Consider the following 72,089-nt stretch of genomic DNA (forward strand, 5'->3'; position numbering starts at 1 on the left):
TTTATTTCAAAACTTCTATCTCCCTGAACATTCAGACTTATTTTTTACACAGAATGTCAAGTTATTAGTATTCTATTCTGTGTAACAACATTGCTACAAACTTAGCGGCTTAATACAATAAAATTCATTATTTCACAGTTTCTGTGGGGCAGGAATCCTGCCATGGATTAATTTGTTCCTCTGCTGAGGGTTTCACAAGCTTCCAGTCAGGGCTGCAACATAAACTGAGGCTCCACTGAAAAAGAAACCACTTCCAAGATCACTGAGGCTGGCAGAATTCAGCTCCTTGTAGTTGTAGGACAGAGAGATTCAATTCCTTACTTCCTGCTGGTCAGAGGCTACCCTCAGCTCCTAGAGGTTGCCCACATTTCTTTGTCACATGGGGTTCCCCCAAATAGACATTTGCTTATTCAAAACCAGCAAGAGAGAGAAAGACAGAGAGAGAGAGAGAGAGAGAGACTCTCTCCAGCAATATCGACACTAAATTCCCATGTAATATAATGAAACCATATGCGTATAATCCTGCACATCCTGTCACTTTTGCCACATTGTATTGATTAATACATCACAGGTTTCACCTATATTCAAGGAGTGGGAGATCACGGAAGGGCATGAACCAGAGAAGTCAGTGATCACAAGGCCAATTTCAGAGTCCATCTTCCACACCAAGGTATTTCTGAAATTTCAACTTCAGTAACTATAGGCCCCCATGAGCTGTTTTTTATTAGACAACCTAGAAAATTAACAACACTCTTAGGTGCTCAAACCAAAATATGAAATCCCTAATCCTGTGTTAACATCATATTGGGTATCCAGCTACATTTTTATTCAGATGCAGACATGTATATAGGGGTTTGCTTGTTGGTGACATTTGTTTTTATAAACAATGGGAGCCTGAAATAAATAAATAAATTTTATACACACACACACACACACACACACACACACATAAATTACACAAACAATTTTTTAAAAATCCCTAATCTTGAAAAACCATTTCCAAATTGGTAAATTCAGCCCAATAAAGCCTTATATTTGATATGCTATGAGTCTATGTCCTTAGGCTATACTACGGTTGTATGTATATACTCCAGAGTTTTCCTATTACTGTTAGCTGATGTCCTGTAATGTTATCTGCATAACAATACAAACACATAAGCCTACATATGAACATATCTGATACACAGACTATCTTCCCCTAGAGCAGGCCGTAGACTTCCCTGAAGGAGACTGAAGTTGGAGTCTGAAGAAATTTACCATCAGCTTATGAAGGTATCTGTCCTAAGTTTAACCACTGAGAGGCTTTTATTTATTAGTTTCAAATAATTAACTAACTAGTTTGTTTGTTTTTAATTAATGTCAGAGACAGCTAAAACTAAAATGATGTACAGAGGATGGTTTCCTTTTCCAGTAGGGAGGTCAGTGAAATTTGATTAAAATTTCTTAATCATACTGTGGATTGACACTTCTCAATCACAGCCCTCCCATTATAGAGTTCCAGTCCTATCCACCACTGTGGTCATGTTACCTGGCAAGGCTGAGATGTAATTCTGCAATTCTCAAAATCAGATTTTAGGCTTTGTCATCAATTACTTACTTGATTTTTAATAAGAGAAATGGGAATGCTCTTTCAAAATGCCATAGAGGCTTTCTGATTTCTCTTTCAGGCTTTGATTTGTTCATTTTAGAATTTAAAGTTTTCCTTTTATCTCTAAGACCATTAGAAGAAACCAGCTTACATCAGCTGTTGTAATCCCTGTTTTAGTGTGGTAACTAGGCACCAGGTTCCATTTTGTCCACCAAGGCCCTGCCTTCCATCTGCATTTTATCCTGTAAAACCACAGATAACAAGTTTGAGAAATATTACTAACTCACACAGATTACTAGTGTTTTATTCACAGCCAGCAAGGAGATTTCTATGTGAACCCCAAATGTGTAAATTCCATTTTAAGGTTATGTTTCTTAAGGACAATCCTGGTGTTAATTATTGTATTACCTTGGACCCTTCAGAAAAGAAATACACACTCAAATGGAAAATTTGCAGAGAGTTTAAGAAGGAAACAACTTGCAAAGCTGTGAGGGAGGTTTAAGGATAACAACAACAAAATGAAACGCCAGTGTTAATATCAAAGAACCATTACCATCTTGTGATGGCCACTTGTATGTGTCAATTTTGCAGAGCTAAGGGGTATCCAGATAACCGGTAAAACATTATTTCTGGGTGTATCTGTGAGAGTATTACTGAAGGAAATTGGATTTGTGTAAAGTTCATCGTCACCAATGCAGGTGGGCATCATCCAATCTGTTGAGGGACTGAATAGAACAAAATTGTGGAAGAAGGGCCAATTTTCCCTCTGCTTGAGCTGAGATGTACATCTTCTGCCCTCAGACATCAGTGCTTCTGGTTGAGAGCCTTTGGACTCAAACTGCTACTTACACCATCAGCTACCCTGGTTTTTAGACCTTCAGACTTACCACTGGCTTCTCTGGTTCTCCAGTTTGCAGATGGTAGCTCATGGGATTCCTTGACCTCTAAATCATGTAAACCAATTCTTCCAATAAATCTTTACATAGCTAGAAAACTAATATGTCCATATATATATACATATAGCTACCTAGCTCTATCTATCTATCTGTCTATCTATCTCGTATTGGTCCTGTTTCTCTCAGGAACCCTGACTAATGCACAGTCTGAGCCTAAAATAATAGCTCTCAAAAGGGTAAGATTTTTGTCACCAGGAGAGCTGTGGCATCTGGAGACACTTTTGCTCACCCAACTTTGGGGTTGTTGTTGGAATTTAATGTGTAGAGCCCAGGTATGTGTGTTCACAGAACAACCTCCTTCCAGAGCAAGGGATTATCTGTTCCAAAGTATCAATAATGCCAAGTTTGAGATCTGGCCTAAAGAGTTAAAAGGTAGGGAAGTTAAGAAAGTCAGAGAAAGTTACCTCTGAAGAGGGATGACTGAAAAGGTGCTGTCATTCCAAAGTAATCTGGCAGAGCCAGAGCCAGGGAATAAAAACCTGGTGTAACTTCTGCTTTTCTGACCTACTTACACTTCCAAAAGGGTGAACCCAACTGTATATCGGATGACAAAAAAAGCTGCACTGACACGGACTACAGAAATTCAGCCTCTTAGGGCACAGAGAAGAAAGAAGTGAGGTTAAGGATGAATCAGGAGTGGCAAATGGAACATATCTACCAGATTTATATGACTTGAGAGTATACATGGCTATCTAGGAAAGGACTCTGAATAAAAATCTAGAAAAGAGCATTGAAGAGCAACATGTATGTGATGTGGAGAGGAAAAGAACTTTAGAAAATATCAAATAATAAAGTAAAGAGATAGGAAATACAAATGACTTTCTTTAATGCTGACACCACAAATCTAGATGCATAGTCCAAATGGGGGCCAATGTATGTCATTTTTCTTTTCTTCTTGTTTTGTAGAGTTTGGATGTTATATCACCCAATAAGCATCAGACATCTTGCCCTGCTCAGATATTTGGCTTCCTATAAATTAGTAGCTTTTGAACTGTTTTCCCTAGATAACAAAACAGTGTGTATGGAGCATTCAAACTGCACTCTCTCCAAAACCAAATCAAAAATAAAATATCAATAAGCTCTACCTTATTTAATTTGTAAGACATACATGGGAAGAAATTTCTTAAGGCTAAATTTAAAACACTACAATATGTACATTATTTTCTTTGTTTTTTAGTCTTTGACCAAGAGTTTTAAAACCGTAAAGAGACATCATATGAGTAACATCTGAGTAAAGCACATGTGGCTTTTGATTTTAATCTCCTTGGAAGCACTGAATATGCCATAGACATATGAAGAAAGAAAAGAGCTCTGTGCAAAGCAAATTTTCTTTCTATATGCACACCTTGAGAGTAATAAAGCAACTATCAAAAGTAAAAATTTAAGGACCTTTAGATCATTTTTAAAAATGTGACAATAACAAACATTTTTAATATCCCTGAGAAATTAAAGGCATTATTTCAAAATCAACTTTATTAACATTTTAGTAGTATTGATTTTGTGTTATGTGCACACACTTTGCACTTGTTTATGATGTTGAGCAATTTTTGTGAAACTGTCTCATTTACTTGTCCACCAGTTGCTTGCAAATATGAACTGAGGAGTTTCATAAACATCTGAACTCTACATTCAGGGAAAAGTAACATCTGTTTAAAAGAAAAAGTTTCACAAATGTTTCAAGGGACTTATGATTAGATTGTCTTACGGTATTTTGCAGACTCAGCAGATAAAATATATGTGTATGAATGTGGAATATTATTTATATGTTCTTTGTGTCATAGAAGGAGAGGGTGGGGAGGGAGAGAGAGAGGAAAAGAAAGACATAGAGAGTACTCATAAAAAAAAGGAAAACCACTATATTTGTTTGTTATTAATAAAGTATGATAATTGGGAAGCACTGAGACATAAAAAGAGTACTGAGATTTCTAGAATTAGCCAATTACTATAAATTATTTAGCTAAGAACTCAGATGTATGTAGAAATTTTAATGGTATTAATTCACCAAGGAACATTCTCTCAATAATTTTGATTATGCTGAGAATTTAGGCTGCGTATATGAAACATGTATTTTTTCCAAGAAATTCTTGCCCAGGAGGATTCGACTGTAACTTCATTGTTTACTTTGGGAACTTTCTGAAAAGTGTCAATTTATCTGACTTTTCAAATAGTCACATTCTCAGAGCAACAATTTGATGGTGCAGACAGATAAAACACTGCTAGCAACAACAGGCTACTTACCTGGGCAAACCACTGACTTCTCAAGAACAATTTACTTAAACAAGAGTCACGGGACTTCCCTAGTGGCACAGTGGTTAAGAATCCGCCTGCCAATGCAGGGGACATGGGTTCGAGCCCTGGTCCGGGAAGATCCCACATGCCGCGGAGCAACTAAGCCCGTGCGCCACACTACTGAGGCCCGCATGCCTAGAGCCTGCGTTCCACAACAAAGAGAAGCCACCACAATGAGAAGCCTGCGCACCGCAATGAAGGGCAGCCACCACTCACTGCAACCAGAGAAAGCCCATGAGCAGCAAGAAGACCCAATGCAGCCAAACAAAGCAAAACAAACAAACAAACAAAAGAGTCACTTTTAAGCCCTCTACAACACTGTGTCCATCAGCCCTAAATTCTTAGGAGAGGCTGCCTCCTAGCTATAGTCCTCAGCAAGGTCCCTGAATAAAGCTTAACTCACAACTTCTATGTTGTGTGTTTTTATTTCATTCAGCAATAGCAAAGTCTTTAATCACAATCACAGCCCCATATTAAAATAACAAGACTAAAAGCACCGGTACACAGAACCTAAAACCCTGTACTGCAAACTGCTGATATTCCCCTTCAGACTCACCGTACCACTCTGTCAAGTTGATGGTCTTCCATACAGCAGGAGGTAAACTCGGTTTTTCTGATCAACATGTTATTCTTCTCATCTGTCAGGGAATTAACAGTTGAGAAAGTGGAGGCGGTTTTTGCACAGTAGTGTAGTATTTATACACATTTGTCTCTATGCTCTTGAAACACACTATAAGATTATCAGTTATGCATCACTGATTCATCTGTTTCTAATGGGAAAATCTGGGAATGAATTCCCCTTACTCATGATAGACTTCAAAATTGTGACAATCACTCATGCAACTGCCTTATGTTCAGGAAAAATATTACCTAAGTTTAAGCACAATTAGGACTATGAAACTGTTACCAAAAAGTCAAATGAAAGTCTTTTGTGGATTATGACCCATTTTAGGTTATACGGGAAACTATGACCTTCCTCTGTAGTATGGGGAAACTGCAACTCATGCCTAGATTTTGGGAAACACATGGAGGTCCAGAAATCATGAAGCAAAAAGGAATAAAAAAGTGTGAATACATAGAAAATGAAGGTACCTTCAAGAAAAATACACTTTAGGGAAGCAACTTGGTATGTGTAAATGACTGTATGTAATGTTTGAATGTATCAATTTGAACTTAAAACATGTGTTAACGAAGTCAGATTATAGAATCCTCTACTATCTCTGAGCAGAACCACAGCAACCTTAAAGCTCCTCTTAACTAAACTTTAGATAGGTTTCTTCCTGACTATCAGCCTGACTTCCTTTCCTTAGAGCACTTACTTCAAATAACTTGAAGTTGTAAATTTTTTCTTTGTCCCTTTGAGAAATAAATCTCCTTCCAGCCCCACATCAGTTTTAAATCCCTTGTCTTCCTCAGTGGTCTGGGAGTCATCCCTTTTAAATGTAATCATCAAGGAAGGAAGCTCCCCAATCTTCTAGTTTCTATGGCTTTCCATAAGCCACAATTTGCAGATATGGATGGCTTAGTCACAGAGGAAAACATTTGCAAACTCAGGAATAATAGCAAGATTAACAGCAAGTCAGTGTTTTTATTTTGTTGAGTTGATAAAATTCTACAAGAGAAATTTTCTAAAATAAATACAACCTGTAGAAAACCAAGGCTCTGCAAGGCATGGTAAACATTCAAAATAAACCCAAACTAACATCCATAATATTCTAAAAAAATTAAGATTACTCAGTCAATGCATCCCAAGGAGACAGTAGATGGAGTTGGACTGTACAACATTTCTTATAAGTTCACTGTAAATACATTGCCATCTTTCCAAATTTTCCCTGGAAATTCTTTTTCTTAAAAACTGTCCCAATTCTCCCCTTCCTGGCTCTTTCCAACCTCCGTACCCTCACCCTCAGTTCATTAGGAATAATAATCTAGAGCACAAATGTCTTCTTATGTAAATTTAAGAATGTGCCACTTTGCCTTTCCTTTATTTTACTGATGAGGCCAACATGGTGCAAGAGTAAAACACATTAAATATCTATCTTGGAAGACTCTGGACTCACAACACTGTGAATAATTGTTCTTAATAGTTATTACTGTATCAGATGAATAATTTCTCCTTATTGAGTGTTCACTGAAAAGTTTCTTATAAATAGCATTATTCACATTTATGGTACTAAAGTTGATTAATGGATTACAGTATTAACATCTCTTTCTTTGATAGTATAGTGAAAATAAGGAGATACCAAAATTAGGGAGAAATTCTGGCTGTAAGTAAGATTATAATTAAAAAGACTATGAGGAAATAAATATGGGTAAGGCTGTGTGTTGTATATCTTAATCAGTTTAGATCTTCATTTACCATAACTGTGAGTAACCTAGTGATCTCAGGCACACAAATCTTTCTTCACTGCAAGACATCTTCTGGACTCCTGACAGTGATGTTTACTAAGCAACACAGATACCAAGATTTTTAATTAAAAAGAAAAGTTATGATGCATCAAGATGATAGAATGCTATATTTTAAAATTCACATTTAACAGAATATTTATTAGCAGGAAATATGGTGCTAATATAAATCACATAACTAAAAAAAGCAAGATAACAATAGTATATTTAGTATGATGACATTTTGCATTGTAAGAAATGTCTATAAATATACACAAAAATAAATAGCAGTTACCTTTGTCTAGCAATATTTTGAGTGATATTTATGTTACTCTTTATTCTTAAATGTGCTTTTTTTTTTTTATAGTGATCATATATTTTATGACCAGAAACTTCCTTTTCACAGGCAATCAAAATCTCAGTACACACTACTAAAATGAAGCAACACAAAAGCAAACCAACAACAAACCAAACCAAACAAAACAAAAATTTTGGTGACAATGAGAAAACAAATATTAAAACATCAATGCTTTTAAAAGCTTGTTAGAAATTCTTGTATTCATAAAGAATGTTTACGTCTAAATTACAGGTTTTAAAACCCACACATGGCATTGGATATAAATGGGGCCATATCAAAAATAGTTGTGTATATGTTGTGGAAATAAAGACAACCAAAATGAGAAAAACAAACAAGCTATGTGTATAGAATTTGCTTTAGTAGGGTAGTTAGCCATAGCCACCGTCACTTACGCTTGGCAAAGAGTCAAAGACAGGCAGGAAGTGGAACAGCTTTACAAAGAATAGATTAAAGAAGAAATGGCTTCAGATATGTTCTGATTGGAGATTGTTGGCCTGGGGAAGCCAGAGGTGGCTAACTATGTGATTAGTTTGAAGAGCCTATTTGGATTTTTCTGGTTGGTCCTGAGTTGGAAGCAGGGGCAAAATTAAGGAAGTTGGCAATCATTGACCAAATCCTCACCATTTCAGTCATTTGCTACAGAGGTAGTGGGTTACAGTTCTATTGTCATATATCATCTGCCATTGGCTGTTTGTATATTCAATCTCTCAGTCCCCACCCCTTTAGGTCATTCACTGTCTTATGTTTCTTGAGATCCAGATCTTTGCTTCTTGGGAATTGTTCAGCTGTCATCATAGTCAACTGTACTACCAATCGTATTATTATTATGCCACCATGACAATCATCTGATGAAAGAGTGGATGAAAGAGGCACAGAAGCATTTAAAATTCTGGACTGAATGAAACAGATGAGTATCATGATCACTATGATAAAAAGAAGAACAACTAAGTCTCTATAAGATGCCTCAAAACCAGGAACCCTATTTTCCCAACCTAGGTGTACAGAATAAATCCCATAGTCCATGAAGATCAACCTTAGAGAGCCAATTATCTTTGTCCTTAAGGTAACATATAGCCTGTTCCACCTGCCTGTTGCATTGATCCAAGTACGGAAAGAAGTATTAACAACGACACAGACACCACGACTAGCCAACAAGAAATACACAGCAATGTGATCGTCCTTTACTACTCATGCCAATGAATTAAGACTGATTTGTGTTCCACCTATGGCAGAAATGGTATTGTTAATAAATTCATCTAAAATTAGTGATAAGTCTCTTACAGTCTTTTCTATTTATATTATTCCCACTAATGAGAACATATCTCTTACTGTTACCAGTAATTCCTCTGGTAGAGTGCATGAATAAGGGTAGCTTCATCTGGGACTTGTGTCTGAATTGGACGTTCTAGCTTTGGTGATTTATAAACTTAGGGCTACTGTGTAAAGAAAAGTCTTTAAATACTATCCGTAAACTGCACGATTTATCCATCTGAGGCAAACAGGACCATGCATCCTGGCCACAAAGAAAACAGTGTTGGTAGAGGTAAATGGAAATTCAGGGGAAAAAGGAATTGTTCATGACACAAGGTGGAAATCAAGGCCTTGAATTAGCTAGGTTACGTATTTGGATCTATATTTGTAGTTTTTACATTGCAAATGTTTGACCCGTCATCCTGTGAAGGTTGTTGAATTCGAATTTAGAATTATTTAGGATTTGATTAATAGATTGTAATGATTGGTTCTTTCTCTAATAGAGAACACAGGCTTATTTGTTTGAGGTCATTTGCCCATGCAGGTGCAAATGGAAACTCCACTGTTATAATTCCCTATAGTCTCATTTGATGAAATTAGACTTACCCAGAGGTTTTTATCATAGGATCTAGTGATGGATGGCATATCCAGCCATTGGTAAAAATAGGGCAGCGGCTACTGTTTGGGATAATCTAAGAATGTCTTAGAATGAGAATGTTCTGAAATAACAATTATGAGAAGGAGTAAAAAGGGCCATTTATAGATGGACAAAAACAAGGGGTTTATAGGAAATGAGAATTATTATTATAACAAGCAGTTAAAAAACAAAATGAGTATTAGGCAGGAGTCTTGGTTCTACATCTTGGGCAGAAGCCGTCTCCTCAAGGCCATCCACCTGTTCCAAAGATCCTAAGGCAGTTGCCAGCTTCTATGAATCAGCTGCTTCTAGAGGAATTCTGAGAATTCTCAATTTGAGGTTCTCCATTGGAGTAACCTTTTAATTGTGTAGGATTCTAAGTTACTTCTTTAGTTCCAAAACAAGGACCCAAGGGGTGGCTCCCTGAAATTTCACTGCTAAATTAGTTATCAGTACCTGATAAAGTCCCTTACAGTGAATTTCAAGAGCAGATTTTTTTGTTTTTTAGTGCCACTTTAACAGACAAAATCTTGCTATTTAGGAATATGTTTTGAAAAGAAAGCTTTATTCTGTTTGTGGTTAGACTGAGTACAGTATATGAGTCCCTTGCGATATTTTGCCACATCTGCATGAATGCAGGGTCTAGTATTGGAGATGAAACCTATAAGCACGTGGACCTTCTACTTAACAAAAGTTCACAGAGGGGCAACCAATGTTTCCCTGAGGGAGCAGACCATGTGGCCATAAGTCCTAGTGGAAGAACCTTTGGCCCAGGGAGTTCATGGGTTTCTGAACATTTTGATAATTTTAGTTTTATGATGATGTTGATTCTTTCATCCTTTTTAGAAGATTGGGGTGGCAAGAACAGTGTAGTTTTTAAGTGGTGAAGCCTTACAGAATTCTTTATGATGGTTCCTGGCCATTTCCCACCTTTACAGTTTTTCCAGGATTGTGTTGTTGACAAGGGACACATGACCCTAAAATAACTTCAGATGTCTTTTTTTTTTTTTTTTTTTTGCGGTACGCAGGCCTCCCACTGTTGTGGCCTCTCCCGTTGCGGAGCACAGGCTCCGGACGCACAGGCTCAGCGGCCATGGCTCACGGGCCCAGCCGCTCCGCGGCATGTGGGATCTTCCCGGACTGGGCCACGAACCCGTGTCCCCTGCATCGGCAGGCGGACTCTCAACCACTGCGCCACCAGGGAAGCCCCAGATGTCTTTTTAAAAGTTCCCTCACCAATGTTGATTTAAGACAGTAATCAATTTGTATATACTACGATAAGTAGTGTCATGAAGAAATTTAGATAACATACATTTGAAATCTACTGGTGCCATCAAAAAGCCGTCTTGGGAGTGCCAGAAGTTACCTGAATGAAGGGTTCAACTAGATCTTTTGCATTCTTCCTTCTCAAAATCTGGGGATAAGCATTGATATTTTTTAATGATACCTTTGAATTCTTTCAAAGATTGTCCTTATAGGGCTTAAATAGGATCATAATTTTGGTTTAAGTTACTTGTTTGGTATAATTATCTTCTGGAACATTTTTTTTTTTTTTGGCATGGCTCTCAATCTTCATAATAGCTACCTTTTGGTGTTATGTTTAGTATTGCATCTGAAAGTTTTTTAGCTTGTTCAATATTGATGGGGGTTCCTGCAGAGGTGAGAAACCTCCTGTGTTTCCAAAGCATTCCAAAGTTCTGTAATACTCCAAAAGTGTACCTGACATCTGTATATATTGGTCTTCTAGAGCTGCCGTAACAAAATACCATGGACTGGGTGATTTAAATAACAGAAATTTATTTTCTCATAGGTTTAGAGGCTGGGAGTCCCTTCAAGGTGTCAGCATGGTTGGTTTCTCCTGAGACTTCTGTCTTTGGCTTGTAGATGGCTGTCTTCTCACTGTGTCTTCATATGATCTTTCTTTCCTGTGCTGTATTCCCTGCTGGAAGAACTGGTGTCTCTTCCCCAATAAGAACACCAGTTCTATTAGGTTAGGGCTCCACTCTTATAACCTTAGCTAACCTTAATTAACTCTGAAGTAGCCCTGTCGCCCAACACAGTTACACTAAGGTTAGAGTTAGCATAGCAATGGAGGCGGGCACATTTCAGTCTATAACACTGTATTTATGATTACTCTGTAGTCTTTAGCTGGTTGACAATCTCTGGTAAATGCAATAAATTCTTCCATCTGGGCTGACCTTCCCTCAGGTAGAGGACTATATTCTAAGAGAGAGCTGGAATGAGCCTGTCCTGCTTGATAACCTCCAACTTCAGTTTTAAGGAAGGATGCATCAATAAATAACACTAGATCAAGTTTCTCATGAGAGTCTCTAGTAAAACTGAGTGCAGTGCAGAAAAATCCCTGAGGCCAGAGAATCATAAAGTTCCCCCTCTACTCGTGGGGGAGGGTAGTGGCAAGATTTAGGGTGTTATGATTGTGAATGGTAATGAGAGGGAGGAAGTAGCAAGCTCATAAGAGGTTAATCAGCTGGCTGAAAATTGTTAAAGGTTCTCAGTCAGTAGTAATGTCTGTACTAAATGAGGAACCATGAGGTCAAGCAGGGAACCTAGAACTAGTTCACCAGAAGTATCAATAATTTCTACAGCAGCACTTCTTGCCTGAAGACAAGGGGGCTAAGCCTTTGAACCCAGGTGAGGCTGAGGCTACAGTAAGTGAAGGGTATTTGATGGTTTAGTTGAAATTGAGTTAAAACTCCAAGGCTTGCCAAGATTTCTCATGCACGAATATACAAAAGGACTTTTTGTCATGTGGACAGGCTACTAAAGGAGGCTATATAACATTTTTCTTTGGGTTATAGAAGCTCTGGTCCTGTTTGGGCTCCCAGAGGAGAGAGAGTCTTCCTGAGGACTAGTCAATTCATAAAGTAGTGATGCTGTCTCAGAAAAACTTGACATCTATTGTCTGTAATATTCAGTTAAACCCAGAAATCGTACTAATTGGTGTTTTGTGAGGAATCTGGGATAAATTTGGATGGGCTTTAGTCTTTCAGGAGAGAGGGTTTTTCTTTCCTTGGATAAGTCACACACTAAACAATGGACTGTCTTGGCTAAATTGTAATTTTTCTTTTGAGATTTATGTCCTTAATCTGCTAAGGCTGAGAAGCAAGTAAACAGATTTCTTTTTATAGGCTTCCTTGTTCTTTGAACAAAGTAGGAGATGGTGTACATGTTATATCAGAACTGAATTCCCCCACAATTTAGATTTTTAATTTTTGATATGGGACCTAGGAAAAATAAGAGGATATTTCAGTGAACCCTTGGGTCCTGACTGTCCAGGTGTATTGCTGTCCTTCCCAGGTGAAGACAACAAAGTACTGGCTGTCCTGTTCTAGAGGCACACTGAAAAATCCTGAGCAAAAATTCATGAGTGAAGCAAATAGCTTCAGGTAGGATGGACGTTAGGATGGTGCTTGGGTTAAGTAGTACAAGTGAGCAAGAGACTATGGGTATTTTGATGGCCCTGAGGTCTTGAAAAATAATTAATATCCTTTTCTGTTTGGTTTCTTTCCTAGAAGGACAGGAGTGTAACAAATCCTAGCACTAGATATGAGGATATCTTTGAATATAATGCCTTCAACTGTAGGTTTGATCCCTTCCTTTGCTTCTGACTTCAAGAGATATTAGGAAGGTTTGGATAATTGCTTGGTAGGATCCATCTGACCTTTAATAAATTCTGCTTAAATTATTTTTCCCATGTCAATGACTTTTTAAAAATAATTTATTTTCTTAGAGCACCTTCAGGTTTACAACAAAATTGAGAGGAAGGGACAGATTTTCCGATATGCCCCTGCTTCCACACACATATAGCCTGCCCCCTTATCAACATTACTCACCAGAATGGTACAATTTTACCAACAATGAACTATATTGACATCTTAAACACCTAAAGTGCATAGTCTACTTTAGGGTTTCACCTTTGTGTTGTATATTCTATATGGGTTTGGACAAAAGTATAATGACATATACCCACCATTATAACATAGAGTGTTTTCACTACCCTAAAAATTCTCTGTGTTCTGCTTATCCATTTCCCCCACACCCCAAACCCTGGCGACCACTGATCTTTTTACTGTCTCCATAGTTTTACCTTTTCATAAAGGTAATGTTATATAGTTGGAATCATACAATATGTAACCTTTTCAGAGTGGCTTCTTTCACTTAGCAATATGCATTTCAGTTTTCTCCATGTCTTTTCATGGCTTGATAAATAATTTATTTTTATGATTGAATAATATTCCATTGTCTGGGTATACCACAGTTTATTTATCAATTCACCATTTTGATATTTTGAAAGACATCTTTGTTGCTTCTGAGTTTTGACAATTAAAAATAAAGCTGCTATAAACATCTGTGTGCAGCTTCCTGTGTGGAAATAAGTTTCTAATTCCTTTGGGTAAATACCAAGGAGCAAGATGGCTGAATCATATGACAAGAGTATGTTTCATTGTGTAAGAATCCATCAAATTGTTTTCCAACCAAACTGTCTTCCATTTTGCATTTCAGCCAGCACTGTATGAGACTTCCTGTTGGTCTACGACCTCACCAGCATTTGGTGCTGTCAGTGTTCCAGGCTCTGGACATTCCAATAGGTATGTAGAGGTATGTTATTGTTGTTTCAATTTGCATTTCCCTGATAACATGTATGGAGCATCTTTTCATATGCTTATTTGACAACTGTATGTCTTCTTTGGTGAGGTATCTGTTAAGATCTTTAGCACATTTTTTAAACAATTTTGTTTATTTTCTTATAGTTGAGTTTTAAGAGTTCTTTGTGTATTTTGGATAACAGTCCTTTATCAGATGAGTATTTCTCTCAGTCTGTGGCTTATCTTCCAATCTTTTTGACATTGTCGTTTGCATAGCAGAAGTTTTTAATTTTAATGAAGTCCAGTTTATCAATTATTTCTTTCATAGATCATGTCTTTTGCGTTGTATCTGAAAAGGCATCACCACATGCAAGGTCATCTGGGTTTTCTCCATGTTATCTTCTAGGAGTTTTACAGTTTTGTGCATTTCATTTTCATGATCCATTTTGAGTTAATTTTTATAAAAGGTGTAAGGTCAGGATCTAGTTTCTTTCCTTCTTTCCTTCCTTCCTTTCCTTTCCTTTTTTGTTTTTTCTGCATGTGGATGTCTCAAGCACCATTGCTCAAGTTGCTCAAGCACCATTTGTTGAAGACACATATTTATTGCATTGCATTGCCTTTGTACTTTATCAAAGATCAGCTGACTATATTTAGAAGGGTCTATATCTGGGCTTTCTTTTCTGTTCCATTGATCTATCTGTCTATTATTTCACCAAAACCACACTGTTTTGACTATTGTGCCTTTACAGTAAATCTTAAAGTCGGGCAGCACCAGTCCTCAAACTTTGTTCTTCTCTTTCAATATTGTGTTGGCTATTCTGAGTTTTTGTCAGTATTTTTTTTAGTCCATAGAATGTCAGGTACATTGTCAACTTTATCTGGACTGTGCATCAATTATAATGGAGAAGGCAGTGATGTATCCAAGGGAGACACAACTGGGTTAGGAAGAGAGGAATTACTTGGAATCTCAAAAAATTTTTCCACTGCTGTGCATTTAATGTTACAATTCCACTTGCAAAGTAAGTCTCCCTCTATTAAATTTTCAGCGGTGATAACACAAGTAGGAAGAAATGTATTTTTGCCAAGACCTCAAGCATTTCAATTAAGGGCTGTGAGAGAGGGAAACTCTGAGCTATTTGAAATACCTAAGACCTGTAGGGTATGTTTACTCTGAGTACGAGGTTAAGCAAAGGTGGCACTGTAAAGTATGGCCAGTAGCACCCATATCTACTGATAATTGATGAGGTTGCCTTTCTATATTTATAGTTAATTTACCTTGCGTGTTTAAAAGTTAGGCAGGGTATTGGGCTTTTATTTTGCCTTCCTTGCATCATCCTCATTGATTTTAATTGAGGCATTTTTCTTTGTTTCTTTTTTTTTAAGATGGGCAATATTTTTTTGAAGTGCCCCTTCTTACAATGTCTCTAAGTGTCTTTGTCAATAGGTGGTTGTTAAGAAGTGCAACACCTGGCTATTGGATCAGCAGGACCACAGTCTATTTGGAGCCATGTTTGATTTTGTTCTAAAGCCCTTTTAAAATGTCATGCCAATTGATGTAGTTCAGGTAAAGAGCTATTTCTCATTCTAATTCTGTTTGTGAATTAGGTCTCCAGTTTCAAGGGAAACTATTGACAAAATAAGATGAAAGTACTACTGTTACAGTAGTACTTCCTTTAACTTCCAAATATAATTGGAAAGTATTTTCCAGTCTATCTTGAAAATCTTTAATTTTGACTTTTCTGTTTGCATAATTGAATTAATTGGTTCAATCTACTGTCAGTGAAAATCAATTAACTTGAAATGTCTACGGAATTATAGACTGGGACTCTAATAAGAGCTATACTTATATCCTTAAATATTATGTACTACATGTGGGTTTTCAGGAGTTAGTTTTTGAGTTGTAACTCCAGAATCAATTTATGTTTCTGTTGAGAAATCACACAAAGATGTACATGTCTAATATATCTCCCATGAAACTTCTCCCTTAAATAAAGACCTTCTTGATTTGATGCCAAAACATGAAATTCTCTCCTCTGTTAGACTGAAAACTAAGTTTTGATTTATAAAGACAGAAATAAGAAATTCCTTGGAGATGTCTCTTGAATAAGTTAATTTTAGTGAATTTCTCCTATCAAGGATACAGGGAAATAAAAGCTACACAATTCTGATCATCACTCTTTATGCTTAATCGATCTAATATGAAATGAAATAATGGTTTGGTAAAATTTTACAAATTGGAAAAAAAAGTCGGCAGGAGTGCTAGAATCTTGCAATAGACTGTTTCACTAAGGAAAGGAAGAATCAACAACCACTTTTTTGTAGGAATTACTAATCAGATATGGACACCCTCCAAAAAGGGTTTATAGCTACTCCTTTTTCTTTCAGTATGCTGTTTGGGGCCAGGAGGATGTATGTCATTTTCCCTTTCCATCTTTCTGCTCTCGAGTTTAGAGAATACTCTTCTCCATGTTTGAAGCAAAAAACTCAAACTCTTCTTTACATGTTCCATAAGACTGATATGTAGGCATAATATATGACAACACCGAAAATAGCAAGGAGGAAAGGGAAAGAGGAGAGATTAAAATGAGTCCTTTTCATGATCCCCCCACCCCACACCCAGCACATGCTTCAGTCTCTAGACAACATTTTTTGCTCAGTGACTTACATTTGTTACTACGCAGGTATTTACAAAGAATTCATTGATACACTCTAGATGCTCTCTAAAATGTAGATGAATTGTGCCTTTTTAAGTATACCCAAATGCACTATGATTACCATTTAGACATTACCCTTTAGAGTCGAAAATAAATAAAAGAGAAGCAAAGAGGAACATGAAAGTGAACAGATTTGCTGTCTGTGCATCATATCCACAGCCCTGATCTCTTTCATAAGTTTCAGTGGCCCGTGTGCAACTACTCTATCTGATATCTTCATCCTGTTGGCTAAAAGGTTTCTCAAAATCTACATGCCTCAAATCTAAATCTTTATTTTCCTCAAGGAATACTTAGCTCAATTTTTCCCTTCCCACGAAATACCTGGACACAGTACACAAGCTAAAAGTTGAAAATCATAATTGGTTTCTCCTTTTGCTTCCTCCTCTCTATGCAGAGATATTTAGTACAAATGGCAAGGACACCTTAGAGAAAGGATGCTGGCTTTTCTGATGATTAAGACACTAACGCTTCCTTGATGAAATATACAGACATCTGAAGAGTTCTGGAGGAGAGAGTATGATTGAGCAGAGGCACTTAGGAAGCTAAAGACAGTGATTATATACGAGCTGGTATAGATGCATTTTACTGTTTAAAAAAAGCAACATAATTCTGGTGATAAGTAATGGGTGAATGCATGTTATTGCTAAGTGCCACCTATCCAAAGCCCTTCTGCCCTTACCTGTACAGTACATCGTGAATCTCTACTGCTCTCCATCATTATGGACACCACCCTGGCCAACCCCATTCTTCTCTGTCACTGCTGCAATCCCTGTCTACCACATGGATAGTTACTACAGAGTACCAAGAAGAGTCTCCTCAATGAACAAATCGGACCATGCCATTCTCCTGATCAAAACCTTACTATGACTTTCCTTTGAAATCAAAATGAAATGCAAACTTTCACCTTTGCCAATAAATTCCTACATTATTTCAACATTGTTATGTTCCACACTTCACATTCTACCACCCCCGCCGCCTTGTTCATTATTACTCAATCACAATAATCTTATTTCTCTTTCTAGACCAAACCAAATCCACTCTTACTTCATGACCTTCTACACTTCCTCAGGCCCTTTAATGAGCCAGCTGTTTCTCTACTTTGTAGTCTTACCTAAAATGTCGCTGCCCTAGAGGACATATTTCTGACCAACTCATGAGGTATTTTCTATCACATTAAGCTGTTTATTTCATTCTTGGCATTTATCAAAATTCGATTTTTTTTGAGTTTTTTGTATTTTCGTTTTTATTGTCTGTGTTTTTCAAGAACACAGAGACAAATTTATGTAAGGGAACTTGCATTATTTTCATAGCTGGTGACTGGTCATACTGGTGACTACTCCCAGTATCAACACACAGTAGAACCTCAATAAACTCTTGCTTAATAACAGAATAATCATTGTTGTCAACAGTATGAAAAACAAGTCTTCTCACAACCAAATGATATAACAATGACATATTACCAGACAGTAAAAATTGCTATCTTCATTATTTTTGTTAGAAATTCTAGCAAGTTTCTCTTTGTAATAAAGTTAACTTTTGAGAAACAATTGAATAGATATTCGCAGGAAGAAGTGAGATGAAAATTAGGACCCCTGAAATCTATACACAACATTGATTTTTAAATGTTGCCTAAACTACAGCAATTCTCCTTCACAGGATAATTATTCAGACTGAGTGATTGTTCATTGAATCAAAGTCTTTTCACCTGTTCCGAACTCACTGACTTTAGAAATGATTTTGAATGTAGTTACTGAGAGTTATGGGGAGAAAGAAAGCAAGATTTCTGTCATAATGTTCAAAGCACTTGTAGCTCTACCTTTGCCCTGCCCCTGCCTGCGTTGGATTTAAAAGGAAAAGAAAAAGGATTCACCACGTTAGAAATAAACACTTTCATTACTCTACAGCAACCAACTGAAACATTTAAAAATCAATTGTGGTTGATTTTTTTCTGCATAAAAGAAGTTGATAAATTTTATAGATTGATTTTTGTATTGCTTTTGAATAATTTGCAAAGGCAACATGTGGTAGAGCTACCATATATTTAGGACTTACTTTGGACCACTAAATTTTCTCATTTAATCCTAACAATTATTTAATGACGTTGATTAGAATAATCAGTTTTACAAATGAGACCCTTAAGTATAACAAATTTAGGCAACTCATTCAAGTTTATATAGCTCTGAGTAATAGTGATGGAACTTATTCCTAGGTTTGTCTGACTATAAAGCCTGTGACTTATCCATAAACAGCTGTCTCATATTTTTCTATCTACAGATACAGGGTAACAAAAAGACCCTTTAGGACTTATTTATCGACTCCTTTTCTCTTTTTAATATTAAGCATTACTATCGTATTCTATTATTTTGAGAGGTTATTATAGTTGTTTCTCAAGCATTTATTTTATAATAAAAAACGTTAAAGTTGAAAATGGACCTTCATGGGGCTTCCCTGGTGGCGCAGTGGTTGAGAGTCCACCTGCCGATGCAGGGGACACGGGTTCGTGCCTCAGTCTGGGAGGACCCACATGCCATGGAGCGGCTGGGCCCGCGGGCCGGGCAAACTGAGTGTACTCTTATCCTTCCACAATATCAAGGAATTTGGCAGTAGACATCTTAATCTTATAGAGGGTGACCATTTCCATACACACACACGTACACACACGGCAGGGGCTGTGTCATTATTTCAGTGTTTGTTAGGTTCTGATGATGACAGGACATAACACAATGATCCCAAGATAGATGAAAGGCAGAATTTTTTATTATCTAATACTTACAGGTTTGGAGGGGGAGAAGGCTGCCACACAGGGCCAGGCAGTGGGTAATCCCAAGGAAAGGATTAATAGCAAGCTGTAACTGTAGGAGTTAGTTTATCTACGGCAAGCTGGTTTCCATGTATGGCAAGCTGCACTGGCTATTTTGAATATTTCCATAGGTTTAAGAAAGAAGTACATACCCCTAGATTTTTGGCATCTGGCATTTCTGGCAGCTAGGGGTGCATGCTATAATCTAGGAGTTAGTGTCCAGTAAGGGAAGTGGTTGGAATTCAGGTTTAGCAAACCTGCTAAGTAGAATGAGAGTTTTAGCTATGATCTCAAAACTGTCAAGACAGCACCTGTGAAATGTGACATTACAACCTCTCCAGGAGAATATATATTTTAAAACACAGTCTATAATATATTAAACATAGCTTAGATTCCTAAGTTCAAATTGAAACTGCAGCATTGCAAGAAAGTTGCATCTGTAGATCTGCAGATGTGTGTGTCTGTGTGTGAGATCCTTCAGTGTTTAACTGCTTTAGAGGCAGTTACCAAAAGGAAGCAATTTGTTTTTCAAAGAAGCTATTGGGAAGAAATAGGCAAGGCCCCCCAAAATGGATTATCTCAAAGCCTCTTTATGAAGACATTCACTGATATTGTAAAAATGTTACTATTGGCTATCTTGAATGGTTTTTGTTTCCTTTTTTATACATACTTATTTTTATGAAGTTTCCTGCAATGTACATGTTTATTTTTTATAATATGCCAAAATAATCACTGTAGCTAATATCAGCCAATTTAAAAGATTATGATATTCAGATATACTCTAGATAAAGAATGTACTAAATATTAGCTTCCTATCACATTAAAATGTTAATGTTTTCTGAAAGACTGTGCTCATTTTTATAGATTATTTGACATTTCAATCACCCTCATTATCATATTCTTTATTAAATATCTTCCACTGTCATAAACCCTGTTCATGTGGACAGAAAGTAAAAAAAACTTTTTGGAGCTCATTTTCAAAGAGCTTTGACCTTTCTTTTTTTATGAAAGTTTTTATTTATCATTTGGACTTTTCATGTGTTACTTTTCAGTTGATCTGAATGTGTGATGACCTTTAAGATTTTGTTGATTATAAATCCTAGCTCCTAACAGTTTTTTACGTTTCATTTCCTTGGAGAAGCACAGATATAAGTAAGGCAATAGGATATAAGGAGAATACTGGGGTTTTACCACTCCTTCAGTAAATAGGGAAGAATGTATAAAATTAGTAGGTTGTTTTGTTGTCAAAATTAGGCAAATTTAGGTTCAGCAAAAAAAAAACTGCTGACAATTTGAAAATTTGAAACAGAATGGATTGACTTGCAGTGTTAAGTTCTTCCATACACACACACAAAAAAGTGGAAGTTGGATGATTATCTTTCAGGTATATTTCATAAGAAATTCTTATATTGAGAGAGAAGAATCAGATGATTTTTAAGATTAATTCCAATTATGTAATTTTATAATTTTAAAAGTTTAGAAAGTTAAAATGTTTATCCTTTGAAAATAGTGACTTTCACCAAGACATAAGCAATGATTTAGCTAATTAGGCCTTTAGTTTTTAAATGTTTCTACCCTGATGATAATGGCAATGATTTGATCTATGCAAAGATCCAGTCCCTCTGTGGGCACCGTGGGGCAGCTCAGACTCTGACCTGGCCCAGCTCCTGCGTGTACTTGTCCCCAAAGTCCAAAGCTGCTAGAGCTAGACCACTTTCAGTTCTGGGAACACTCATCGTCCATTCAGATATTCCATAAATGCAGGGTTTACCAAGCCAATTGGCCTCTTCAATAAGTGGTGCTGGGAAAACTTGACAGCTACATGTAAAATAATGAAATTAGAACATTCTCTAACACCAAACACAAAAATAAACTCAAAATGGATGAAAAACCTAAATGTAAGGCCAGACACTATAAAACTCTTAGAGGAGGGCTTCTCTGGTGGTGCAGTGGTTGAGAGTCCGCCTGCCAATGCAGGGGACACTGGTTTATCCCCGGTCCGGGAAGATCCCACATGCTGCGCAGCAGCTGGGCCTGTGAGCCATGGCCACTGAGCCTGTGCGTCCAGAGCCTGTGCTCTGCAACGGGAGAGGCCACAACAGTGAGAGGCCCGTGTACAACAACAACAAAAAAAAAAAAAAAAAAACCCTTAGAGGAAAACACAGGCAGAACACTCCTTAACATAAATCGCAAGATCTTTTTTGACCCACCTCCTAGAGTAATGATAATAAAGACAAAAATAAACAAATGGAACCTAATTACACTTAAAAGCTTTTTCACAGCAAAGGAAACCATAAACAAGACAAAAGGACAACCCTCAGAATGGGAGAAAATATTTGCAAATGAAGCAACGGACAAAGGATTAATCTCCAAAATATATAAACAGTCCATGCAGCTCAATAACAAAAAAACAAACAACCTAATCAAAAAATGGGCAGAAGACCTAAATAGACATTTCTCTGAAGAAGACATACAGATGGTCAACACACACACGAAAAAATACTCAACATCACTAATTATTAGAGAAATGCAAATCAAAACTACAGTGAGGTATCACCTCACAAAGGTCAGAATGGCCATAATCCCAAAATCTACAAACAATAAATGCTGGAGAGGGTGTGGAGAAAGGGAACCCTTTTACACTGTCAGTGGGAATGTAAACTGATACAGCCCCTATGGAGAACAGTATGGAGATTCCTTAAAAAACTAAAAATAGAACTACTATGTGACCCAGCAACCTCACTACTAGACATATATCCAGAGAAAACCATAATTCAAAAAGACACATGCACCACAATGTTCATTGCAGCACTATTTACAATAGCCAGGACATGGAAGCAACCTAAATGTCCATCAACAGAAGAATGGATAAAGAAGATGTGGTACGTATGTACAATGGAATATTACTCAGCCATAGAAAGGAATGAAATTGGGTCATCTGTAGAGACGTGGATGGACCTGGAGACTGTCATATAGAGCAAAATAGGTCAGAAAGAGAAAAATAAATATCATATATTAATGCATATATGTGGAACCTGAAAAAATTGGTATAGATGATCTTACTTATATAGCAGAAATAAAGACACAGATGTAGAGAACAAATGTATGGATACCAAGGGGGAAAGGGGAAGGTGGGATGAATTGGGAGATTGGGATTGACATATATACACTATTGACGCTATGTATAAAATCGATAACAAATGACAACCTACTGTATAGCACAGGGAACTCTGCTCAATGCTTTGTGGTGACCTAGATGGGAAGGAAATCCAAAAAAGAGAGGATATTGTATATGTATAGCTGATTCACTTTGCTGTACAGTAAAAACTAACACAACACTGTAAAGCAACTATAGTCCAATAAATTTTTTTTAAAAAACACACACACACACACATATATATATATTTAGGCTTCCTGGCATCTTGTCCTTTCCCTGTAGGGAATTCCTCATTTCCTGAATTTTATTGGTGGCAATGTTGAGCTATACCTATAAGAACTAAAATACTGCTTTGTGAGCTCTTGTGATGCAAGTGAATCAGTACACATTGTACACTCCTTTTGTCAGGTGGGCTTTGGCTCTTGATCAAGTGACTCAAGAGGGAAAGATAGGAAGTTCTCTTTTTCTCCAGCTCAACCAGCACTGGCTGTGGTTACAAGGTCAAGATGTGTTTATAAGGTACAACCACTGTTGTGGCAATGATAAAATTTAAATCAAGTTCAACTGAGCAAACTGTCCTTTACAATTCTTCATAATGGCATTATAAGTTTCCACCTCATACCAGTCTATGGAAGACAGAGGAAGTTGTTTACGAGGAAGCCCTGATGTACTGAAGAAGGACTTGGAATGCATATTCTCCCACCAAGGCCAATTTCAAGCTGCCATGGTGATGTCACTGAACACAGAGTTTGCAAGGGATACTAACGTTTGGCTCTCAAAAGTGAAGGCATCTCCAACATACACACACACAGCAGAATCTGGGTTACCTTTTACATTAATTCTTGCTTGTATTTTAAAATTATTATGTCTTTGGGGGGTAGAGAGGTGTATATCTTTCTTATTCTTATTGTTTTTTTCTGGCTATTAATCACTTGTTAATTATGTGTTTCCATTTTTTTCTTTCTTTCTCAGTCTGTGACTATTACAGTGTCTTCTGGCTCACAAAAGTGTATTTTTTTGATTCAGATTTTTCTTAAGATGTGTTTTATGCCATGTTTAGGAAAGTTTTTCCTGCTTCAAAAGTCATAAAGATACTCTCTAATATATTATAAAAAATTTTTTTAAACTATTTTTGCATCTAGGTCTTTAAACCAAATAGAAGTGACCTCTGGATGTGAAGGAAAAGGACATTTATTTTATTTTTCCATATGGATAACCAGTTGTATTATTTATTGAGTTGTCTATCCATGTACCTTTATCTGCAATGACATGTCTATAGTATATCAGGTTTCCATAAGAGCACATGTTAATTTCTGAGTTTCCATTTTGTTCAATTAGGCCATTTATTACATCTATTCTAATACTAGACTGTGTTATTTTTCATAATAAATGTTGAAATCTGATAAGACAGTTTGCTCACTTTTTATTTTTCAAAAAAAGTGACTATATTTGTCTCTATGCTTTTTCATGTAAAGTTTACACTATTTTCTCAAGTCCTACAAAAAAGCCTTCTAGAATTTGTCCAAAATTACAAGAAGTTTCAGATCGATTTGAAAAGAATGAACATTTTTATGTGTCATGGTATCCGTAGCCATTATATTTCTTCTCATTTTGAGGAGTCCTCTTTAATGCCTTTAATAAGATACTTTTTCCTCCATAAAGATAATATAGATATATTCCTCAGAAAGTTATAGGCTTTGCTGCTATTTCCATTTTTTTTTTCCATTTATCTTCTGATGGACACTTAGGTTGCTTCCATATCTTGGCAATTGTAAATAATGCTGCTATGAACATTGGGGTACACATATCTTTTCAAATTAGTGTTTTGTTTTCTTAGGATATATATCAAAGAGTGGAACAGCTGGTTATATGTTAGTATTGTTAAAACGACCATACTACCCAAGGCACTTCCAATATCTATCAAAATACCAGTGGCATTTTTCACGGAACTAGAACAAATAATTTAAAAATTTATATGGAAATACAAAAGAAACCAAATAGCCAAAATATTGAGGAAGGACAGAGCTGGAGGAATCATGCTCCCTGACTTCAGACTATACTACAAAGCTATTGTGATCAAAACAGTATGATACTGGCGTGCGCGCGCACACACACACACACACACACACACACACGATACATAGGTCAACAGAACAGGAAAGAGCCCAGAAATAAACACATGCACTTATAGTCAATTAACCTATGACCAAGGGGGCAAGAATGCACAATGGAGAAAAGACAGTCTCTTCAATAAGTGGTGCTGAGAAAACTGGACAATTACATGTAAAAGAATGCAATCAGAACATTCTCTAACACCATTTATAAAAACAAACTCAAAATGGATTAAAGACCTAAATGCAAGACCAGAAACCATAAAACTCCGAGAGGAAAACATAGGCAGAACACTCTGACATAAGTTACAGCAATAACTTTTTGGATCTGTCTCCTAAAGTTAAGGAAATAAAAGCAAAAATGATCAAATGGGACCTAATTATAAACTTAAAAGCTTTTGCACAGCAAAAGATACCATTGGCAAAACAAAAAGACAACCTACTGAATGGCAGAAAATATTTGCAAATGACATGACCAATAAGGGATTAATCTCCAACATATGTAAACAGCTCATACAACTCAACATCAGAAAAACAAACAACCCAATTTAAAAATGGGCAGAAGAACTGAATAGACATTTTTCCAAAGAAAATGCAGATAGCCAACAGGCACATGAAAGTTGCTCAACACCGATAATCATCAGCAGAATGTAAATCAAAACCACAAAGAAATATCACCTCACATCTGTCAGAATGGCTATCAACAAGAACACAAATTACAAATGTTGGCAAGGATGTAGCGAATGTATATTGTTGGTGGGAATGTATACTGGTGCTGCCACTGTGTAAAACAGTATGGAGGTTTCTCAAAAAACTAAAAATAGAACTACTGTATCTTTCTCTTTATTCTTTTGTGAATTCAAAACTGCTCTAATTTTTTTTTTTTAAATAGGGGATTATACACAGTGTGTACAGTAGGGAGCAGGAGTCTGGGAGCCTTTTTAGAATTCTTTTATCATATTATTTTTTCCCAAATTAGTATCATCCTTTTCAATCTTTGGTTTACTAAGACATTGCATTTTAAATATATTTATCCTTATACCTATTCCAAAAGAATTAAGACTCAGTCTCAAAGTAAATCTTTAAATCAGGTAGCATAAGCTCTTTCTAATCTGAATGCCTTTTTTGTTTTTTCATTTTCCCACCTAATATACTGTTTAGGTTTTCCAAATGTTGAATAGGAGAAGTCAGAGCAAAAATCTTTATCTCTTTCACAATCCCAGAGGAAAAATAAAATTCGACCTTTCACTATTGAAGAAGTTACCTGTAGGTTTTTCACAGATTCTCTTCACTGGAATTTCCCTTCTGTTCCTAGCTTATGAGAGTTTTAAACATGTATGGTGTAGGTAGGAATTATTTCATTATTGCATCTATTTGGGGGAGGAATATTTGACTGTAGTTGGCTCATAATTTCCTGTCTGGTCATGTAATACTGTCATCAGATGACTAGGAAGTATTCATTCCTCTTCCATTTTCTGAAAGAGTTTGTATTGAATGGTTATTATTTCCTTTTTAAATCTTTGTTAAAAATTTCCAGTGCAGTCATCTAGGCTTGATGATTTATTTAGAGGAACATGACACCAAACTTGGAATGTAGAGAAGAATTTGGTTCCGTTTTACTGTGGATATTGACCTATTTGTTGCAAGATAGTAATCATTTACTGAGGATTCTAATAGCTACATGGCACTTGGCAGAGTGCCAGGCTAATGAAAGAAGCAGTCCTTTTTCTTCAGGTTTCATAGAGGCATAAAGAAGATAAAAGTCAGATGAACAGTGATAATGGAGGGTGAAGTTTATGGGTAGAGGAATAACCAATGTTTTAAGTAAGAAAGCACAGAGAATACATAGAAGATGAAAAGGAAATAGTCTCTAGGAGTGATGAGTTCTTAAAGACAGTAATTACTACATATAGTCAAATATTTGAGTATCATGTTAAATAAATTGCCATATTTTCATAACTGTATCAAAAATCTATATTTTCGTTAATCAGCCAATTTTTACTTACATAAATTACATATACCATACACATATATAATTTCTTTATGTGTATATATATGCATGTGTGTATAAAAATGTTTATCTGATCATCACCTTGTGACACACACCACCAGTGACACTACCAATGTCATCTTTATGACACATTGTGAAATGCTAATGATGGTTATTAGTAAGAAACAAATCTGAACTCATTACAATTATAATATAGGCAACTTTAAGTATCATACTAAATAATTTGTTCTTATTTCTGAAACCCATGTAGATTCACAGAACTTTCTCAACTGGAAATTGCCATAATCAGAAGTTTGTTTTAAAAGGGGTGATCTTGAAAGAATACATCAGAAGAATAACTGGATAGTGAGAACACAGTCATCCCTCAGTATTCAAGGATTGGTTTTAGGACCCCCTATCCAGGGATGATCAAGTCTCTTATTTTAAAAATCAGTAGTGTTTGCATAAACAAGCATATCTTGAGATATTTCAGGTTCAGTTTCAGACCATCAGCATGAAATGAATGTCACAATAAAGTGAGTCACACAATTTTTTTGGTTTCCCAGTGCATTTAAAAGTTATGTTTACTTTAATAAACATAAATAATAACAGTAGTCTATTAACACAGTTAATAGGCTACTATAACGTGGTCTATTACTTTGCAATAGCATTATGACTAAAAAAAATACATATCTCAAAAATATTTTATTGCTAAAAAGTGCTGACCATCATCTGACAATGCAGGGTTGCTACAAACCATCAATTTGTTAAAAAAAGAAAATGCAATATCTTTGAAGCACAGTAAAGCAAAGCTCAATAAAACAAGGTCTGCCTGTAACCCATGCACATCCTACTGTATACCTTAAATCATCTCTAGATTATTTATAATGCCTAATACAATGTAAATGCTAATAAATTGCTATAAATACAATGTAAATGCTATGTAAATAGTTGTCAGTGTGCAGAGAATTCAAGTTTCGCTTTTTGGAACTTTCTAGAATTTTTTTCCCAAATATTTCTGATCCATAGTTGGCTGAATTTGCAGATATGGAACCCATGGATAGGGCGGGTTGATTGTACTGACAGACGTGCAGATAAGACGCTGTTATAATGGACCACCCGATTTAAGATCTCCATTAAACTTTGTCCTTTTATGACACGGATTTAAGGCGATTTGTTGATTATATGGTCAGCAAAAACTGCTGGCTTAGGTTGGTTTTGTTTACTTCAGGATAGGAAATATAATAGTGGATTACCATATTAGTACAGCAGTCATTACAGATTTAACAAATGAGTGGCTGAAACAGATATTTGTATGTTGCAAATCTTCATTTCAGAAAGACAATTTTCTGTGAATATTCTTTCAGGGAAAGGTAAATGTGCCCATTCATTCTGTCCAGAAATCATTTCCTAAAGTGTAAATGTCATTCCTTGATTTAAAAAATAGGTATCAAAAATCTTTTGGATTGGAAAGACATGTCCTTAAACTAAAAAAGTAAACAATTTATAGTAAAAAGTAGTTTATAAATTGTCTGGGAATGATTTTTAAGACGTGCAATATCTACATAAAGTAGAGAAGTTTGCAGATGAACTTAAAAAGAGACTTGAATAATCATATTTCTGGACTTAAAATGAAACTATTCTAAAGATAAAATTTACTTGTAATTAAGATATAAATTTAATGAAATTCCAGTAGAAATGTTAAATGAAAACTTTTCTTACTTCCATAATAATTCATGGGAATGTTTATACTAGATATTTTAAGCTGGCATAATTAAAACCATGTGTTTCTGGCAATATGACAAAAATACAAGTTTCAGTAATGAAAAGTTACATGCAATAATTTATTTGCTATAAGTGGCATGTACAATTAGTAGAAATAAGGAGACTATTAAGTACATGGTATTGATAAAGAGGCTAAGCTTTGGGTAAAATATCATATTCATATATCATTCCACAAACCAAAATAAAATTTAATATATAAAATATTATATGTAAGAAAGAAACCATAAGAACATTGGAAGTACATCAAAGTGAATTCTTTTGTAATATAAATGTACAGGGCTTTATAAAGACAGAAACAATATGAACCAATATATTGATATATGTGAATCCGACTGACAAAGGAAAAACTTCCAACATAAAATAAATGAACAGCAGACAAGAACTCTGTGAAACATCTATGGTATATATCACAGGTTAATCAGGAATAAAATTATTGTATATGAAAGCAAATCAGTAGTGGTTAAAAAGGCATGCTTTTCTTGACAGTCAGAAAGCACTGGGTCAAATCTGAGCAACAGAGCTTTGACTTCAGGTAATTTACTTAATTTCTCTGTGCTTCATTTTTCCCATATAAAAATTAGCGATTAAAGTATATATAAGATTTTTTGAACATTAGATGCATTTAAAAATGACTTATCACAGTGTCCAGCTTATAATAAGCACTCAGTACATGTCATCTATTAAAAAGACGAAAAAAAATGAGCAAAGGACATGAATTGGCAATTCTTAAAAAAAATAAATAAAAAATAGTAAGAAGGAAATAACCAAAAAATTCAATTACTCTACTAGTCATAAAAATATGTTTTAAGGGAAATATTATTTTTCACCTAAAATGAATAATACCTAGTTTTACTGAGTTTCTGAGGGTAGATAGAAATGTGAAAAGCGCAAGACAAGGGCATGTAAGGGGATGTGGCAACTGCAGTGGCAGCTGTTGTTTATGCGTCTCCAGAATTTATTTCTCCTTCTTTGGGTAGCATCATGCTGTTTTACACAATTGCACTTTGAAAAAAAGTAGCCTGTTTGCAAACTGATCAAGATCAGAGAACCAGAGTTCAGAGCATGAGTGAGAGATACCACAGCTTATCATCTGAATTCCTAGATTAGCTGCCCCTGGAAATTATCCTTAAACTTGCAAGCTTTATTTTTTTGAGAGTGAGTATAGCTTAAATCAGCTTTATTGCTTTAATCGTCTAGGTTGGATATTTTGTCACTTATTTCTAAAAGAATCATAAAATATTTAGAACTTAATACTTGAAGTAATTAGTAAGGTAGAGTAATTAAAGACAAAAATTCAGAAAAAATGGACAGAGAGAACAAAGACCTGCTGTGCTGGTGTGTGGTTAGTGATCCTTGTAATGTAGGCCTGCAAAGTCTAAACCACAACCTACTTTAACCTGTGACTCAGGCATTACCTTACTTAGTTTGCATCATCTGAAAACATGATAGAAAAAAAGTTTTATCACTTTCAGAGATGTCACAAAATTATGACAAATGTTTAGGTTGAAACTGGTTCCTTGGAAGCAGAAAATAGGGAAGATTTGGCAGATACAAACTTTCCTGTCTTTTCTTTCAATCCATAAACTGGAACTTTTGGATAGTTCACTATCGTTGTATCCCAACTAAAAAAGATGTGAGCCAAAGCAAAGCTTAAAGGAAGCATAAGAAATGAGATTGGGATCTGGGAGAACCCTGATTCTCAGGCCTGTCCTAAATGTTTACTATGATAAATTTAGGGACGACAAATGTGACAAAGTTCTTCACTGCAAAGCTGCTTCTGGGGTGCAATCTGATTCTAGAAGCAGATTACAAGGGCCTGCCCATCCAGGTCATGTTTCAAATTGTGTTAAAACAGAGAACATGTTGGAGGCCATTAAGATTAAATTCAAAGAGTGGACAGAACACTAAGGCTCATTTCTGACATAGAAATTCCCAAGTTGGGTTCCCCCCAAAAAAGGGAAAAAAGCAAAACAAAACAAACAATGAATCAGTAAGATCTCTTGTTTTAGCCATTAGACCATGAAAGTAGCCTGAAGTAAATTTAGTGAATACCAGTAATGTATTTTAGGAATTATTTCCAAAGTGCTGTGGTTTCTAGAATGGAGAACTTTCTCAAAGCCCATCTCATAAATACCCTTGGATCTGGACAAGAGATGCAATGCGCAGGGTCCTGTGTTTTGCAGAATCCACTTATCACAAACACAGTACCACAAAAACAGTTTCTGTGTCACTGTTTTATAAATAAAATTTTCCCCATCTCTGGCTGACCAAACAGGAATAATGGAAGAGGGACAGGATTGGGGAGGGGGTGCTGGATGGGGGCCTCAGGAGCCGTTTTGTGTCTGGAAGAAACATCATGGCATCTGCCAGGGGGAAGCAGAGAAAGAACTGCTGCTTTTGCCTCAAGTCGGCAGCCATAATTCACCCCAAATATGGGTTCAGGCAGACTGTGTTCCCAAGCTAACCATGCCCTCTTCCTCAGCTCTTTCTTGGGAGGCACTTAGAATTGCCTGGGAATCCTGAGTAGGAAAAGTGAAGCACTGTGTAAAGGCCTTGGCCTGGAGAGGCTTTCAGATCCCCTCCTTGGGCTGAGGAGTGGCAACTGGGGGCTGCAGGGTATTTAAACAAATCTCTCTATCAAATCAGAATTTATGCTTAAACACCTGACTTATTTATACAGTTAGCTTAGAATGTATTTATATGATGTAAAATCAGAGAGAAATACAAAACTAAATATTCTAAATATGCACTCTTAACTAGTATCCATCCTCCTTTTCTTTTTAATGAATTATACTTGTTTGTTTTAACACTTTGATTCTTCCCTTACTAAAGTGGTCTACTTAAGATTGAAAAGTGTAAACTCTGAGCATACGTTATACTGCGGAAATTTTCCTAACTCTGCCACTAACTGGCTCATCTATACTAACATCACTGAGGTCCTCTAAATATCAGTTTCATCCTATGTAAAATTAAGGAATTGTACTAGATTATATATATATTTTTAATAATCTTTATTGGAGAATAATTGCTTCACAATACTGTGTTAGTTTCTGCTGTATAACAAAGTGAATCAGCTATATGTATACATATATCCCCATATCTCCTCCCTCTTGAGCCTCCCTCCCACCCTCCCTATCCCACCCATCTAGGTGGTCACAAAGCACCGAGCGGATCTCCGTGTGCTATGCGGCTGGTTCCCACTAGCTAAACTATTGTACATTCAGTATTATATATATGTCGATGCTACTCTCACTTCACCCCAGCTTCCCCCTCCCACCCCGTGTCCTCAAGTCCATTCTCTATGTCTACATCTTTATTCCTGCCCTGCCACTAGGTTCATCAGTAACATTTTTTTTTTTTAGATTCCATATATATGTGTTAGCATACGGTATTTGTTTTTTAGATGATATCTTAAAATAAATGGAACACTCATAATCAGAGGCTTTAAGGAGAAGCTGCTACCAAATGGGACAGAGAAGAATAGTGCTGTGTATCTTATTCTAGCAAACATATTAAGCCAGTCAGTAAAACAAAAAACAAAATTTTTGATCATTCTAATAATGTGATATAATACTCATTTTCCTAGTGGATTACTGAATATAAGTTACAGCATGTGATAATGAAAACATTATGTGGCACATTTTAGGTTAATTTAGGTTACTATGAACTGTCTAATTTCTATAAAGTCACAATTTTTTTTTTTTTTTTTTGCGGTACGTGGGCCTCTCACTGTTGTGGCCTCTCCGTTGCGGAGCACAGGCTCTGGACATGCCGGCCCAGTGGCCATGGCTCACGGGCCCAGCCGCTCCACAGCATGTGGGATCCTCCTGGACCGGGGCACGAACCCGTGTCCCCTGAATTGGCAGGCAGACTCTCAACCACTGTGCCACCAGGGAAGCCCAAAGTCACAATTTTATATTTCATAAAAATTACAGTTTTTATTCAAAATGTAAAAATGAAACTATAAATAATAGTGTCACAAGTTGTACCTTATTCTTAGGCTACCATTTTTATACTAAGAACTCTTAAGTTTAGCTCTGATTTTTCCAAAATGTTTCACTGAAGTGGGTATTTAGGAAGAGAAAAAAAGATTTAAATATGTTTAACTTATTAATTCACACAGTAAAATATATTTGTTTGTGACATGCATTTGAGCAATTTATTATATACATACTTCCCTATATCTATCAGGATTATTCACTGAAGTACCCTAAAACAGAACTGGAGCATTTGAAACTCCATTATTTAAGTAATACCTCATAGTTTCCTAATATATTTCCAATACCCAATACATTTTAGTAGAGCTGTGATTTTTTAAATGTGATACTGTTTTAATTAAATATTCAGAATTATACATAGCTCAGTAGTTAACATTTCCTTTTACTAATTCTTTTGCTCATGTATATTGTAATATCAGTGACAATGTTATAACCACAACCAAAATGCAACTCATTTGCCAAAACATGTCTTTAAAGAATCAAACACATGAATTGTTAAAGGGTACATCTTATAATTTGCCCTGTTTAATGCCTCTTAAAATTTTATACAATAGCAATATAAATAATGGATGTGTGAAAACCATAGATATTAGTACAAGTGGATTTAGATGTAATTATAAGTTTTTCCTTTTATATCAGGACTTCTTTTCAGATGGAAAGTTTTCCATTTTGGTGTATATTACAGTTTAATCACTTGTATTTTAACTGTCCTAAAAGTAGAATAGAGGCTTATTGAAGTGCACTCAAAATCAAATTAAAAATGATGATTTTCCCTTCCTTCTTTCTCTTGGAAAACATTTTCCAACCACATGGGCTACCCAGCAATGTATTCAGAATTTGCACATAGACAAAGCTATTGACAAGCTCTCATTTAGAAAGGACTTAAAGAGTATGTTCAGAGTCTCAAACACATTAATCAGAAATATCCTGATGTATTCTAGGAATGAAATAAAATAAAGTTGGCCAAAATATTTCATTTGTTTCTCTAAATGAGTATCATATAGCAAGACAATTAATGATGCCACTTTTAAAATGCATAATTATGGAATATTTTAAATGATCACTGTATACATTTTCAAAGCAGAAAATTGGATGCCCATAGATAATTTGCTAAGTTAGTAACAGAATGAGTCTCTGAAAACAAGGCATTGCTTCAAAGAGTGCTCCTGGAGAATATGTAAAATATGTTTTCATTTGGGAAAGGAGAAGAGATGTTAAATTTTCAAAATAATGGTAGTAAAGTGAAGCACAAAAATTTAAACAGTTGCTTAAAGAAATAATATAAAGAACCTCATATGTATTAAACAAAGGGAAGTTTAGATACTTTACTTTAGCATGAAATATAATGGGTTTTTTTAAAGGCATAACTTTCTTTTCTCATAAGCATCTCTACCCAGTTTATACAACTCCATGGAGCTCAAATCACTTATAAAATCTTAAGCCTATTCATTTTATCAAAAAAGAGATAAATATGTAGTAGAAAACATTTACAAAGCTAATTTTTTTTACAATTATTAGTGCCTCACAGTCCAATTACAAGATTGACCAAAAAATCTCGGTTCAATTTATTTAAAGAAATAGCTGGAGTCCAGACATTTTGAATAAATGCTAGTTTTTGTAAACCTGTTTTATACAAAAGTCCTTGACCCCATTTATTTAGCTAAAACTAGTGAAGAATTTAGTTGCTCAGACCAATAACTTATGAGTGAAAATACCAGTAATGTGTTTTGGTTGAGTGAAATTTGGGCTGCAAACTAATACAAGGCTTGACAAGATATCTCAGAGAGTTTAACCACATTTTCTGTACATTTTCTCTACTGAAGGATTTTTCTCTTTTCTGCCCTTATGACATTTGACTTTTCAATTCCTTCTCATATGGTGGATTATATTATTTATTTTGTATCAATAAATTATAAATTACAGGTCAGTAAATTATAGGTCAGATGTACATGTCCCTACCCCTCTGCTACCAGATTTTTAGCAGTGAAATAATAGTGAGGGTTATCAACATATTATTCAAATATATATAACTCAGTGTTTGTTGAATTCCTAGTTTTGACCCATGGTGAAAAGGTCAGTCCTAAAACATACTAATGAGATGTGCTCTTGCCATTAAAAATATTATAATCAAATGAGCCATATCCATGGAGATCAATATTATTTTGACATGTTAAACAACTTTGTTCTAGAAATAGTGGACCTAAAACAAATAGTCTGCCAGTTATTTCTCCAGAAAAAATAATTTAAATTTTATTCAGGATCAGCAGAGAATTGCAACTTGGGGTCTGCAATCATGGCAAGCCACATGCAGCTCTCTACATGGTAAGGGAAGGAGAATGCTTTTATAGAGGGTAAAAGGAAGGCTATATGAACAAAGAGTCCATGCCTTTTCATTGGCTGAGTCCTTGCCAGGAGAGAGGAGGAGTCTTTCTTCTTCCTGTTGGGCTCTGCTATCATCACAGGGTGTGAGAGTTCTCCCCTTCTGGTCACCCAACTCTATTTGAGCTTTCTGTTTATTATTATTATTTTTTTACAAACTGGTTATATTGAGTGTCCTATATGAAAAGCATCTCAATTGCAAATCAAAACTTGCATGTTCAAGAATCTGTATAAGCTACATTCAATCTCAGACTCATCACTATTCTTGCTCCACACTTTCTTAGTACATATGGCATGAATTTCTCATTTGGAAGTCAAGCAGATCTTGCACTCCTGTGGTGCTGCACTGAAACTGTTTAGAGAATGATTCTGTTTTTTCAAGTGCCCCCAGGGTGTCCAGAAGGAATTTTTGCAAGTCACCTAATCTATTCTAATTTATGTTTAAACCAAATTAATACAAATATTCACAAATATTGTGTTACCATTTTCCTGCATTCTCAACCTCTCTTAAAGAGAATTCTGTATTTTTGAGATGTTCCCACAAACTATGCAATGAATATATATAATTTATATGATATAAAATATTGAAAGTCACACCAATTCAAATATATACTACTATCTTGAAAATCTTTCCTTAATTTCCCCTTCCTGGAGAATGAGTACCTATTTCTAAGAGATATTTTCCAAGAGACCCAAAGTGAATTTTGTAACTATCACATGGCCTATATATTTTAAGAAAAATATTCCTAAAACTTAATCTTCAAGATGGTTTAAAATGCATCTAGCTATTTGCATGTAATGTGGACAGAAAGTTAATTTTATTCATCTAACCATAAGTTTTATTTTAGATAATTGTTTAAATTGGGAGATTAATTTTAAAAGGAGTAGAGGGGCTTCCCTGGTGGCGCAGTGGTTGAGTCCGCCTGCCCGATGAAGGGGACGCAGGTTCGTGCCCCGGTCTGGGAAGATCCCACATGCCGCGGAGCGGCTGGGCCCGTGAGCCGTGGCCGCTGAGCCTGCGCGTCCGGAGCCTGTGCTCCGCAACGGGAGAGGCCACAACAGTGAGAGGCCCGCGTACCACAAAAAAATTAAAAAATAAATAAATAAATAAAAGGAGTAGAAAATCCTCAAATTACCTAAGGAGATGAGGTTACATTATAAGAACACACAGGACTTCCTTATTTTTAAAAGCTGAATAATATTCCACACATATACCACATTTTCTTTACACATTCAGTCTATAGATATTTGGCTTGTTTTAGTATCTTGGCTATTGTGAATAACACTTCAGTGAACATATAAATGCAGATATCTCTTTGCGATCTAGATTATCCTGTCATTTGAGACAACACTGATGATCCCAGAGTATATTATGCTAAGGGAAATAAACCAGTCACAGAAGGATAAATATTGCATGAGATATCTAAAATAGTCAAACTCATATAAGAAAAAAATAGAATAGTGGTTACCAGGGGCTGGGAGGAGGTAAAAATGGAGAGTTGTTAAATTGGTAAAAAGTTTCAGTTATGCAAGATGAGTAAGTTCTAGGGATCTGTACAGCATCGTGCCTATTATTTACCTTCTTTTATAATGTTTTTTTCAGAATGTCATATAGTTAGAATCATACAGGATGTAGCCTTTTCAGATTGGCTTCACTCACTTAACAATATGCCCTTAAACATCCTTCATGCCTTCATTGTGCTAATTTTCAATTCCCAATGATATACAATATGAGCATATTATCAGTAGAGCAGTCTTATTTTCTATCGGCATGTCTTTTTTGATGAGATATCTGTTATCTTTTATCTATTTTAAATTTGATTTTTTTATTGTTGAATTTTAAGATTTCTTTGTCTATTCTGGATACCAGTTCTTTATCAAATATGTGTTTTACAAAGGATTTCTATCAGTCTGTCTTTGATTTTATTCTCTTAACAGTGATCTTTACAGAGTAAAAGTTTTTCATTTTAATAGATTCCAACTTATCAGTTCTTTCTTTTATGGATCATGTTTTTGGTGTTTTATCAAAAAAGTCATCATCAAATCCAAAGTCTCCTAAACCTTCTCCTATGTTATCTTCCAGACATTTTGTAATTTTACATTTAGGTCTGTGATCCTTTTTAAAAATATTTGTGCTAAAACATATATAACATTTTTTTTGAGATTTTAGTCATTGTAAGAGTACTTTTCAGTGTCATTGATTACATTCACAATGTTGTTCAGCCATCGTCAGTACTTCCAAAAAAACTTTTACTCTAAACATTCCAAATGGAAACTCTGTACTCATTAAGAAATAACTCCCTATTTCCCCTGCTCCCAGTCCTAGGTACTCTCTAATCTACTTCACGTCTCTATCTATACTAGATATTTCACATATGTGGAATCATAAAATATTTGTCCTTTTGTGTCTAGCTTATTTCACTTAGCATAATATTTTCAAGGTCCATCAATGTTGTCACATGTATCAGAATGAACTTCATTCCTTTTTGAAACTGAATAATACCCCATTGCATGTTTACATCACATTATGTTTATCCCTTCATCTAATGGAGACTTGGGTTGTATCCACCAAAAGTTGAATAATGCTTCAATAAACATTTTGATATAAGTTTCAGTTTAAGTTCCTGTTTTCAATTTTGGGGGGTATATGCCTAGGAGTGGAATTACTGGTAATTCCATTTTAGCTTTTTAATGAAGCAACAAACTGTTTTCAGTAATGGCTACACCACTTTAAATTTTCACCAGCAATTTAAGAGGGTTCTAATTTCTCTACATTCTTATTAATATTTGGTATTTTCCATCTCTTGATTATAATAGTCCTATTATCTCATGATGTTGATTCGAATTTCCCTGTTAGCTAATAAATGTTCAGCATTTTTAATATACATATTGACCATTTGTATATTTCTTCAGAGACATGTCTATTTAACTCCTTTGTCCATTTTTTAGTTGGAGTTTAGTTTTTGTACTTTATAAGTTCTTTATATATTCTGGCTGTCTAACTCATCAGCTATATGACCGGCAAATACTTTCTCTCATTGTATAGGCTGTCTTTTCATTTTCTTGTTAATGTCAAGAAATACACAATTTAATTTTAATAAAGTCAAATTTATATATTTTTATTGTTGTTGTTCCTGGTTATATGTTCTACCTAAGAATTCTTTGCCGCATCTAAAGTCATGAAGATTCATTCCAATGTTTTCTTCTCAGAGTTTTACGGTATTTAGTTCTCTTACTTAGATCACCGATCCATTTTAAGTTGATTTCTATCTATGATGTGAAGTAGCACTCCATCGTCATTTTTTTCAGGTGAATATCCAATCATCCCACATTCTTTGCTAAAGAGGCTATTCTTTCTCTCTTGAATGGACTTGGTACATTTGTCAAAAATCAATTGACTATAGCTGTGTGGGTTTATTTCTGGACTCTCAATTTTTTACCATTGGCCCATATAGCTATTGCTTTGCCATTACTACACTGTTTTGATCAATGCAGCTTTGTGATAAATTTTGAATGGAGGAAGTGTGAGTTTTCTGTTTGTTCTTATTCTTCAATATTGTTTTGGTTATTCAAAGCCCCTTAAATTCCATATGAATTTAAGGGTCAACTTTTTTATTCCTGTAAATCATTGTTGGAGTTTTAATATAAACTGTGTTGAAGATGCAGAATGCTTTGAATAGTGCTGTCATTTTAATAATATTAAGTATTCTTATCTATGGATATGAATAATTTTTCCATTTATTTAGGGCTTCTTAAATTAGTTTTAGAACTGTTTTGTAGTTTTCAGTATGACTTTCACATCCTTGGTTAAATTTATTTCTAAATATTTTACTCTTTTTGCTGCTATTGTAAATGGGAGTTCTTTCTTATCTTTCTTGTCAAGGAGTTCATTGCTAGTGTATAGAAACTCAACTGATTTCCGGATATGAAACTTGTACTCTGCAATTTTTCTGAATTTTTTTATTAGCTCTGGTAGCTTTCTTGTGGATTCTTTGGACTTATCTCTGTATAGGATATTTTTCAACTTCAAACAGAGATAGTTTACTTCTTACTTTCCAATTTGGATACCTTTTATTTCTTTTTCTTGTCTAATTCCTATGACTAGAACTTCTAGTACAATGTTGAATCACTATGGTAAAAGTAGGCATCCTGTCCCTGATGTTAGAGGATGACTTTCAGTCTTTCACCATTGAGTATGATGTTAGCTGTGGGCTTTTTATAAATGCTCTTTATCATATTAAGGAAGCTCCCTTCTATTCCTAGTTGTCTGAGTGTTTTCATCACAAGCGGATGTTGGATTTTTTAAATGCTTATTCTGTGTCAACTGATGCAGAGATAATCATGTGCACTGCCACTCCCCACCATTCATTCTATTAATGTGGTGTCTTACACTGATTGATTTTCTTATGTTATCCTTACATTCCTGGGATAAATGATTTGGTCATGGTGTATAATCCTTCCTCATGTTTCTTTGAGGACTATTTCACCTATAGTCATAAGGGATATTGGTCTGTAATTTTCTTTCCTTGTGATGTCTTCAACTGGCTTTGGCTTCAGGGTAATGATGGCCTGAAAAAATGAATTAGGAATGTCCCATTTCTTGAAAGCTTGAGTGTTGATTTTTTAATTTTTTCATAGAATTCACCAGCAAAGCAATCTGGCCCTAGACTTTTCTTTGTTGGAAGTTTTTGATTACTGATGTAATCTTTTTACTTGTTATAGATCTGTTATAGATCTATTTACTTGAATTGGTTTAGATCATTTGTGTGTTTCTAGAAATGTTTATTTCATCTAAGTTATCTAATTTGTTTCATCTAAGTTATCTAATTTGTTGGTATACAATTCTTCATCAAATTTACTAATAATCTTTTATTATTTCTGTATGGTTGCTAATAATGTTTTCACTTTTCATTTCTGATTGTAGTTATTTGCGTCTTCACTTTTGGCTTTGTCAGTCCAGCTAAAGGTTTGATAATTTTGTTCATCTTTTCAAAGAATCAACTTTTGGTTTGATTGCGTCTCTCTATTGTTTTTCTATTCATTATTGTATTTATCTACATTCTATGCTTTATTATTTCTTTCCTCCTGCTAGCTTTGAGATTATTTTGCTTTTTTCCCCTACTTCCTCAAAGTTATGGATTTGAGATATTTCTTCTTTCTTGATCTAGGTGTTTATGGCTATAAATTTTCCTTTAAGCACTACCTTTAATTCATAGTTATAATATGTTGTGCTGTAATTTTCATTTGTCTCTAAATGTGCTTTAATGTCCTTGTGATTTCTTTGGCTCACTGGTTGTATGAGTACGTTGTTTAATTTCCACACACTTGTGGATTTTTTTTAAACTTTTCTTTCTATTATTATCTCCAGCTTCATTCCATTGTGATTAGAAAGATACTTAAAATGATTTCAATCTTTTAAAATTTATTGAGAGCTGTTTTCTGATCTACCATATGGTCTAACCTGGAGAATCTTCCATGTGCACTTGAGAAGAAGGTATTTTCTACTGTTGGGGTGTTGAGTGTTCTATATTTGTCTATTATATCTACTTGATTTATACTGCTGTTCACTGTTTCCTTATATATTTTCTGTCTAGTTATTCTATCCATTATTGGAAGTATTTTATTGAAGTGCCCAATTATTACTCTAGAAGTGAATATTTCTCCCTTCAATCCTGTCAATGTTTTCTTCATATACTTGGGACTCTTTTTGTTGGTACATGTATGATTATAAATTTTATCTCTTCTTGATGAATTATTTCTGTATCAGTGTATAATGCCACTTTGTCTCTTGTAACGGATTCTGACTTAAAATATATTTTGTCTGATATTAGTATAGCCACTATTTCTCTCCTTTGGTTATTATTAGCATAAAATATCTTCTTTCATTCTTTCACTTTCCACTTGATTTTGCCTTTGGATTAAAAACGTGTCTCTAGTAGACAGCATATATTTGGACCATTTTTAAAAATCCATTCTCCCAATCTCTGTTTTTTGATTGAAGAAATTTTGTCTATTTATATTAATGTAATTATTGATAAGAAGGAACTTCTGCCATTTTTTATGTATTATACTGCTTTTGATTTTCATTTCTTCCATTGCAGTCTTCTTTCATGTTTACTTGAATTTTTTTTCAGTAAACTGTTTTGTTTCCCTTTTCATATCTTTTTTGTATATATTTAAAATTTTTTTATGGCATAATGGAAGCTGTATGATTATATTTAACACCCTAAATTTACAAAATCTAGTTTGAATTGGTACTGCCTTAACTTCATTAACATACAAAATCTCTGCTGCTAGATAGCTCCACACCATTTTCATGTCTACTGTGTACAGTGAAGTAACTAAAGTCTCAGGTTACTCCACTGAAGACAGCTAGGTCATCTCCAGGCCACAGGTCTTTTCAGACCATAAATTTTCAAAGTCATTGTCTGTGATGACTTGTACATGAATTCAAATATCTAGGTAGAATTTACCCTTATAACTTAGTGGATGATTAGGCTATAACCTCTTTATAGATTTCACTAACTCCAATTGTTATTATCATTTTAGATAAGAAATCTTAATCAGCTTTCTTTATATTTATGCTTTTATATTTGATTTTCTGTTTGTTTTAACTTTGTTCTGATGAAACAACATTTTTAAGGCTACAATATATTAATCCATGGATCTTAAAATGTCATAAATTTATTAACTAATTTTTCCTGCTATGGTGACAAACCAAATAACTCAGGAAAAACAACATGCTTTGATTAAACGATGTGAATGTTGCCAGGTCTTTACAATGTAGCAAACAAAAAGTTATCCATATAGTACTTCTAGTTGCTTTAAGAAATATTTCCTAAAATCAAAAAGAGGAATATATCAAAAATAAAATCTATCTCTTTGGTCTTTGCAAGCAAACTAAATATTAGCATTCAATAGAACTTAAAGTTAGGATAAATATTCAGCATTAACTGCATCCAGCTCATGATGCAACTGTTTAGTATTGCTCCTGTCCATCATTGCTAGAGTAGGTGGCTAGCACTGAACATGTACGTTCCAAAATTACTTGGCAAGAGCATGACATTGTCAGTTAAATGCTTTTTTTTTTTTTTTTTTTTGCGGTACGTGGCCCTCTCACTGTTGTGGCCTTTCCCGTTGCAGAGCACAGGCTCCCGAGACGCAGACTCTGGACGTGCAGGCTCAGCGGCCATGGCTCACGGGCCCAGCCACTCCGGGGCATGTGGGATCTTCCCGGACCGGGGCACGAAGCCGTGTTCCCTGCATCAGCAGGCGGACTCTCAATCACTGCGCCACCAGGGAAGCCCAGTTAAATGCATTTTCAGTGGCTTTTCTATCATGATTCAAGTCAAGCTTGTCTTTTTTTCTCACTTTTTACATTTTCATGAATTTGAATGACTTGAACATATTGCATTTCTATAAAGAACTTGTATTTCTTTTATCACATTTGATTTTACGTATGCTGCACACAGACATACACATACCACCACCACCACCACCTTCAAAACCAGGAAAGAAAAACAGAAATCCAAATAATTCTTTTTTATGTTTGAGTTTTTATAATTTGAACTTTTCTATTATTTAATAATTAAATATTTACTACTTACCTATGAAATAGTTTAAATAAGTTGTATTCATATTCAAGGGTTTTACTCAAGCCAACTTTGAATAAAATTATTGAATCAAATCTCTTGAATACTTATAATTATAGAACAATAGTATGCTCTATCTCTTTTTGATATAGCTAGTATCTAAATATATTCCTCAAAAATGGGATTCTTAAGTATACCTGAATATGATTTCTATTTCATAAATTGAGAAAATGAAAGATATTGAAGAAATGAAAGGTAAGTTTCAACAGTAATCTATTTCATAACTATACTAAGATGTACCTGAGTCTAATATATCTAATATAAATATATTTACTCTAAATATCAGCACAAACATCCCAAATGCCAGCACCTAAATCAGGCATAGATAATTCTCTGAGTATGATCTATCCCAGGGCAATTTTGTCTCCATCTGTGGAACTGATAAACTAGAACACAAGTTACCTGCTTCCAAAATACAATTGTGGGACAGGCATAGATATTTCCATCCCCAAAAGGAGAAAATGGAAGGAAGAAAAGAGCAACTGATCTCAAGTGACTTTAAACTCTAGCAGGGAAAATTTCATTAGGTTGCAAGGCCTGCAAATAATCCTCCTTGGCTTGATGTTCTGCCCTTTGGGCTCAAGGGGGATAAGAGGACCAGGCTGTACAGAGAGCAGAGCCCACTGAAAGTTGTTATGATTTGAAAGAAATCTCAAAACATATATAACCACAAAAGAAAATTCTGGAGAACTTAAAAAATATCCTTAAAAACATACTGGAGGGCTCCTCTGGTGGCGCAGTGGTTGAGAGTCCGCCTGCCGATGCAGGGGACATGGGTTCGTGCCCCGGTCCGGGAAGATCCCACATGCCGTGGAGCAGCTGGGCCCATGAGCCATGGCCGCTGAGCCTGTGAGTCCGGAGCCTGTGCTCTGCAACGGGAGAGGCCACAACAGTGAGAGGCCCGCATACCGGGAAAAAAAAAAAAAAAAAATTAAAAAAAAAACATACTGGATACTCTTAAATTGTCTTATCAGGGAAAATGCCAATAAAGCACACAAGGAGTAGAAAGTCTTTCAAACATAGATCTATCCAGTAATTCATACATATGGGCAATTCAGAAACTAGCCTTATATTGTGTCTTCTTTTACTTACATGCTTTTGTAAATTAACAGTGCATTTGTAACAGTAAATTTAATATATACATTTAAAATTCTAAGTAAAACATTTTAGTTTCTTGACTACTTATTCAGTCTAGAATTTTTGAGTAAGACTCCGCAAAGAAAGAAAAATAAGTTTTACTATACAACTATAAAAGATCAACATTTCCTAAAATCATGACTTTCTTTAAAATTCATGACAGCTTCTGTTTGAGTCTTTTGTATAACAAAAAATAGTCCTGACTCTCTACTTAAAATCCATTTATATATATATGTACTATTTAAGTGACAAATAGAGTCTTGTGCCATGAAAAGAAGTTAAGCTACCAAACAATGTGTCAAACAATACTTTTCTTGTAACTTCGTATTTTCAAAACTGCCTGGTTAATGACTTGGAAAAAAAAATCATGTTCCACTGTCCCATTTGAGGCCAGGTGAAATGAAGCAATATTGTCATCCTTCACTGCATATAGGCCCAACAGCATATCAAATTCTTTTGAGATAAACTGCAAACCATAAACTGATCTTTTTTTCCCCCTGGAAAACCTTATTTTGGCAACAATTTCCTGATATCTCCAACTCTTCTCATAGAAGGAAGACAAAATTTTTCACAACAAAATAATTCTGGGAGCATAGATATAATACTGTCATTTTATAGCATGTTTATTTTTATTGTTTATTTTTCTAGTATCTAATGATACTAAGAGCTACAATTTATTTAGCACTACTGGGTACAAGGACCTATGCTAGATATTTGAATTTCACAATTATAAGGAAAACAGTATCTCCCTTTTTCAGATAAAGAAACTGAAGCTGAGAAAATTAATTTTCAAAAGGCCTACATGCCACTAATGGCAGAGTAAAAATGAAATATTATGTTTCTCTGTCTGCAAGATCTATGATCATTCCATTGTAATCCATAGCCTTTGTGACAATGGATAAACATGAAAAGAGACCCCCATTTCTTGCCATGAGCAGTACAGAATTGGCCCAACAGTAAAATTCCTTGAGGGGTAAATGGAAGAGCCCTTCTTTTGGATCTTTTTGCATAACTGGAAATCTAAAGCCTTTGTCTTTGAGCACAACAAGGTTACTAAAGCAGACATAATAAGCTGTAGTCTTGTGGCTCTCCTGTCTGTGAACATGAAACTAATCCAACTCCCTGAAAGGTGCTGGTGCGAAGATGGATGAAAAATCTCTTTAAGGACTGAAAGACCTCAATCGTAGACTAGCCCAGAACGTTTTTGTACTAGAACAGATGACACCGTGGCTGACTAACTTCACTGTTTCTAAACGTCATGGGCTTCCTTCCAGCTATCATTTGCAACTCCTTCTATGTGGATGACGAGGGAAACTGCTCCATTGCCCTGTCCTTTTTGGACATTACACATCTTCCTAAGAGGTTACTGACATACTACTTTATGCATGTGGGAATATACTGATTCTCTCTGGTCAGTTGGCTGAATCTGGGGTAGAGGACTTAATGCCCAATGGTTAGGCAGAACAATTTACCACATACATCCCCAAATTAACCCAGGATATGCAGCCTTTTGGTCTCCTCACTTATCTGAGGAAATTTCTACACTCACACATTCTAACTTTCTTCAATCCCTTGTTAGATTGCCTTTAAATTGGCTTTTTAGGCCATATATGACAAACCCACAGCTAACATAATACTCAACAGTGAAAAGCTGAGAGTGTTTTCTCTAAGATCAGGAACAAGACAAGGATGTCCACGCTTGCCACTTTTATTCAACATAAATTTGGAAGTCCTAGTCATGGCAATGAGAAAAGAAAAAGAAATAAAAGGAACACAAATTGGAAAAGAAGTAAAGCTATCACTGTTTGCAGATGACATGATACTATATATAGAAAATCCTAAAGATGCTACCAGAAAACTACTAGTGATCATCAGTGTATTTGTAAAGTTGCAGGATACAAAATTAACACACAGAAATCTCCTCAATTCTATACAATAACAACAAAAGATCAGAAAGAGAAATTAAGGAAGCAACCTCATTTACCATCTCAACATAAAGAATAAAATATCTAGGAATAAACAGACCTAAGGAGGCAAAAAACCTGTACTCCAAAAACTATAAGATGTTGATGAAAGAAATCGAAGATGACACAAATAGATGGAGATATACCATGTTCTTAGATTGGAAAAATCAATATTGTCAAAATGACTATACTACCCAAGGTAATCTACAGATTCAATGCAATTCCTATCAAATTACCAATGACATTTTTTACAGATCTAGAACAAAGAGCCTTACAATTTGTATGGAGACACAAAAGACCCCAAATAGCCAAAATAATTCTGAGAAAGAAACACAAAGCTGGAGGAATCAGGCTCCTTGACTTCAGACTATACTATAAAGCTACAGTAATCAAAACAGTGTGGTACTGGCACAAAGACAGACTTATAGATCAATGGAACAGGATAGAAAGCCCAGAAATAAGCCCATGCTCCTATGGTCAGTTAATCTATAACAAAGGAGGCAAGAATATACAATGAAGAAAAGACAGCCTCTTCAATAAGTGGTGCTGGGAAAAACTGGACAGCTACATGTAAAAGAATGAAATTAGAACATTCTCTAACAGCATACACAAAAATAAACTGAAAATGGATTAAAGACCCAATAAGACCAGAAACGAAAAAACTCCTAGAGGAAAACATAGGCAGAACTCTCTCTGACATAAATCACAGCAATTTTCTGGATCTGTCTCCTAAAGTAAAGGAAATAAAAGCAAAAATAAACAAATGGAACCTAATAAAACCTATAAGCTTTTCACAGCAAAGAAAACCAGCGAGAAAACAAAAAGACAACCTACTGAATGGGAGAAAATATTTGCAAATGATGTGACCAACAAGGAATTAATCTGCAAAATATACAAATAGCTCCTGCAGCTCAATATAAAAAAAACAAACAACCCAATCAAAAAATGGGTGGAAGATCTAAATGGACATTTCTTCAAAGAAGACATACAGATGGCCAAAAAGCACATTAAAAGATGCTCAACATTGCTATTAGAGAAATGCAAATCAAAACTACAATGATGTATCACTTCACACCAGTCAGAATGGCTATCATCAAAAAGTCTACAAAAGATAAATGCTGGAGAGAGTGTGGCAAAAGGGGAACCCTCCTACACTGTTGGTGGGAATGTAAATTGGTGCGGCCTATGGAGAAAAGTATGGAGTTTCCTTTAAAAACTAAAAATAGAGCTAACATATGATCCAGGATTCCCACTCCTGAGCATATATCTGGAGAAAACCATAATTTGAAAAGATACATGCACTCCAATGTTCATTGCAGCACTATTTACCATAGCCAAAACATGGAAATATCCTAAATGTCCATCAACAGATGAATGGACAAGGGAGATGTGGTATATATAAATATATACAATGGAGTATTACTCAGCCATAGAAAAGAACCATATAATGTCATCTGCAGCAACATGGATTGACCTTGAGATTGTCATACTGAATGAAGTAAGTCAGACAGAGAAAGGTAAATATAATATGATACCACTTATATGTGGAATCTAAAAAAATGATACAAATGAACTTTTTAACAAAATAGACTCACAGACTTAGAAAACAAACTTATGGTTACCAAAGGGGAAAGGAGGGGGAGAGGGATAAATTAGGAGCTTGGGATTAACATATACACACTACTATATATAAAACAGATAATCAACAAGGACCTACTTATAGGATGGGGAACTCTACTCAATACTCTGTAATAAATTATAGGGGAAGAGTATCTGAAAAATGATAGATATATGTATATGTATAACTAAATCACTTTGCTGGACACCTGAAACTAAAACAACATTGTAAATCAACTATACTCCAATATAAAATAAAAATTTTTTTTAATTCAGGAAAAAAATATAAAAAATATTTTTGAAACAATTGAAAATAAATAAATAAATAAATAGGCTTTTTAAAATTAGTCATTTCTCATTGTTTTGTGGCTTGTCCCATGTATGAAACAAATCTAATATGCTAGTTTTACATAAAAGATAGACATAGAACAAGGAAAAGAGCCTGTTGGAAATACAGATAGTTGACTGGTCAAATTTTATAAAGAAATATTCAGTATAATAAAATTTTGACAACAAAGGGGGGTTTTGTTGGGTTTTTGTTTTTGTTTTTATTTTTTGATTTCTTTGTGTGTGTGTGTGCATATTAACTATATTCAAGAATAGTATTTATTTCACAGGGTTATTTGAAGTTTAAATGATACAATTTTTTAAAATTCCCATATTTAAAATAAGACACTAAAATAGATATCATCATTATATACAGATTATGTTAATAACTATGTCAGTATTACGGAAGCTAAAACCACACATAGATATTCTTTTGGCAAGAAATAACAGTCTTTGCGTAGATAATGACAGCCTCTCAAGAAACTCATTAATCTATTCCATAACTTTTATTTTGGTTTACAGAAATCAATAGCAACATCTGTAAAGCTTTTCAACATGTACTTATGTTTTCCAGATCAAGATATTTCATTCTTGAAGTTCTTGTCTTCAACTTCCATTTTATGAATCTATTGGCACAAAACAACTTGGAGATTTGCCAATTGCATTATCATCTGTTCTGTGGAAATATTTCCTATTTTACATTATTTTACATCAAATCATTCAGTCAGTTGCTGCCAAACACAGCAGTTACCTCATCCCAATCAAGGGAGGTAGCTTCTCTAATTCCAGTGATCAAGCACATATGCTTTATTCAAATCTGCTATTATTGAAACAGTTGGAGGGATAAAAAAAAAAACTATCAAAAATTTTTTGACTTTAAAAATAACACAATAGCTTAGTTGAAAAATTTAGAAAATCATATATGTACAAAATAAATAATCTGTAATCATGATAGACAGTTTTAACATTTTTACGTATTTCTTCCTGGGTATATTTTCATGCATACTTAAACAAATTTTTTCTGTCATCAAACTCTAACTATGGTAATTCAAAATGGTTTACTAAGTATAAGTCTAACTTTTTAAAGAATAGGTGTATTTTTAAGGATGATTATCCATCTCCACTGAAATGAAATGGTTTCCTAGGCTATCGAAAGTAAAAAAAATGACAAATTTGGCAACATTTTTCATGCTCAATTTTGAATCTTCAAGCTGTTGATTATTGAGAAACTTCACCCAAATAACTCAGAGTATCTATAAATGGAGAAGTGAGCCAACATAAATAGTGAAAGTATATGAAAATAAAAGCATTCTATATAATATAGTTGGTAGAATTATGAGTTCTTAAAGCTGGGCTGCAAATTTCAGTTCCACCTGTCACTTGCTGAATTATCATGGCTAAAGTGCTTTGCTTCTTTGAGCATCCGTTTCCCTACTGTGAAACAGGTGCAATAATAGTATCTAACTAAATGGAATTTTATAAGGCTTGTGAGATAATCTATGCATATACTCAGTAAATGTTAATTTTGTTATTATTATTATTATAATATTTGGATGCTATAGGATGATTTACTTATTTAAAATAAATAAACTGAGCAGTTTTTCTGTAGGCTACAAGTTCAAATTAACTAGAAAGTTTGAAGTTAGAAAAACTGAAACAAAAATACAGAACAAATAAACAAAAAAACCCTGCCATTAGCCATGATATAAATTTATTGTTTAATAGTTTTCATATTTTCGGGTGGGGACTTTTATTTCCATATAATATGAATTTCATTTGCATCATATTTTATGTCAAATTAGCAAGTTAAATGTGTTGAGTATTATGTGCTCAGAAAGTATTTGCATGTTATTAAATGTTTTGAAATAGTTGTATGTTTTGAAATACTTGAGCGTGCCCCAGCTATTTCTCAACATAGTAATATTTTGTTCAATATACTGAATATAATAAATTTTAAAACAAAATAATCAAACTCTTTGGAGCATAACAATTTTATATGCAATCTTAAATTTTCATCTTGAAGAAAATATTTAAAATATTCTTAGATCAGTTGTCATATATATTTGGAAAAAAAAGAATTTTTTCTTCATGGAAATAATCCTCTTTTATTGAGAAATAATTACATTCATTAGAATATATCAGAATGTTTTAAGTGTTGTAATTAACCAACTTTTGGCACCATACAAAAATAAAGGGTTCCTGAAGACCACCTAGTAGTAAAAGCTACCAAGTGTTTTATTTAACATTAAAAAGCCAACAAATTTGGCTTAGGTGTCAGCCAATATTCAAAGCAACCCAGAAATTTTATCAGTTGTTTCAATGGTTCCTTCTAGAATCAGAGATCTTAAAAAGACCATTATGATAAACTAAGGAGGAAGCCCTGAGGAACAGAAGTGGGGCTGCGACATTATTTAGGTTCCAGAATCTCTACCAAGTTGACCTTCTGAAGCTCTGTTTGTTCAGTCTACCACTATAGTTGGAGTTATCATCACCTTATCTACAGAGAAACTGAAACTTAATCCTGTTCTTTAGGTATCTCCTAAGACTACACTAATGTGGGGGGAAACAATCTCTTCTGAAATGAAAAACTTCATCTATACAACGAGAAGATCTCGAATTTCAAGCAACTTTATGTATACCATAAAAATGAGTATTAGATAAGACCAAAAGATGAATGCAGTTCTTTTCTAGGCATATGCAGTTTCAAAACCAACACACACACGCACACACACACACATATACACACGCCCCAAAGCAAAACAAAATAACAAAAAACTCTGCCTTAAAGTGATTGGAGAGTTGAGTTATACCTAAAACAAAATGGGTTATTTTAGTTCCAGAGTAGTAAGCAAGGTCATATAGGTGACAAGAGACAATATAGGCAACAACAACAATAAAAACAACAAAGTGATTCTGTTTTCAAATAACCAATAAACGGGAACACTTAAATGTATTAGATTTTTTAAAAAAATTATATCATCAGAACAAGGTATTTTTTAATAATGTTTATTTGATATAGACTGAAACTAGTTTGGCATAATATTCTTGTTTCTCTTATTCTATTTCCAAAATTAGAAACATCAGCAATCACCTTGTCAGTTTCCTTTCTATAAATGAAACAGTCATCATTGTACTTATTCTCTATTTTGTCAATTTTAATGATATCCACCTTAAATTTACTTTAAACTAAAAATGAATAAATTTCCTATTAGCTCTTTATAGGATCTCTTTGACCACTACACTGCTTCAAATATATCATTTACTGTGGCTCTGCTGAATAATTCAATCCAATAGATTCATGAATAGAAGTCAGTTATTTAGTGCTTGCTTAGCAGGTAGAAAATTCATATATATATATATATATGTGTGTGTGTGTGTGTATTAATATATTGGTTTGCAAACTTGAAGTCCATGTCTTATTACATTTTTCAGATAACCCCATTTCTATTTACATAACACAGTTCTAGGTTCAAAATTTAGTCATTTATTTTGGTTGTATATGATCGAATCACATGCTTCTGAAGGGAAACTATTCATCTGCTTCAATTTGTTTTCTTTGCATGATACAAAATGAAATATCAGATTGATTATTATGGTCAGCATTATAGCTGCAGTATGAATCCCAGGCCTGTCCAATCAACAGCTGCTTTCATAACTCAGCAAAATGTGATGATATTATTATTGTTATTATTATTAATGGATCTGCAGATCTCTTTGCTAGGCATGGTGTATTTTCAGCAGAATATGTTATTGGTTCATTTATTTCTCTTAGTTTGCAACTTGTTTTTTCCTCATATCTGTTTCCTATTTCTGCTTACATATTTTTACTATATTATCTCTGGGCACTGCATTTTTTAAAAGTCCATCATTTATTTTCTAGCAAAAATACTGGATAAGTGAGTTTCTATTTGTATTTCAAGAGGATCAAAATATAAGATACAAACCCATTTCATAGGGATGTTTAATTTTTTTTTTCATTTATCAAAAGGACCTCTTTTCCTAATATCTCAAAAAGCTTTGGTGCTTGTTAGTAAAAACTACATGCTTTACTTTTAGAGTAGACACTGAAAGTCTGAGAAAAACAAAAGATCATGTCTTCTTTTAATTTTAGAGTCAAAGTAAAATTGATATCCTGATTGAAAACAAATTAAGACAATGAGACAAACTATGGTTAGTTTTCAAGCCACATTTTAATTTATCTAGACTTTAATATTATTGAAAATGATGTACTTGTGTTATTTTTATAAGTTAAAAACATGAACTAAATGGAGGTTTCAAACTCTACTACTGTAGTCTAAGATAGGAGACCAAACACAAGCCAGCTTTATACAGCTTACCCTCACTCACAGCACAAAATTCGGTGTCCTAAATATGGTAGATACTTCAGTAATAAACTTTAAATTTAATAGATTACAAGTTCACCATAACACTAAACTACCAAATTAAAAGATGCCTCCCGGGCTTCCCTGGTGGCGCAGTGGTTGAGAGTCCGCCTGCCGATGCAGGGGACACGGGTTCGTGCTCCAGTCCGGGAGATCTCACATGCCACAGAGCGGCTAGGCCCATGAGCCACGGCCGCTGAGCCTGCGTGTCGGGAGCCTGTGCGTCGGGAGCCTGTGCTCCGCAACGGGAGAGTCCACAACAGTGAGAGGCCCGCGTACCGCAAAAAAAAAAATGCCTCCCTGGAAGATTGTAGTTGAAAGTAACATATTTATATTAATATTTCAGAAAGCCAATAATTGTATTTATTTTTCATCTCCACATGCCAATCACACTAAAGAAACAGTTTAATGCCTCTGTCGTTCCCTTAGTGTTTTGTAAATCTTTACTAATTTTAAGAATTACATAATCAAGTAGTCATAATAGTCTGATATTAATATTATTCTGACAAATGTGAAAAAATATCTAAACAATAATATGTAAAGGATTTTTTATGTCAAGTGAAAGAGCACCTTCTTAGGGAGAAAAACAAGACACCAATTCCTTACTAGTTAAGAAGCAATATATGGGATTAGAGGAAATAAATTGGCCTGGGAATCAAAAGTCTGGGTTTTAGGAATCTGTAACAACTTAGGAATGCATTTAAGAGCTGTAGATAATATATCCTAAGCTATGAAATGATTAGATTATGATTGCCTAAACTCAGTCAGTCTCAATATCTACAGGTCTAAATACAAGACAGTGAGACTGTTTTGACAAGTGCCTAACCCCATGAGAAGAGAGCTAATAATTGACCTGTTTACAAAGTGCCTGACATATGGTAAGTACTCAATGAGCAAATAAGTCCACTGAATATGAGTTAGCAACCTAATAAGACTGCAAAAGAAAGTTTAATAGCACTGAGATGATACAAAACTACATCATAAGAGAGGATTCTTCTACTCTGCATTCTCCATTCTCCTATAACAGTGTGTCCATTTGGACTGATGCCCTTTAAAAGAATCTAGGGAAAATAGATACCAAAGGTGACAATCAGACAAATCCGAGTTTGTTTCAAACCACACATTTTAATTATTTATGTTTTTATGTTATTGGAGATCAAAGTGATGACAGACAGAACATATATCTCATTTAACATTTAGAGATAAAATTTAGAATTGCATGCACGTGGGTTAAAACACACCAGCTATGTCATCATGGGCCAAAAGACAAGCTATCGACAAGCTTGTTGGTCGATTATTTATGCTTAATAAGTAAATCCCCTATCTCTAAAATGAAAATACCTATTTCATAGATATATTTTAATAATTAATGATGTAAAACATAAATGCTTAGCACTATATCTACCAGATAGAAGGTTCTCAATAAATGCACATTTCAGTCACGCTTTAATTATTTTCTTAAAACACATGAGAATTTTGATACAGAGGACAATTGTGAAGCATAAATTAATCTATTTGAATCTAGAAATTCCTATCAAAGAATAGGAATTATGCTTATTTCAATTCTTATTTCAATTCTTCCTCATCTTTTGTCTTAATCTTTTATCTATCAATATTGTAATCTAGGAATAGGATTCTAATACATTTTCTGTCTCAGCCCACAATGTAATCTGTTCAACTAATCTGGATTTCTCATAGATTTCAAATTGCCCTGCCATTTCCTACCTCTCTTCTTTCATGCCTGCTTTTTGTCCTGATGAGATTGCACCATCATTGCCAGACTTCCAAGTTTGCATTTGCCACTTAAAACTAAGTTCTAATACCACCTCTTTATTGACTCTTGACTTCACCAAGAGAGCTGGTAATTGTGAACTAAACATTCCTCTTGATCACAAATTTAAAATATCTATTTTAGCAATTATTTCCTCCTAATTACTTACTTTCTTATCTATTTCTCTTACTAAACTGAGAGATTATTAACAAAATTGCTGAACATTACTTCTTATAACAATGAATTTTTCAGCAAGGTTGACACAGTCAAAAATATTTACTGAAGAGATTAAAAAAAATGAATGAATCATAGCTTATTAGTATGTGATTTTATTGCTTTCTTGTATAAATAGCTACATATTGATCACAACATTTATATTCAAAACACTCTTATTTGACAATTTCCACACACACACACACAAAAAGTTAAAATGACATTACATACCAGGCAACCTTGAGCTTTGGAATAGAATAGTCCGTAATGGTTTTTAAGGGTTTGGTTTACCCATTGAGGTGTCCTAATATTTGCTTAACTTACATGAGTAATTGCAGATATTTAGTTGGCACAAAAGCCGTTGTCACTACATATTAAGAAACTATGTATAGATGAGACAATATTAACATGTAGAACCATAGATTTTTGCTAAGGTGATAGATAAAACTGATCATTGATCTGACAGGGGATTTAATAAGGTAAAACATCATGATCAAGTTATTATTTGCATAGACTAGATGCATTCTAACTTGGATGTGCATATTTTATAAAATAGAATACATATTACTTACTAAAGCAGAACAAATATAGAATATGTAATGAAATGTTTTTGAGACTATATTTCAGGTTAAAATTAACTCTAAAATTTATTTGATTTTCTTAGTTCACCAAAATGTATAGTTGCATAAATCCTAATTTAGATAATAATTTTTAGAATATTAAGGCATGGAACTCTGAAGATATATTAACAATGTTTTTAATGTAAAGCATTCTATTTCTATGATAGATAAATAGATGATAGATGTATGGATTCATTCTCTTCTTGTCCTATAATAAGAAGTTATCTTGAGGAAGCTAGACTTTTGTAATTCAAGTTTGCAGTCTATACCTTAAATTGAAAAGCCACTGTGGAAATTAATTAGTTTCAAATAATATTACAAATAATAATTTAAAAGTTGAAAAATATTAATGTGTGAAGGTAACGCATAACATTGTTGAGAAAGCAGCTTGTTCTACTTTTCAAATGTTGCTTTAAATCTTTAATTTTTGAAGGCTTCAATTAACAATGGGAACACAGATAGTTCAGTGTCTTTTTAGCTAAATGATGATACCTCATACTTGATTTAGTTGTAGTGATAATGGTCAACCTTTTGGTAATGAGTACTGTACATTTTGGGATGAGTACGGTATACATATCTTGTTTGTTAATAACAAGACAATTAGTCCATATAAAGTTTGATAAATTAAGATATTCTATATTTATTCAAACAATATAAAAAGCCACATGGTATAGCTCATAGTACATTAAAATTTAGAAAAAATATTTCCACATTTTAATATAAATCTCCCTCGGAGCATGGTCTTAGAACACGCAGATCTTACAGGTTGTTTAGATATCCTCATCTCTAGCACGTCTGTGTGAATATAGCCCTTTAAAGAGCAGTCCGTGCTCTTTGTAGACCTTCCTTGTTCACTTTATTGGAACTAATTTCACCTATATTCGTTGCAACCTTTACAGAGAAAAGTCTGAAAAATTAATAAAATAAAAAAATCTTTAGTGAAAATGTTATTGAATCAGGAGACCTCTTCAGTGGAAGGAGAGATAAAAATATGAAGAATAAAATGAAAAACTGCTATTGAAAAATACCTTAAGTAATATTTCAGTAGGAAAAAAACTCAATAAACCATAATGTTTTGACTAAAACTTCAGGTTGCAAATAGTCTTGATATTCTGAGATAATGTGTCCTTGTTTAGGATCAAATTGAAGGATTACTTTGCTGTAGGGTTCAAAGATGCCCCAGAGCACAGCATTTTTGGCAGAAGGAAATGAATAATTTTTTTTTAGACTCAGGATTTAAACTTTTGTTTTTCCCTTCCTACAAGGCCTTTGTAAAATATGCATAGTATCTTAAGAGATTACTTTATATACATTTATTATGTATGCACAATTCTTAGAAATTGGAATTTTCCTTTGTACTTCAATGCATTTAAATACAAAATATACAAAAAAATGCATAGAGCATGAAATGATTTTCTATATTTAGAGTGTTGGTAACATTCCATTGTTCAATATAATAAAAGTCTTTTCTATCAGAAAAAGGGAATATTAAAGCAATTATTGTTTGACACTCAAGTATGAGCTGACTGTTGCAGTTAGTGTCAGGAGTTTAAGAAAATCCGTACACTAAACCTTTAATTTATTAACACCTACTTTCATAGTGACTCATATACTCCTCCTTGTTCTTTTCCCCTCCTCTTTCCTCTCCCTCCTCCTCCTACTCCTTTCTTATCAACTTAATCTAGATGCAATTTGCATAGGAAATAATGAATTTTCATATTTAATAGTACAGTTTAGTACATTTTACAAAGTGAATTCATCTGTGTAACCAACACCAAAATCTAGATATAAAATACTTTCATTACCCCCAAAGTTCCCTCATGTCCTTTTGGTGCCATATCCACTAAATTGGTCCAATAGATTTATTTGCATATTTCAGAATTTTATAGGGATGAAATTATAGTGTGTACAATTTTGTGACTTTCACTTAATACAATGGTTTTGAAATTTATCCATGGTTTAGTGTGTATTATTCTTATTGCTAAGTAATATTTCATTAAATGGATATACCCCAATGTGTATCTATCCACTTCTTGATGGACATTTGGGTTGTTCCTTCTTGCATTTTTTGAAAAAGCTTCTAAGAATTTGTGAGTGGATAAGAAACTGCCACACTATCTTACAAAAGCAGTGTTATCATAGTACATTTCCTATAGCAGGGGATATGTGTTCTGATTTCTCCCCTCATCCTTGTAAAATTTGGTGTTTTCACCATTCCATGTAACCATTCTAGTTGACATATAATAGTATCACATTGTGGTTTGAATTTAAGTTTCCTGATAATTAATTATATGGAGTTTCCTTTCATGTGTTTATTTGCCATTCATATATCTTATACATGTTTTTTGTGAACTATTTTAGTCTACTTTAACTATTTTTAATTGAGTTGTTTGTTACTTTATTATTTCCTCTATATATTCACGTACTTAGGAGGAATGCTGAATTTACAACTAGAATAGTTCATTTGTCTACTCATAATTTCAGTTCAATTAGAATGGGCTTCAAGTGTTTTGATGATCTGTTACAGGTGGAAACATATTGACAGTTTCCACCACTTTTGAAAAGTTGACCCTTTATCGTTATGAAATGCTCCTTGTCTTGAGTTGAATTGTGTACTTCCAAGAAGATATATTGAAGTTGTAACTCCCAGAACCTCAGAATGTACCCTTATTTGGAAACAGGGTCTTAACAGGGGTTATCACATTAAAAGGAGGTAATTAGGGCAGGTCTTAATCCAATAGGACTAATCATCCTTACAAAAAGGTGAAATTTGTACATAGAAAGAGACACATACAGAGGAAGATGATATGGAGGCATTGAGAGAATGTCATTTGAAGATTGGCATTATGCTATCACAAGTCAAGGGGTGACAAAAATTGGCAGCGAACTGCCAGAAACTAGGAGAGAGTCATGGAACAGATTTTCCCTCACATCCCTCCAAAGGAACCAATTCTGCTGAAATCTGGATTTCAGACTTCTAGACTCCCAAACTGTGAAACAATGGATGTCTGTTGTTTAAGCCATCTAGTGTGTGGTGTTTTGTTAGGAACTCTTAGGAAACTAACAAACCTTCTATATATCTGGCAGCATTCTTTGCTCTGAATTCTCTTTTGTCTTATATTAATATAATAACTCTAGTGTGAGATTATTTTTGCATAGAATATCTTTGCCCATCTGTTTACTTTAAGATGTTTCCTTATATTTAATTTTTTTCTTATGGATAACATAGAGATATGTTTTCTTATTTGAGCAGACTGCAATTTCCTGCCTTTGAGTGTTGAAATAATTTACATTTAATACAATTTTGATATGGTTTCAGTTAAGCCTGCCACATTGCTTTTTTGTTTTCTATTTGTCCTATCTATTCTTTGTCTCTCTTCTTCATTTCTTTTCATATCTTATTTTGGACTGGTTTTATTTGTATTTCACTTTATCTCCATTATTTGATTATTAACTCACTCAATTTTGACTATGGTCATGTATATACATTTTTTTATTTATCACACCTGATCTTCATACAATATTATAGCACCCTGTATATAATGCAATGAATGCAAAACTTATCATGTCCTGGACTCCTTTTATTCTCTGTTCTCCAACCACAGTGAACTTGCTGAGTCCCTTGAATGTACAGGGCTTCTTCCCACTTAAGTGCATTCATGTGTGTTGTACTCTTTGCCTGCATACATCTCTCCTGCACACATATATAGTTAACGCTTGGATTAATTATGTTTACTGATACTGTTACCCAGAATATTTCAGTTAGAGGTGATGATGATACATGTGTATTTGTTGTTGTTATTGTTGTTTTCATTCCTTGGAATTATATTAACATGCCAAAAGAAAAAACAATAATTGTTTTATTGAAGGACATATCTAAACTTTTCTTCTTCCTACTGAATAAGAACATGTTTTTAAATATTAGAGTGGATTTAACTAATCCACCAAAATTTTGAGAGCAATTTAAATTAATAGCTCTTAAATTAGATAGAATTCCTGTAAATATCTATCAACTATCTTCCAAGAATGTGTGTGTGTGTGTGCGTGTGCGTGTGTGTGTGTGTGTGTTTCAGGTAGCCTCTAAATTACATTTATTCCCAACCTAGGTGACCACACCCTGGAGTATCTATGTTCTTTTTCTTTTCATTTTCATAAAGACTGTGTAAGCGAGTGGTTTCTTCTTCATGACCTACCATTTCTTTTCCTGAGGTAAAGGTTTAAGAGAAGAGGAAAAAATGCCTAAAGAAACTCTATTTTCCAAAGTATATTATTTTACTTTAATTTTCATAAATACTAGACCATAAGAAACTGATACATACTAAGGATATTTAGTATTTTACTATGTGATTGGAATTTTGTGATATATAATTATTGCTCTTAATTGTTTATAATGGATAAATGTGTAACGTATTCTCACATGTGCCAAAAATGTTTCTCTATATAAATATCTTTAAAACATTGAATTTTTTAAATAAAGAAAAGGAGTTTGACAGAGACTCCTACAATCTTTCATCCTTCATTCTTCCCTGCACTTCCTCATTTTACAATACAACCCCTTTCAAAATTAATTAGGTTACATGGACACCAAAATTGAGACTACATTTCACTAGCAGCTAAATAAGGCCAAATGACTAATTTATGGCCAGTGGATTGTGAAAGGATTTGAAGAATGTAATTTCTCAATCATGCCCTTAAAATGATTTGATGTCTGCTTCTTTCACTTTCTTTATGCTTCCCATGGGCTGGAATACAGCAATAGAATGTCAAAATTTATGGTGCAAAGGAAAGCTATAACTTAGTGGCTGCCAGTACAAAAATATACGAGGCCCATGGATGATGTCGTGGAACTAAGCCACCAACCTCCCTGAGCTCCTGATCTTCATCTAGTTCATTACATAAGAGAGCAAGATTTGTGATTTCACCGTGTATTGGTGGTTACCTTTATTACTACAGATGTGCCTATTCTATTACTTATCTCAATTAGACTTTTCATTTGTAAAAAGCTGGAAATCAAAATGCCAAATACTCAATATTTCAAACACCAGATGAACATATCTTTCGTACAAACAAATCACTGCTTTTCATTCCTTAGTTTCCTATTTTAGTATATATTTTGTCAAACCCTTCTTGCTGCAACTGCTAAAAAGTATAGGTAAAACATGATAGTATACTTCAGTATTCATTTTTTATATTAAAAATAATTATTATAGTAAAATATTTTACTCTTCTGAGATTTTTTTCTTAGTGAGAAGTGAGGTGTACTTTTTGTTATTTTTGTCATTTTATTTCTGTACTTCTGACTATAATTATAAACTAAAACTGTCAGGATGAATTATGAATTGGATTTGGTTGTTCCAAAAGCTATTTTTTAAAAAGAAAAGTTAAATAATTGCACTTTATTTGTGGGCAGAGAATTTATAATTTAATTGAATTTATACATTTAAGAGTCACCACCAATATGATTTAAGCATTTTGCAAGTATACTTATTACAAATATAAATTTATATTTTGTTTTGTCAAAAGATAAAATTACGTATAGTCATACACATATCTAAATTTTTCCTCTGTATATACTGATCAATGTGAATATTTTATAAAAATAAAAGTTTAAAATATGATTTATTTTCCATTTAAGCGCACTGCTCTTAAAAATGTCATATAGTTGAAGGAACCTGAGATTTGTAAGTAGTCCCATTTTATTGTTTTCTATTATTTTGTGAATCAGTAAAAACTTTTATTGTAAAATGGTAATATCATGATATACATTTATTTGTGAAATAAAGTACCTATTTCATTATCTCTTTTACCCTTCGTTTCTTGCCACGGTCATATAGCATGCCTCTGAAGACAGCTACATCCACAGAAGCTGTTCAAGTAATTTAATGCTGGTTTTATCAGCCCCTACCTCACATATTTTCACAAGGATTAATAAAAGCATGCTCATTTCTCAAAGGGTGATAAAATCTGTGTCTCTTATAATGATTTATATTTACATGGAGAACACAAACGTAGCTTTAGAAAAACATAGCAATCAATGTAGAAGTTGGTTTTTAATAAGATAAGTATAAATGTCACCAGTTCATCTGGCTTGATTGAGCAACTGCGTAAAATGCATCTAGCCATTTTTCTTTTCAGGTTTATTCAGTTAAAAAATATTGTCTGCATGTTTTATCAACTGGGAAACTAAATGACCATATAAAGCATGGAAGTTGCAGTCCTTCTATTGTCCTCAATAATGTGGAGTTTTCTCGTATTTTTTCTAATATTCATATAAATTAACTTTTCAAGTTAAAAACTGAGTTAATGTGAAAACATTTAATAAGCTGTAAAGCATGTAATACATAATTTTGTGATGACTGATACAAATTATCTCCCTTCTAACTTCTGTACATTATACTGCAGCTCTATAATGTATAACTGAAATATTAAACATGGAGTATAATACATATTTTCCCAAGCTACTCAAACTTAAGAGATATATAGTAAAGTTTTAATAAAGGTAAAAATACTATTTTTAACTCAACCTTCTCCAGTGTAGTTTTAGAAATCTAATTCCCACCTCAAGTTCTTTTCATGTTGCTGACAAAATCCTTTCTGTCTCTTAAAAAGAGTTTATTAGGTCTATCAGTTTTATTAAAATGAATTTACAGGCAGTCTTTTCTGTATGTAATTCAGACATCTTGCATGTATTTAACATTTTTTATGTGTTGAAATCTCAGAACCCCATTCCAAAACACTAATACATGAAAAACTGACTCTGACATTTTCTTGAATGTACACAAAAATAAGCAGAGCCAAATTCTTAATTTTCTACCTTAGTAAATAAGGCTTTTCTCACAGTCTAACAAGTCTCAGTAAATAGCGACTTATTTCTTCTCTGTTACCCCAAAAGAAACAACAACCAACACAAATGCCACAAAGTTGGACTCATTCTCGTTTCCTCTCTATGTTTCATTCAAAGGATCAACAAATACTCCTACCCGCACCTCTTTCAAAATATCTCCTCTGACTCATTTCCACTTTGCAATGTCTACCCTGGAATAGTTACTGCAAGAGTTTTCTGACAGGTCTCTCCTTTTCCAACTTTGTCCCACCAGTTTCTCTTTAATGCTGAAGCGAGGATGGATCTTTGTCTAAATGTTGAAAGACATCACTCCTGATCAAAACATACAGTAGTTTGAGCCTCTACAATGGCTTTGCATCTCTTTCAGAGTAAAACCTAAAGTTCCTAAAAGCCTTAAAAATCTAGGCTTTTCGTTACTGCAGGGACTTTCCTTTCCCTCTCACAGCAAACATGCCTTCACCCGAGGGCCTTTGCATTTCGCTCTTTTTAGAATTCTTTTCCTCTAAAGATCTTTATAACTCATGCCTTAACTTTCTTCAGGTCCTGCTGAAATATAAGCTTTCCAGATAATTTTCTCCTAAGACTCATAAGCAATATTCTACTCCTTATATCCCCTTATTCTACTTTACCTATTTTCATAGCACATCTCATCACCTCATTTTATACAGATATAATACATATGATTTAATATTATATAATTATATATTACCATTTGTCTCCCAAACACCAGAATGTAATCTTTACAATAATTAGGACTTTGTTCACATAGATTTTTTTATGAATTCCTAGAGCCTTGAATGCTGTTTAGAACAAACAGTAATTTGATAAACATCAGTCGAATATATTAACTACAGAAAAATAGTCTTTACTTGAACCGTCTTCAAAATCATCACCTTATCTCTCTTCTGAGGATGTATATACAGCACACTTTTGAGAATATGTACATGTGTGACTGAGTCAAAATTAACACAGTAGCTAAACCTGTATCTCTCTTCTTTTAAACATATTTCTACTTTCCATTTGCTTCCTCTATTTCTGTGACTCCCAGTAACTCATTAACTTACAATTGCAGTTCAAAAAAAAATCCTCTTCAACACACATCAACTGCTGTTGCCAACATTGCAAATATTTTGTTCTTGCTAAATTCAATAAATATTTCAGTTCTTATTTGACTGGCTGGTGACATTCAATGTTATTAACTACAACATTCACATAACACCAAACTCTCTTTTTCCCGCTTCTGCACTTTTTTGGCTGATACTTGTCAGTACCCTTTGAAAGTTCTTCTTCTGTTCTCTGGCTTTATATTTTATTCTGAAGTAGATAATGTGTTGTATATTTATATTTCAAAATAGATTTTTGAATAGTTTGAATGTTGAAGAAAAAAAGTAGCATGCATTTTTCTTTGAATCACTATTTACTATAGAAGAGAATATAATTTATAAATGTCAAATACTATTTTATTAGAAAATATGAAGAATGTAATATTTTTGAAGAACCTTTAACTGTGTGTGTGTATATATATATATATATACACACACACACACACACACATATATATATATATATATATATATATTGCTATAACTGGAAGAATGTATAGAACTGGAAGAATGTATAGAATCTAATCAGAAGTATTGGGTTGGCCAAAAAGTGCCTTTGGTTTTTAAGTAAAAATAAAGGACACATTTTTTCATTTTCACCAAGAACTTTATTGAACAACGTATTCACCCTTTTGTTCCATGACCTTCTGCCATTTTTTCAGGCAACTTCATAATTCTATCTTCCCAAAACTTTTTATCTTTTTGAGCAAAGAACTGTTCCAGGTGCCTTTTACAGTCTTCCAGGGAATTGAAATTTTTTTCCATTAAGAGAATTTTGTAAAGACAGAAATGAATGGAAATCCAAAGGTGCAATGTCTGGTGAATACAGTGGATGAATCAGAACTTCCCAGCCAAGTTGTAAGTTATATGCAGTCTTGCATTATCCTGATGGAAGATTAATGTGTTTTCTGTTGACATATTCTGGACGCTTTTCATCAAGTGCTGCTTTCAGTTGGTCTAACTGGGAGCAGTACTTGTTGGAATTGTTTGCTTTTCCAGAAGGAGCTCATAATAGAGGATTCCCTTCCAATCCCACCATATACACAACATCACCTGCTTTGGATGAAGACTGGCCTTTGGTGTGGTTGGTGGTGGTTCATTTCACTTGTTCCATGATCTATTCCATTCCACATTATTGTACAGTATTCGCTTTTCATCATCTGTCACAATTTGTTTTAAAAATGGAATGTTTTCATTGCGTTTCAGTAGAGAATCACACGTGGAAATATGGTCAAGAAGGTTTTCTTCGCTTAACTTATGTGGAACCCAAACATCAAAAAGATTCACATAGCCAAGCTGGTGCAAATGATTTTCAATGCTTGATTTGGATATTTTGAGTATGTTGGCTATCTCCCGCATGGTATAACATTGATTGTTCTCAATGAAGGTCTCAATTTGATTGCTATCAACTTCAACTGGTCTACCCGACCGTGGAGCATTGTCCAGAGAGAAATTTCCAGCACGAAACTTCGCAAACCACTTTTGACACGTTCAATCAGTGACAACACCTTCTCCATACACCTCACAAATCTTTTTTTTCCGATTCAGTTGCGTTTTTACCTTTCTTGAAATAATAAAGAATAGACTGAAAATTGTTGCTTTTTTTCTTCCATCTTCAATATTAAGATGGCTACACAAATCATCACCAATTTTAATGTCTTTTTTTAAATGCATGTTGATATGACATCTGCCATATACAATGTAACAAAATTGTTTTGAATGAAGTTAAAGACAATTAAGTGCTACTAGAGCCATCTTACAGAAAAAAACGAACAAACCTTTTGGCCAACCCAATACATAAAAGTATTATTTACCAAAATAACAACATAATTTCATATGAAAACTGTCAGTGGTTAAAAATAATGTTAACTCTAACATAAGGATGTTGGTTTAATGAAATCAAATGTAAATTCCATAATCATGTAAAACATGAGCAATTAAATATCTGGTAGCAAAATATGTTATTGCTACATTAATAAAGAAAAAGTCATAAAGAAAGTCATAACTTTCTAAAATTTGATATTTGAAAAATCTTGAAAAACATATTTTTTTTACCAAAATGCAAATGATGAACAGCATAAATGTAAGTCTTTCTGTGGAGTAAATATTTGGGGCCTCGATTGTTTTTTCATATTATAATCTAATTATTTGATACTTTATATTAATATTTGCTCCCCATATATAAGGATATCTGGGATGGTAGTTGGGAGAATAAATTGCATGAAAAATGGATGCCCTCTAAAAATAGAAATCTACAATTTTTGTGCATGAAAACATGTCAGTTTCATTCTTTGAAGGATAACTATTTGACCACTTACCTCCAATAAAATGTCAAAATTAACTAAAGTTTGGTTTTTCCTGAATAAACACCCATAATAGAAAATCTTTATAGGAGGTTCTCCCTTTCATTTCTCTTGTACAAAACTCCAAATTCTGGCATCACTTTCAGTTCATTATGAGTCCCAGAATTCTTAGTTCATGAACAAAAACTTTCCTATATCTGAAATAACTTACTGAATATTCCCCATATTTTCATGTCTTAATTAAAAATGTGGCCCAGCTATAAGGTGACATTATCTTTTGCAGTTCGTTTAGATATAAAATATTTATTCTTACTGATCTTCTATATGAAGGGAAGTAAACTTAGCATCTTTTTAAGTCATCAATTTTACCTCCAGACAATAATTATCTCACTATTTAAAACATTACTCGTCGTTTTAGTTCATTTTTTCTATAGTGCTCTCTACCACTTCTCATTGCTATATTCTATAAATTGACCAAACACACATTTTCATTCATTGATATTTGGTTCTTGACTCATATTCTCTCTATGCTGACCAGTCATATTACAATCTGTCCTCTCAGCTCTCTAGTCAAGATTCTGTGATTAAGATTCAAAGAGTCAAAAGTCCTCTTCTGCACTCTTTATTTGTTGCCACCCCCATGGTCACACCCCAGAATTTACCACTGATCAATACTAAGCTCTGATATCTCTAAGGCAGCTGTCACACTGTCTGAGCAGAACCTGCCATCCCTCCTGCTTCCATACTTAACTATCCCCATGTGAACTGAACTTCCAAGTTAATGCATTGTTCCTCTGATCTCATTCAGCTAAGGATCCACAGTCAGCCTGAATGTATCCTTTGATGACCTACTAAATGTCCTTAGCCCTATATCTTTTTACTACTCCTACAAAGCAAAACTCTAATCCTAGATCAGTATTCCTGGTTTTCCTGATCCTTTTTTTTTTTTTAATTGAAGTATAGTTGATTTACAATGTTATGTTAGTTTCAGGTGTACAGCAAAGTGATTCGGTTATACATATACATCTATATTCTTTTTCAGATTCTTTTCCCTTATAGATTATTACAAGATATTGAGTATGGTTCCCTGTGCTATACAGTAGGTCCTTGTTGGTTATCTATTTTACATATAGTAGTGTGCATACGTTAATCCCAAACTCCTAATTTATCCTTCCCCCAGCCCTTTGCCCTTTGGTAACCATAAGCTTGTTTTCTATGTCTGTGAGCCTCTGTTTTGTAAACGAGTTCACTATTTCCCTATTCTATTTTGAACTTCCTACACTCCTAACCAAACATCTGACATCCTTATTTTCTCTCCAATCTCGGCTGATGATCTCCTTATCTAGTTAATATTAAGGAAAATAAAGTCAGGAAGAAGGCATTAGAATAGAACCCCTTTAACTTTCTACCACCAAGTAAACAAACTACAAATAAATTGCATTGATCTTTTCTTACTTCTCCCTTAAGTGAATTCTACTGGGTAAGATTACAATAGAGTTTCCTGAATTTCTTCATCATCTTTGGGCAATGCCCTTTAATTTTTCTCTGCAGGCTTCCCTTTCTATCCAGCCATTATTCATTGGAGTTCTTCAGTAATCTCTTACGTGTATATTCTCTTCTTACTTTATATGTCATCTTCAGGTGACTGTTTTGACTCCTGTGACCCCAGTTGTCTCTAGTCTTGACCACCCTTTTCACCCTCAGATTTACATACGTGACTTGCATCCAGGTATCTCAACTTGGGTCGCCGTTGAGCATCTCATATTTACCAGATTCATAAACGATATAAACGACCTTTCCCAAATTTGCCCATTTCTTAGTCTTCCCTATCTCAGTGCACAGTACAACTAACCATCTTTATTCCAAAAAGAAAAAAAAAAGCAGCCACATTTTTCAAAATCTAATTCTTTCTAAATCCAAGTAGTCAATCAGTCTCTAAACTTGATCAGTCCAACCCTACATATATGTCACTTGCTTCTCTCATTCTCTCTATTCCCACTGTCACTACTGCAGTCCGTTTCAAAACCATCCTTTTTACCTAGACTATTGAAGTAAGTTTCTTTCTGGTCTCTCAACTCAACTATTAACCAATGTCAACAGTTTCACACTAAAACTAGAGGGGCATCATTTTAAAAATCAAATTATATCATTGAACTCTATTACTTAAATGTGTTTTGTTTCATGTGATCCTTAGGATGGTGTTCAGACTCTTTACAACGATCCATAATACCCTGCATGATTTTGTACATTTGTTGATGCCCGGTCTTATCTGTAGCTGCAATTCCTCAAGCTGTTTTCACTTTAGCAATATGAAACTACGTTTGGTTTTTGAAGATTATGCTCTGTCCTGCTTTAGAACCTTCACGACACTACTTTTGCTCTCTTTCTTCTCCTTCATTATGTTACCCAATTCCTATTAGTCTTTTACGTCTCATCTAAATGCTGCTGCTCCAGACCAGGCTCATTCACTCATTTAGTTGCTGCATGTCTCTCTGCATCTCTCTTTTTATTATGCTTATTGTGCTTAAGTTATTTGTTTTTCTTACAGATGGCAAATACCTTTCTGGGCAGGAATGTGCTTGTCTTATTCATATCACTATCTCTGGTATCTGTTACAGTATAATATTGTTGTCTAGTGCGTCTCTTGAAATAATGCCTAATTTTGCTTCAAGCTTGCATTTTATTTTTTTGTGGGATGTGTGTGTGTGTGTGTGTGTAGTTTAGTGTATGTGGATATTATTTCATTTGCCTTTTTCCCTTGTACTAGAATTTTAGCAAATGGTGGTCTAATTTAGCTCCCTGGGTAAGGCCATGTATATCCTCTTGTTTCTAGTAATTTTCCTATGATTTACATTCATGGGGAAAGCATTTAAACCACCCATTTGAAATGTTTATTGTTTGAAGTAAATTCTTAGTAAGAACTTCATCCTCATCTTTCTTTGTGTTGACTTAAACATACCAGGTGCTAAATAAATTTAATTTGTAAATAATTCAATAATTAGACATTATCTTGACTGGTTTGCTAAATTGTATTTCCTCTGCCTCTGTAGGCCTACTTTATAATGCCAGATAAATATACATATACACTAATATTGAGAAAATGATATGTTGACATAAATTCTGTGGCACTGAAACCGAGCAGGACCCTGCGGGGCTCCAGAGCATGGAAGCTTTTTGGTCCCCAGTTTCCTGTTTGTAGGGAAAAGACTCCAGCCTCGTGACCTTCCCTGAGTTCAAAGGGCAGGTTCAAACAGTTACTAATCAGGGAAGGGATAGGTGCAGAGACAAGGGAGGAGCAGCCAAGAAACAACAGTGCAGCCTTGGGGCAGGGTCCTGGTTTCACCTGAAGGGATACAGGTAACAATATCTTTCAGCTCTTTACAAAACTAAAAGCCCCAACAAATGGAAGATGTTAGCATTCTTCATTGCAGAGAAGATCACAGTTTGATGACCTCCAGAAGCTCATCAGGAGACTACCTGAGGCCAGACTAAAGGAGCACAGGCCCTGCACACACCCTGATCCTTATCAGCAACCCCACCCTTGACCCATTGCTATAAAACTCCTCACCAAATCCTCCCATGTTGGGACACACAGTTTTGAGAGGCATGAGCCTGCTGTGCCCCCCTTTGCCTGGAAATACAATAAAACTATTCTTTTCTACTTCACCCAAAACTCTATCTCCGAAATTCAATTTGGCACTGAGGCTGAGTTTTCAGCATCAATTTGCACAGAGGCTGAGTTTTCAGCATCAACGTGATGTGCACTAAATTGCACATAACAGCAAAATTTGGTGATCTTTAATTCACCTGTAGTTTTTCCTGATAATATGTGTGTGGCCAGGACAGCATATTTGACCTCATGTTAGGTGGAACAGCTACATTAATAAGCTCCTATGAAGCAAATGGGCCAACTATTTCCCACCTATTTTAGTCATCTTTAAATAGATATAACTAAAATATGTTGTTCCCTTAGATATTATGAATTCTTTTAAGGGTGATCTACAGAACCATTTAAACTATTATATATTTTCTTATAAAAAGAATAATAATTTGTATTCTTATAGCATTGCTAATTCCTTAAACTTTAAATTATTAAACTAATTAAATAGCAAATCCAAAACAAATGATTGGTTTTAATTCTCCTCATTTTATATGTGAAAATGACTGAGCCTAAAAATTATTATTTATATACTTTTCTAACCAAGATTTTAATTAAAATAAGTTTTATGAGTTTACAGTATGAAGTTAGTATATTAAAATGTGATATTTTAATGTAAAATTTAAACTATAACCTGTGCTCATAAGACAAATGTAAGATATTTAGAACAAAATATAATTTGAGTTTAGCTACTGAGCTACCAATGAATAAAATGTGAATTTCATTGCTGGCGTGCTGTCCTAACTGAATAAGTTAGTGCATCTTTAAGTCAGCAGAATGCTGGTACCTGTTTTGCTGTAGCATAACATCTGACCTTGCTCAGCTGCAGGCAATAAGACACTTTCAGATTCAGAGTCAGTCCTGCCCAGTCACTGAATATTCTGTTTCAAGCACTCACTAGTTAGTGGAATATGACATTTTTGTTATTCACTGAAGCCCAATATCTGATTTGAGATAAGAACTGATAACTCCTTGCCATGAAGCCAAATTCTTGTTCACACTTCTGCATTATTTTCCTAATCCACAGGAATAGGTTTCAGTCTTTGTTTCTTGATTTTTAATTTTTTTCTTAAGGTAATCCACTTATGGGATCTCCTCTGAATCACTTTTTATCTGGCTATAACCTTTCTACCTATGACCTGCACATTCTTCTCTTTGTGAATATATTCCAAAGTATTAGGACCATCTAGAATGAAGATAGTGCTTCTGGATTAATTCTGAATAGAAGTGCTTCCTAAAGCCCTCTGGCCAAGACTGGCAAACTCCACACCATTTCCCTTTCCTTTTGAATCTATAGCTAGTTGATATTTCCCAGCCTTACTATGGCAGGTAATATAGTTCTAGTCAATGGATATGGGTGTATGTGATATACATCTGTGTAGTCTGGGTACAGAAAAATTCCTATATAGTGACCACTCTCTTCCACATGCACTGGCTAGATGTCAACACACACAGTAACCTTGGCTTTTAAGTAAGAAATATCAAGCCTGTCATTTTACGTTATTGTGATTTCAGTTCTAGGTATTTTTGCTGTAAGATTCTTTGCCATAAGCAGTTTCTCTGCAAGCAGTTTTGCCACACAGCTAATTGTAAGATAATTTTGCCCTAAAAGATAAAATAATGAAAATAAAAGAGGTACATTGGAAAGGACGTACAGAAACAGGAAAGATTAATTTAAAATTTTTAAAGATTTTTATTGTAGAAAATGAAAATGCAAGAAGTATTTGAACACATTTAAAATGTGTGTAGAATTTGTGCCAAATTGAATCTTGGAGACAGAGTTTTGGGTGAAGTAGAAAAGAATAGCTCTATTGCTTTGCCAGGCAAAGGGGGACACACTGAGCTCCTGCCCTCAAAAACTATACGTCCCAACCCGGGAGGATGTGATGAGGAGTTTTACAGAATAGTTCAAGGGTGAGGTTGCTGACAAGATTAGGATGTGTGCAGGGTCTCCTAATTTTGATGACCTTCTCTGGTCCATTTAATCTTGCCTCAGGTGGTTTTTTGGCTACTCCTCCCTTGATTAGCTACTGCTCACATCTGCCCTTTGGAACTCAGGAAAGGTCATGGAGGCTGGAGTCCTGGGTACAAGAAATGGGGGACAAAAAGGCTTCAATGCCCAGGAGCCCCACAGTGTCCTTCTCGGTTTCAGAATCATGGCAATAATGCCCAAATAACTGATTTTATTCTGTGGATTGTACCTAAGCACTTATCTTTAGAAACTTTCCTTCATACTATTATACTTTTTTTTTTTTTTTTTTTGCTTTTTGTTTCCTCTCCTCATTCGGTGTTGCACTTTTTCCTTTGTGCTAAAATTCCTTTCTTCATTAAGACAAGTATCTGTTTCCAAACACTAGGATGCATATCTGTAACTGAGCTTTGTATTGTGCAGTGAAAGTCTTCTACACTGCTGTGTGTTCTAGGAATACTGTCACATGTCCATTGATAGCCAGATTCTGTGCCAAATACCAAAATTCTGTCTACATCACGTTCTCCGCTATCAAACAGCAAAAGATTTTCATCATTTTCAAGAAACTTATACTCTTCAGGAATCACTTAACTGTTTCTTTGTTGGGAATAGAAGGAGCTTAATTCTTTTGCCTCCAGCTGCTAATATTGAGTGATAGATTTGGTAAAGACAGCACTGGAGAGCAAACTGTTGTTATCGAAATTAGCTAAGGAATTAATAATGAATGCTCTCAAAGACTGTTGTGAATTTTTTTTTTTTTTTTTGCAGTACGCGGGCCTCTCACTGCTGCGGCCTCTCCCGCCGCGGAACACAGGCGCAGGCTCAGCGGCCATGGCTCGCAGGCCCAGCCGCTCCGCGGCACGTGGGATCCGCCCAGACCCGGGCACGAACCCGCGTCCCCTGCATCAGCAGGCGGACTCTCAACCACTGCGCCACCAGGGAAACCCTGTTGTGAATTTTATATTTGCCATAGCTTGGTCAGCTTTTGGTTTTGATGGGTGGAAGGGAATGACTGTAATCACCAGAGGATTTGCAAACTGATATGTTATCATTTTCTAGTACAGTGTGCAATCTGGCTTTACACTCTCTAATTTCATACTTCCAGTAAGTTTTCTTATCACCTTACCTTCTAACAAATTGATATACATAGTTGTTATCATGCACTATTTCAAGAATGCATGTCTACTCATCACTATAGACCACTAAGATTTATATAATGCAAAAACGGGAATATTTCATCAACAAAGAAATGAAACCAGTGTCAACCAACTGAAACCAAACTGTCAAGCCAAACTCTCAATTACTTATTTTATTTTTAAGGCAATATTGACTGGTGGCTGACTAGTTGTGCAGCAAACTGTGGTGAAAACAGTTTCCAGTGGAAAACACTGTGACAAAATGTTTCCAGTGAAAACACTAGACTCTGTGATGTTAAGGTTCTGTCTGTTATAGCAACCAGGGTTATCTTAAGGAATACATCCATCCACCATTTAGTTTTCTTCATTGGAAATTTTTTGCCTGAGC

Source organism: Orcinus orca, chromosome 1 (assembly GCF_937001465.1).
Source record: "Orcinus orca chromosome 1, mOrcOrc1.1, whole genome shotgun sequence".
Lineage (NCBI taxonomy): Eukaryota > Metazoa > Chordata > Mammalia > Artiodactyla > Delphinidae > Orcinus > Orcinus orca.